The sequence below is a fragment of the Oncorhynchus mykiss genome, chromosome 20, assembly GCF_057628025.1.
Source record: "Oncorhynchus mykiss isolate SJ-2025 chromosome 20, ASM5762802v1, whole genome shotgun sequence".
Lineage (NCBI taxonomy): Eukaryota > Metazoa > Chordata > Actinopteri > Salmoniformes > Salmonidae > Oncorhynchus > Oncorhynchus mykiss.
This window is the reverse complement of record NC_143041.1, coordinates 6,831,748-6,903,836: the sequence shown is the minus strand read 5'-3', so window position 1 is coordinate 6,903,836 and position 72,089 is coordinate 6,831,748. Positions and strand designations below refer to the sequence as shown.

Genomic DNA, 72,089 nt, shown 5'->3' with positions numbered 1-72,089 from the left:
GAAGTCTAATATTAAAGAAGTCTCTAGGTATTGCCCGTCTGAGGTAGAATACCTCATGATAAGCTGTAGACCACACTATCTACCTAGAGAGTTTTCATCTATGTTATTCGTAGCCGTCTATTTACCAGCACAAACCGATGCTTGCACTAAGACCGCACTCAACAAGCTATATAAGGCCATGAGCAAACAAGAAAATAAAGTATTGACACCCACTTTACTTTTTCCACATTTTGTTGTGTTACAGATTTTGTGTCACTGGCCTACACACAATAACCCATAATGTCAAAGTGGAATGATGTTTTTGGGATTTTCAACCCCTTTGTAATGGCAAGACTAAATATTTCAGGAGTAAAATGTAGCTTAACAAGTCATATGATAAGTTGAATGGACACCATATGTGCAATAATAGCGTTTAAGATGATTTTTGAATGAATAACTCATCTCTGTCCCCCACACATACATCAAAGAATGGCACCTATTGGTAGGTTTAGAAAAAAGAAAAAAAAGCAGACCTTCCTAACTCAGTTGCCAGAGAGGAAGGAAACTGCTCAGGGATTTACCATGAGGCCAATGGAGACTTTAAAACAGTTTAATGGCTGTGATAGGAGAACTGAGGATGGATCAACAACTTTGTAGTTACTCCACAATACTAACCTAAATTACAAAGTAAAAAAAGGAAGCCTGTACAGAATACAAATATTCCAAAACACGCATCCTATTTGCAATAAAGCACTAGTAAAACTGCAAAAATGTCCTGAATACAAAGTACCGCTCTTCATATTTTCTTCTTCAAGGACTAGGGAGTTTTTATAGGCTAAAAAGAAACAGAATAGAGCTAAGCACAGGTAAAGTCTGAGAGGAAAACCTGATTCATGTCTGGTTTCCAACAGACACCGGGAGACAAATTCACCTTTCAGCAGGACAATAACCTAAAACACAAGGCCAAGTCAACACTGGAGTTAATCACCAAGACGACATTGAATGTTCCTGAGCGCGCTAGTTACAGTTTTGACTTAAATCGTCTTGAAAATCTATGGCAAGACTTGAAATTGGCTGTCTAGCAATGATCAACAACCAACTTGACAGATCTTGAAGTATTTTTTAAAGAATAATGTGCAAATAATTGTCAAATCCAGATGTGCAAAACTCATAGAGACTTACCCAGAAAGACTCCCAGCTGTAATCACTGCCAAAGGTGATTCTAACAAGTATTGACTCAGGGGTGTGAATACTTATGTAAATGAGATATTTCTTTATTTCATCTGCAAAAATGTCTAAAAACATGTTTTCACTTTGTCATTATGTGTAGATGGTTAAGAAATACATATCTATGTAATCTATTTTGAATTCAGGCTGTAACAACAAAATGTGGAATTAGTCAAGGGGAATCATTTCTGAAGGCTTCAGCAGTAGAGATTGAATAGACCCCTATATGTGTTTCCTCTACGTCACTGGCAAGACATACTTTAATTGCATAATGTTTAGTGTTTAAAAGTACTCAAGCTGCCATGAAGTGCACAGGCATCATCATCTTCTTCTTCGCCAGTGTGTATAAAAAGAGATCTGGGTAGACAGGCAGCAGCTTCTTGTGCTGGATGCCAACACACAGTGAGACAGCCCAGTGTCCTTGTTTTACCCACAGCTATGTGAAGTATGAGGGGAGGCAGTTTGGCAGAGTGACCTCCCAGGCCTCCAGCAGGAATCCAAGATGTCTCCAGGTGTCCTCTTTCATGGTTGGAAACTCACCCGTCATCACTTCGCTTTCAAACATGACATAGATCTACAAAAGTGAGCTGGTTCTGAACTGACAATTTCATTCGTGAACGAGAAGTGCCTCTGTTCTAAAGATGGGATTGTGATACTGTATGTCTTAAGTAGGGTTGCAAAATTCTGGTAACTTAACCAATATCCCCAGGTTTTCCAGAAATCCGAGTTGGGGGGACTTCTGGAATTAGGAGGGAATAAGGAGTAAATCTAGGAATTTGTGGAAAGTCACCAGACATTTTGCAACCCTAGTTGGAAGTCTAGATACTCAAACAGAATGTTGTTAATAAAAAAAGGGATTTTTTAAAAACTATGCAGAAATATTTAGCCTTGTCCACAAGGCTGCAAAAAGAGGAGGTGGTAAGAAACGTCCTTTATTGACGAGTTTAGTATTAGTCACATCAAAAGTAATTTGAGTTTAGCTCAGAACATGGCATTCTGTGAAGCTGTACAGACAGCAATACATGAAGGTGCAGTCTTCATTAGAGGAACTTATCTTCTAACTGAACCCTTGTACAACAGTTAGCTAATGCCTGTCTAAATACACATGAAAAGGACAGTGGTTTGGGCAGCTATACGGAATACAGACAGATGTAGGATCTTAAATTGACCAGTTTCTCACAGCAGGAAAATAATATTGCAGCAACAAGAAATTTGAATTATTGTGTGGATTATAATGAATAACGAATGTAGACATTGACATTTTAAAGCCGAAACTACAAACTTTAGAAGCATTTGTAAACCTTGAATACACTACACATTTGCATTTCCTGCTGTGCAAGAAATTTCATGCAACTGAAGGGTGAACAAATGAAGATCCTACATCTGTCTGTTTAGATCTTATTTTACTCCTGACAGCTCAGCTTGTTTCTCTCTCACAAGATTGTATGTTTTTGGCAGGACCATATGAAAGATTGTAGCTACATACTGTAGCTAATTCTCACCTAGAGTTTAAGATGGACAAATTCTCGTCAACAGTGATCATACTGTATCTTATCTGAGTCCTCTTGTCTCTCTCTCTCTCACTGGGCAGTTTGCTGACAGACAAACAAAAAGCTGTAATGGGTTCGCACTCAAAAGGATGTAGCATAATGCTTACTTCCTTATTCACTTTTTAAAAATGATTTTCACTGCATCAGGGATAGCGTACACAGACATTTCGGCTTTACAGCCTTCTTCAGTTTGTAAAGCTGTAAAGCCAAAACGTCTGTGCACGCTATCTCTGATCCAGTGAATAAAAAAATAATAATAATGAAATAAGCTTTATGCGATATCTTTTTGATTGTGAACCCAGTATACCTTTTTGTTTGTCTGAATTTGCGGGTTTTACGCATCAGTCAAGCTTCTGGGAGAGCGCGATGGTTCTCTTGACAGGTTGCTGATAGAGAAACACTAGCTGCATGCCAAGGAAGACTGCATCGCCGGGTCGCCCATCATGCCTTAGTACCACCATGTCAAACACTAGTCACATAGCTGCTGCTGCAGTCACACCAGGTACCTTAAGTTACAGTAGCCCACATGCTACAGACAGACTGCCCCGTAATGGGCACAGAAGGTGTGTTTAAACCAGTGACATGAAGCACATACTGTATGAAATACATGTTAAATAAGGAGATGTACAGAAAATGTATGTCTGTGAATGCAGAGCTAGGGCTGGATTCAATCCGTAGTGCTGAAGACCTGCGCTACAGCGCAATATACAGTGCATTCAGAAGGTATTCAGGCCCTTGACTTTTTCCACATTTTGGTTATGTTACAGCCTTATTCTAAAATGTATTAAATACAATTTTTACTAATCAATCGACACAAAATACTCCATTATGACAAAGTGAACACAGGTTTTTAGAAATGTTTGCAAAAAAAACAAAACAACTGAAATACCTTATTTACATAAGTATTCAGACCCTTTGCTATGAGACTCTAAATTGAGCTCAGGTGCATCCTGTTTCCATTGATCAGCCTTGAGATGTTTCTACAACTTGATTGGAGTCCCCCTGTGGTAAATGAAATGTATTGGACATGATTTGAAAAGGCACACACCTGTCTATATAAGGTCCCACAGCTGACAGTGCATGTCAGAGCAAAAACCAAGCCATGAAGTCAAAGGAATTGTCCGTGGAGCTCAGAGACAGGACTGTGTCGAGGCACAGATCTGGGGAATGGTACCAAACAATTTCTGCAGCATTGGAGGTCCCCAAGAACACAGTGGCCAACATAAATCTTAAATGGAAGAAATTTGGAACCACCAAGACTCTTCCTAGGGCTGGCCACCTGGCCAAACTGAGCAATCGGGGGAGAAGGGCCTTGGTCAGGGAAGAAGAAGAACCCGATGGTCACTCTGACAGAGCTTCAGATTCCTCTGTGGAGATGGGAGAACCTTCCAGAAGCACAACCATCTCTCTCTGCAGCACTTCACAAATCAGGCCTTTATGGTAGAGTGGCCAGACGGAAGCCACTCCTCAGTAAAAGACACGACAGCCCGCTTGGAATTTGCCAAAAGGCCCCTAAAGTACTCTCAGACCATGAGAAACAAGATTCTCTAGTCTGATGAAACCAAGATTGAACTATTTTGCCTGAATGCCAAGCATCACATCTGGAGGAAACCTGGCACCATCCCTACGGTGAAGCGTGGTGGCAGCATTGTGTTGCGGGGATGTTTTTCAGCGGCAGGGACTGGAAGACTAGTCAGGATCGAGGGAAAGATGAGCAGAGCAAAGTATAGAGAGATCCTTCATAAAAATCTGCTCCAGAGCTCTCAGGACCTCAGTGGGGTGAAGGTTCACCTTCCAACAGGACAATGATCCTAAGCACACAGCCAAGACAATGCAGAAGTGGCTTCAGGACAAGTCTCTGAATGTCCTTGAGTGTCTCAGCCAGAGCCTGGACTTGAATCCGATCTAAGATCTCTGGAGAGACCTGAAAATAGCTGTGCAGCGACACTCCCCATTAAACCTGACAGAGCTTGAGAGGATCTGCAGAGAAGAATGGGAGAAACTCCCCAAATACAGCTGTGCCAAGCTTGTAGCGTCATACCCAAGAAGATTCGAGGCTGTAGTCGATGGCAAAGGTGCTTCAACAAAGTACTGAGTAAAGGGTCTGAATACTTATGTAAACGTCAAATTTCAGTTTTTGCTTTGTCAATATGGGGTATTGTGTGTAGATGGATAAAATATATATTTTTCTCATCAATTTTAGAGTAAGGATGTAACGTAACAAAATGTGGAAAAAGTCAAGGGGTCTGAATAATTTCTGAATGCACTGCACATTTAAAGGCAATGTTCCCGCACAGACTGCATTCACAGTAAAACGCTGCATATGTCGGCTCAATAGGAAAGTACCTTTAAATTTAAAGCGCGCTATAGCGCTGGACTTCGGCAATACAGATTGAATCGAGCCCCTAGTGCAGGTATCTTTACATCATGGACATAGAGAGAGGGAGAACTCAGAATTTGCATTCTCTTTAATAGCACACAGTTATCTAAGACCAACCAGATACAGTTAACATTTGCAGGGATTCCACTTTACACTCTTTCATGTACTGCACCTTTCACTTCAGTAGTTTACCATAACTTCAAGGCAGACAATAGCTATTAACATTGTATTTGGCTAAATGGTTATAGAGTTCAACATTATGCAATGTATTGGATAAAGGTCTAATGGGGTTAGTGTTAGTTTTATTCTGTGATGAGGAAGAATACACAACATACAGTATGAGTACTGAAATATATATAGAAATCCCGTAGGTAGGAGCTGTTTCCAATTTGGTTGTTTTTTATTGAATCAGTCTGCATACTAGATAGTCATAGATATATTAACGTGATATTAAACAATGTTTTCCCAAAAAAAGAAATTGCGTTCTTCAGGGTAGCAGAGACTGCAGCTTGTCAAACTTCAAGTATGTGAAACAGAACATTTGTATGCAAACCTCACTGTCCATTTTCTCCCACATGACAAAGCTAATACTAAAAGTAATGTCCTCTATTCTACCTCGGTCAGGTTTGAGTAGGCTGCCTCAGAGCTTACCATTAATATTGAAATAGCTCTATAAAATGTTAGATATAAAAACTTAAAATCAATTTGGATCTGGCTACAATGCCCTACTAGTTGTTACAGTACTCTGTCCAGGAGAAAGGTTCTAGTGTGTTTACTGGTCGTACATATGCTATAAAACACAAACACAACAAATCAACATGGCATGGCCTTACAACAAAGAGAGAAAAGACACAGATCTTAGTCATCGTGAATTTCATTTAGCTCACATTCTCCATCCTTGAACTTGTCTAACACAGTTTAAGTAATGCAAAAGGAACATTGGCAGGATCTTCTAATACTGACATTCCAAATGGCATTCCAACAAAATAAACTAATGCTACATCACTCAAACGCCTTGTTGCCGAACAATCAAAGCTGATCGTTTCAAAGCTTTGATTTAGACAGATCAAAATGGAATTGCCTTCTCTATACACATAAGCAGTTAGGCACATGGACATTACAATGGAGTCTACTTCTCATCCTGATGTCCTAGTTACGTCATGGCATAAGTCAAGTCATTTGACTGTAAATGATTGCAAAATGGCTATCAGTAATAGGAATGGTAAATACATAGCACCATCTTTGTTGAAAATAAAAATAGAAAAAATAAATGTTGAAACATTTTACAAACAGAAATAACCAAACCAACATTTGAATGGTTAAAGACATGCTCCTATTTGTTTTAAAACACCCGCGTTGGGCTGGATGTGTCAATGTGTAGTTCAGAATTACTGTCTTACCTCAATTAGCCACGAAATCCCTAGTTTGAAAGCAACTTTTTCTTGAAGCTGTGCGTCGCCATTTTTCCTACAATTTCTCCCATTTGAGCCAGCCCCCTAGCAATTTGAGTTCAACCAATGAGCTTCAGCTCCTCACCATATTTGTGAAAACTAGGAAGAGGCACATGATGCGCACACAGCAGAGCATGAGCGGAAGCAGTGACATTGGGCACGTGTCGTAGTACGCAATTTTCGGGGGCCACTTTTGGATCGTGAGCTCTACTTTTAAAACTACTGGCTAAAAAGTATAAAAAAGTACTGGAGAATCCCTTTAACCACCATCATTTGGATGTTACCACTTTTAGTTTTTGTAAAGCAAGCTCAGTTACACATTCTTTCTAGCTCTATATTTTATACATGCACTTTGGTTAAAATAGTTCAAAACTTTTTTATTCTTAATTTTTTGGTGGGTTACATAGAGAAACAAACAGCATCTAATTATTTCATAATTACAAACAAATATTTAGGCACTTTATCAGCTAAAATGAAGCTCATACCAATATTTTTGTCAACGGAGCAACACGACAATACTATGTACATACACGTAAAATGTGTTATAAATAGGTTTTAAACCATAGATACTACAGTATATACATTTGACAGTATTGGTTGTTTCATTATGTCATTTTTGGTGGTTGTGTTTTTGGTGTTACCCCTAGGGTGCGGTGCAGACCTAGGTGAAGCAGCCTTGTGACCCAGTGAGGTATACAGGTCCTCAGGCTTTTGAGTTTAGTCTCCTAGGGTGATTGTTAATGCTGAGGGCGGGGTGGAGGTTAGGGGACATGGGCCTCATTCCCGTTTTCTCAAGATGACGTAGATGAGTCCGCTGATCAGGGCCAGAGGGAAGGCCACCCAGGCCAGGATATAAGCCCAACCGAAGGCCTCTGATACTGGCACCCAGTTCGGACTCATCACTGTGTAGATCACTGCTCCACTCATCACAAACAGACCTGGAAAGGATGAGAGGAAATGTTTACATACAATACAGTCAATTCCATTTGAACCTGAAGATCAAATTGTGTGTCATGTCATCACAATCTGTGCTTTATTTAATGTGTCCTACTATGAACCCTGCTGGGCAGCATTGGGGGAGATGGTGGCTATTTAACCATAAACAGGCCTCTCACTTCCTCATCTAGAACCTTAGTCTACTTCCAAGTTCCCCAGCCCACTGTGAACTGGCATATCATGGCATTGTCTCTTTGTTGATGTTTTGTTGTTCACCCCCTACATTGCCGGTCTTGACATTTCCACTTGTGTGATCGTCTCTGTGCCCACTGGCACAGTCTACAGTGCCAACCTGGGAGGTTTGACATTGGCAGCCCTTTGACACAATAGACTAGAAGAAGTGTCTATCCATAGCCAAAGGGCACGGAACACAATAAACAATGGATAAACCCCTATTGTAGCAACGGGTTCATGGAGGGACCCTGGAGTAGAGGTGTGGCTGTAAAATATATCTTAGTCACCCGTTAAGAGTAAATGTCATTCCAGCTCATCTGTTCTATTGTCATTGCATGCTAAGGTTGAACACTGATGGTTCTGTAGTTTCAATCAAGCTAACAGAGGAGTTTGAGTCCTTCAAGAGCATATAAAAATTCCAAAGTTCAAATAGTTACCACTATATGTAATCAGCAATGATGAATGCATATGACATATTCTAATATGATCGGGGAACATTTTGATTTGCGGTGTACAAATTTGAACAGGAGTGACATTTATGCTAAAGTGTGAACAAAAATAATTATCTGAAAGCTATGCCTCCAATAAGCCTCACCTCAATCTGATAGGCTGTCACCTCTACAATAAAAGGTTAAAAATTGAACCCCTCTAATCACGTAAAGGTTCTGGTTTGAACATTTACACATGGGTTCCTCAAATAACCTTTTCAGAGGGGTTGCTTGAGGAATATGTTTCAAGTGGAAAGGTTCCGCAGGTGTGGCAACCCAAAAGGTTCTTCCAGGCACATATACTTCGAAGAGTGTAGTGTAAACTTCTGAATGTGTCCGTTTCAGTTTTTTTTTCCTGGATGACAAAAATGGCTACTCACTGGCGAGGATCTGGAAGACTCCAGTGACAAAGAAGCGTCCTCCCTTCTGGAGGGTGAAGAGCTGACAGAAGAACAGGAAGAGAGAGATGAAGCTGAAGATGATGGACAGGATCATCAGGGCCTGCACTGCCTGGATCCACTCTGTAGGGAAGAGAGGGAGCTTGTCAGTCAATTATAGAAAATAATATGCCATTTAGCAGATGATTCTATCCAATTTTCTTATTATGGTTGGTCCCAAACCCACTATCCTGGTGTTGCAAGAGACATGCTGTACCAACTGAGCTACAGAGGACCACACAGGATACATGGCTATACAGTACATAGACCCATAAGACTCACTTCTAGAAATCAACTTCACTTTTTATACACAACATGGTAAACTAATCATGCCGAGGTCGCCACACTAAAGCAACCACTTTTAATGAGAATGAAACTCAAATTGTTAAATCAGCTAAATATTGGTCTGGCCAGACACGGAATGAGTCTTGTTTAGTTACCTGGAATCCTTAATGGATTTACAATAATGGTACCTACATAGATATTCTGTTCCTGAAAGCATTGTAGCGTACTCAGTAATACACACAGGCCCCTAACACTTTGTGTTACATATTGATCCTCTGGCTACCGACCACTGCTCCAAGGCCAGCTTACTACAGTACAGAAAGCCCTGTTAACCCATTCTAGTAACCTGTATTGACAGCCAGGGACTTTGAGACGTTGCCCCCACCAATCTGTGTGTTAGTGCTGTGGTTGTTGCCCCCACCAATCTGTGTGTTAGCGCTACAACCACAGCACCATCTACGTCTGGAATGCCTGGACTTCCAAGGGGGTCTATTTCTTGTCTGAGGGTCATGCATGCAACCTGCATCCACTCTCAGGTTTCCTAAGCCAGCTATCCCTCTATCTGAAGCCGTTCCTCACACATCTCTCTCATCTCATGTTTAGCTGCGTCTGCTACAGTCCTCTTTTGGTGGCTAATGCTACCCCCCCCCCCCCCCCCCCCCCCACAATTTGTTTTTGTTCTACAGAGCCAAACAGATCTGCATGCTCCCATAGGATACTAAAGACACTGGACCTTAGTCAAGTAGGAAGAGAAGGTTCCAGTCTCAGTATATACCATGCATCCTGCAGGTCTCAGAATTTGAGTCTGTCAGGTACAAAACTTACAGTGCATGCTTGTTTTTACAGGTATTTCATTAAATCACAAAGCCAATGGTTTGAGGCCCTGCTCAGACTGCTTTAGCATCACTAAATTGGTTAAGAAACCTGAATGAATGACGGCAGCTAAGAAGTAGATGTGTAAATAATGTTGAAGTAAGGAGACAGTTGGCTTTGTGGCGACCTTGCGTGACTACACAAACAAACATCACCAGAAAAAGTACTCAGTCTGCAAACACATTACTAATTCATAAGTTTCTTCAGTTGACATCATTGGTAGATCTCCCATGATGCACCTGTAGTTTTCCAGGAAACTAATACATCTTTTCAGGAGAGGTTTGGGGAAATGACAACAGGGTTTAATGGATTCGATGAGGCCATCAAAGAGTCAGGTTACCCAGAACGACAATTATGTCTGTCCCCATGCTGCACTCACCCCAGAGCAGAGCACACTAGATAGGAGATATGGCAGAGGAAATTGCCAACACTATTATCGAACCCATCCACTGTACAGCAATATGACAAACACTATTTATATCCACGAAAGCATTACACAAAACCAATACAAACAGCTCTCATAACGAGAATACTGGAATGTATATGTAATGACATGCAATAACTCCATGTATAGGCCTAAACATGATAGGTTACATTATCCTTGGTTGTTCTGCTCTATATTAGGGTTCTATAAATATCTCCATCGATACTGTTGATAAACAGACATGTTCTCTTCAGGGCTGCCTGTCTGGTACCAGAAGGCTGTGATGTTGTGGCATGGGGGATTTTCTGGTGTGAGATGTGGTCCTCTGGGGCCAGAATATCTACCGTAATAACGCTCGTTGTGCTTGTGTCTACAGGTATTGCCATTATATGCGCCATGGGTATACCTGTACAACAATATGTTATACTGGAGTCTCTACTCTAGAATGTATAGAAAAATAGACAAAAAATACAGACAAAGATTTTACAGAAAAGTCAAAAACAGGAAAATTAAGAGTTGTTCTGGTTTTGTTGAGTCCTGACTATCGAAGCTTCATATAAAAGATTAATGTGCCAGCTTGTAGCTACAGTAGAGATCATACCAGCTGTTGTGTGTCCATGACATGTAATAACTAACATACAGTAAGGCGCATCCCTAGTGTGGACTTTGCTCAACTCTAATTTGTCATACAAACTAAGACTGGATTCCCATTTCAGGGGCAAAGGCAGGTCAAGTACAAACAAGATGGACAAAACAAACCAATCCCCATGTGGAATATAAACTACGCATAACTACATAACTTAACTCCTAATAGCAAAATTAAAAATAAAAGGCCACCCAGTGGGTGTGACCTTCGCTCGTGCCGCCACCACCAGCCCGCCCTCTCAGTATACTGAGCCTCATGTTACTCAGTATGCTCTGTCCTCATGTTTATCTCTCCCAGCTCAGGCATGCCAGCTGTACGGATTTCTCAGTAAAGCACTCCAGGGGCCTTTGAGCACTACTGATTGACTGGGCCGGGCCCCGTGCACTTGAGTACAGACTCCACTATCTTCCCCTCGATCCCTCCCTCCTCACAGAACACAAACACACGTGCCTCCTTATACAAACACAGTGCGTCAATCAGTGGTGTAATGAAGGCAAATCAAACAAACAAGCTGTTCCATGAATCCACCTGGCAGAGGAGGAGAGAGAGAGAGAGAAAAAGTGAGCATGTTGGCTTCAGCCTGCTGTTGGCTCTACTGCCTGTCTCATTGACAACACACACCGGGGCCCAAGACCCACCCGCACATTCTAGACACATGACATCACCAGGCAGCTAGCTACGGCCTGATGGGCTCGAGGCTACTGCAGTTAGCACTGTTGTACTGGGTCTCTAAGGCAATTGAACACAAGTTCTATAGTATTACAGTGCCTCTAGAATTTCTGGAAATTGTAAGATATTCTATTGCAAATACTTGTGTGTATGAGGACACCTCTTCAAATTAGTGGATTTGGCTATTTCAGCCACACCTGTTGCTGACGGGTGTATAAAAAAATCGAGCACACAACCGTGCAATCTCCATAGGAAAACATTGTCAGTAGAATGTCCTTACTGAAGAGCTCAGTGACTTTCAAAGTGGCACAGGAATATTTCTGCCCTACTAGAGCGGACCCAGTCAAATGTAAGTGCTGTTATTACACGTAGTGTGTAAAAATATTCTGTCCTCAGTTGCAACACTTACTATCGAGTTCCAAACTGCCTCTGGAAGCAACGTCAGCACAAGAATTGTTCGTCGGGAGCTTTATGAAATGAGTTTCCATGGCTGAACAGCCGCGCACACAAGCCTAAGATCACCATGCCAAGCATCAGCTCGCCATCATTGGACTCTGGAGCAGTGGAAACATGTTCTCTGGAGTGATGAATCACGCTTCACCATCTGGCAGTCCGACAGACAAATCTGGGTTTGGTGGATGCCAGGAGAACACTACCTACCCGAATGCATTGTGCCAACTGCAAAGTTTGGTGGAGGAGGAATAATGGTCTGGGGCTGTTTTTCATGGTTCGGGCTAGGCCCCTTCGTTCCAATGAAGGGAAATCGTAAAGCTGCAGCATACAATGACATTCTAGTCAATTCTGAGCTTCCAACTTTGTGGCAACAGTTTGGGGAAGGCCCTTTGCCATTTCATGACAATGCACAAAGCAAGGTCCATACAGCATATTAATTCCCATGATTTTGGAATGAGATCTTAGACAAACAGGTGTCCACATACTTTGTCATGTAATGCACATTCATAACTTCGTTTAATATGGTCTAGTTGCAATCTTTTTGCAGTCTTACCCTCCAACCACTGTTGGCTTTGGTCTAAATATGTCTCAGACAATCACGGCTGCTAGATCTCTCGTTTTGTTAATGATCTCGCTGTACACACAATCTGATACATGGGCGTGACCAGGGTTGTCAGCACACTATGTCCTACATGGGGTGGTCCAAGGCCTCCCTGTCTGCCACACACACCTCCCCAGATCTAACACTTGATTTTTCCTACAAAGTCCCACCCTAAACCTTCATCCCACCACTATAGCCTCCCAAACATGCAGCCTGAATATGGACATCACACCATGACTATTTATACAGAGGAGGCCTATGAACAGTGCAAACTCTAGGTTCACATCCTCACCCCTTGATGGCAGTAGAGTCACAGTGGCGCCTGACACGCCCTTCAGGGGCACGGTAAACTAGAGAGTGAATGGGTGGGCTTAAGCCAGTTATAGTTAATCACAGTTCAGGTCTTCCCATGTCTTACTGTCTACTGATCTTTCAGTCAACCAACAGTACTTAAAACTTATTCTCAAGACACACCTCAGAAGAATTGAATGCACAAACAGACTACTCAATTTACAGGGTCAAGAAATACATGTCTACAGTATATCCTTTCAAAATAAGTTTACTATTGGACAAGAGGAGGCATCATCAGCATCATGCAGAATGAAAAAAACATAACAAGCCACAGCATCAGATGTACAAAGTCAGTCTGTACTGCATCCTACCTCCAGTGTCGGCTGGGTCACAGTGGTATCCTCCATTGATTGTAGAGCAGTTATTCCAGAGGTCTGAGCTGCTAGTGGACCCTGTTGTCCAGGCCTAGAGGATAAACAACACAGTATTGCTATTAACAAGAGAACACTGCAGCCTGATAGAAAACACCTTTACAGATAGCAGAGATGTCAATGCTTTAAAACAAACTACTGATTTTTATATGTATAAAACATTTCTCTCTGTTTGGAATGATTACCAGAAATGAGATATCAGTAATACATTGCTTTATCAGATCATTCATTGATAGCGATGGTTTACTTACGCTGACAATTGTTGACACAAACAGGAGGACTAGGGCTGCGGCGTGCAGGATGACAATTCCCAGTAGAAGGAGCAGCATCTTGCCAGAAGAAGCTAAATGGTAAAAGGGACACCGTTAGTTTGTGAATGTCTCAGTCGCTCTCCAGTTCTGTGGGACTGGGACATGGGTGTGTCACTGCAGGATTTGCAGTACCCGTTCTGAACTCAGAACAGCGCCTACTCCAAAAAACTTTATCAGCAGAGTTCTAAAAAAGACAATGTTAATGGCCTCCTTATATTCAACTTGTAATAAGCTGAAGATATGTGCATACTAACTACACAATTTTTAGTGTAGCCTGTCCTTACTAAAAATGTATAAAAAAAAAGGCAGTCTAGCTAAGAACAGACCACCTTTCACACAACACCGCAGATCCATTTGGACCTAGGTTGCATCCATATTATCATTAAGTGCGCATGAATTATAAACAAACAATTCTACTCCAACTATGTAGCAAAAATTTTAAAACAAAGTCACATAATATAACGGAAAAGGTTATTGTACGTCGATCCACTGATAGTCGATAAGTAAAATAAAGACAAACATCTGTCAACCACGTTATAGGTGTTATAGGTACTAGAAAAATAAACCAAGCCGCTCCCCTGAAAGCCCGCTTGGTGTTGGTGCTTCGTGCGTGCCACATATTCCATGCGCATTAATCTAGCGAATAAATAACCACAATTGGAAGAAAAGTCAACTTACTTAATGCGACTGCGGAGTGACTATAATATCACAAAAATGGTTTTCAGCCGAAAATCGCAAAAAGCAAGTTTCCCAAAGAGTCTAAAAACTGTAGTCCACCGGTCACAAGTCCTTCTGGCTAGATTGACGTCAGTGGCAGCGCTGCAGTTATAAAGTATCTCATTATGGAAGAACAACGCCCATCCGTGCGTCGCTACGTCAGGGAGTGTCCGACGGCTAGGATTCCTGATATCCTTAGAAGACGCGGTGCGTATTTACGCAGCAGGAAAGCCACTTGTAAGTTACTCACTTTGTGTACTTTAAAATAAGTGATTTCATGACACATTGTTTGTTTATCCTGAATACCATGAACAACACATGCATTTATTCATCTATCTGGATATAATTCCTTAGACATTATAATTTCTCTCATGTTGAAACTGAGAGGGGTCAGGGTGGATGTACCATGTACAGTATGCTGTATAGAATAAGGTATGTTGGACGTGCTCCAAACTGAATTAATACGGAGGTGTCTCCCTCCAGTCAGTCATTCATTCATCCTGCTGCAGTGTTGTCTGGGCAATGAGGTACACAAACATTGTTGGTTCCAAGGGTGGGAGTCCCTCTCCCTCCCGCTGGATACTAGCCATAGCATCCAGTGTGGTCTGCCCAATGAGTGACTCACCCCATCACACTACATGTGTGTACGGGTGGGTATGCCCCAGCCGCAGCGCCTATGGGACGTAGGCTTGCTGGATAGGAGAGATAGGATCTAGGGCTATCCCCTATCCTCTGTTTGATATGACTCATTCAGCTGGGAGCCCATAGGCTCGGTCAAAAGTAATGCACAATGTAGGGATTAGGGTGCCATTTGGAACACAGACAGGATATGGGGCTATCCTCTATCTTCTGTTTGACCTGACTCATACAACTAGGAGTGTGGGAGTGTCAGGGCCGTTCCAACCTCCAAAGGGATGGATTCTACTCCTTTTTACAGGTACAGATACAGATAACAGGGTAATAAAGCCATGGGTGTTGCAATGATTACAATGATCGGAATTCAGACAGCGTCTTTTAAGTGTGAAGGGCAGTGAGGAGTCAAAACTTTAGGACTCTGATTCCTGGACACAGATTATACTCAATGTCCTGGACTGAAAAGTACTTTCAATGGAGATTCTCCATTCAGCAGGAGTACTTTGGAGAAACCGTCCCAAGCTCTCTCTGTAAGTATTAAGACATGTCTTTCCCTCTAACGTAAACAACCTGTAGCACACTACAGCACGGAGACCTGCTGTATAGAAACTGTCAGTCAATGCTGCTTCACACTCAGTGAGAGAGACTGAAATCTACAGTCTGAGTGAAAGAGACTGAATTCTGCATAGTGAAAGACATATTCTATAAATTATACAGTGTAAGGGTCTTTGTGGTCCAGATTAGGCTCATTAGATACACACACTGCTGCACTCAACGGTCAGTCATTATGCCTATCAGGAAGAATACTCCAGCATAGTGTTTTAGCCCTGGATGCTGAATACAGGGTGTGTTGGGTGGATGTCACACTCACAGCATGAGACAGACACAGACAGACACAGACAGACAGACAGACAGACGCTTAACACACACTCAGTAGGCTAGTAGAGCAGCTCTACAGGCCCACAGGACTTAGATAACCCATGTCAGCAGACATATATATATACACACACACTCAAACCTCTCTCTGGATAATGGTGAAGGCGTCTTGGCTAAAAGCAAGTTCAGCAGAATGAAAAAGTATCAGTTAAGTGTCGGTGAGAGATAAACAGTCACATCTTAATGTATCTTATTGTCAAGGGATGATGCCCAATAGAAATGTTTGCCCACCCTTATGTAAAACATTGTCAAACAATGTAATGTTATTACGTTCTGTGTGCTTCAATGAACAAACTTCTGACACACAGAGCTTCAACTCAGTTCATTGATTGACCTAACAGCACGTGAGTATTTCAAAACTCCTCCATTTAGTCAATGTCATTTTGTAGGACAGTGGATGTGTATCAAGATGACTCGGACACCTATTACACTTTATTCCATGTATTTATGTAGCAGTAGGTATACAATGGCAGTTCTTGGCAGTGATATAGAGACAGCATACTGCCCCAGAGGTGCTGAGAAGTACACGCCTGGCCGCAGATCTGTTTATTTAGCATATTCAACTGCTATAGTCAATGCCTTGCCAAACAGCACATACAGATCTGGGACCAGGTTAGAGGAGTAGCTCACTACTGCTTGAAATGAAAAGCTAGCACACCCTCCTAGCCCCATATATGCCAATGTTTGTAAAAGACTGACAAGAGTTAGTGAGTGTGTTGGTGGGTGGACGTTCCTACCGCAGGGGAGTGTTACATTTAATCTATCTGTTTAGCAGAGGCCCAGAGCCAACCCAGCTGGAAGAGACAGTCAACTGGTCAGGATCTGACCTGTGTCTAATGTTGCATCTCCATCACTAACTAGCTAACACAGTGATTTATCTCTGCATTACAAAGAAGACATATGTTCAGAAATGGGCCACAAAACTTATTTTGTGGCCTATTTATATTTCGGTATCTTATCCATGGCTGCAAACTACCATATGGTAGGAGCTCTGTCTTCCCTTTTCCAAGTGAATCAGCACCTCATTCTTAATGTCAAAAATCAAAGCACTTGAAAGCCTAAGGGAAAATACCTAAGCTAAATCAAAATGAGAATTTAACATTTTCAGAAATACTGAGACCTGAAGGAAAGGAGAAACACGTCGTTATCAGTGTATCCTTGATATGGGTAATATGGTGTTATTTTACGAACACATTCTTGAGGAAATGTAATCAAATGTCATCACGACTTCAAGACAAACAAACAACATAATACTCATTCCATATTGTAGCAAAAAAAAGTATGAGGAAATTGGGCTCTATTTTTGGCTGGTGATAAGGCGGCGCTTGTGTCAAACGCACATTAGTTTGCAATTTCGTAATGTAAAACCTTGCGCACTGAACATTTCCCACCCCTAACGCCAGGTTCGGCAATTTACCAGTCTTATATCAAATAAAACAGTGAGCTGGCATTTCCTTTTTATCTATGCATTGTAATCAGATCCACCTTATTTTAGCCACGCAAGTCCCGTTTTGGACGTGCGTAAAATGATGTAGGCTACATGCCCATCATGCAATGATAGATATATCATTGAACCGCGGTGAATACCATTGAACTTTTGTATTGAGAAGGTTATCTGTAACCTGTAAAATTGCTTGTCTTCCGTTTTATATGTTCAAAAGCCAAGCCCTCCCTTGGGCCTACTATAAGAAAGGGTGGTTCAACAGCAATTCGTGTCTTTTTTATCCTGGCGATATTATGATATCAATACATTTTACACTGATTTATGTATTATTATTTGTATGCTTATGTTTTTTCATTTTATTACAACATAACAGAATGGTTAACCTTCATGGTGACAACGTCCGTGGCGTGATTGCAATGTAACTTCTTGGAGATGTGGGAATGCTATCTAATCTGTAAAATGGTTGCGATTATGTTCATAAAACAGGCCTATTTGGGAGCAATATAACGGTGAGTGGACATTCTCCCTTTCTCTTTATATTGGATCTTTGTCTGGCTAGTGTGAAACGTGTGGATGTGCATAAAACTCTCAATAGTCTATATTGTTTTAATATTATATGCCCACAGTGAGAAATGATGGTACCTGTAAGTGTTATTTTGTTTAGAATTTGATTAGAATTATTTGTTCACTTATTAGGCCTTATCAATAATGAATTTAATCATGCTTATTGACAATGTTTGGCATAACCATGCATAGCCATAATGTAATTTACAGTAGGCCAGGCCCCTATGTCATTGTGAATGTAATTTACAGTAGGCCAGGCCCCTATGTCAGTGTGAATGTAATTTACAGTAGGCCAGGCCCCTATGTCAGTGTGAATGTAATTTACAGTAGGCTTAGCCCCTATGTCAGTGTGAATGTAATTTACAGTAGGCTTAGCCCCTATGTCAGTGTGAATGTAATTTACAGTAGGCCAGGCCCCTATGTCAGTGTGAATGTAATTTACAGTAGGCCAGGCCCCTATGTCAGTGTGAATGTAATTTACAGTAGGCCTAGCCCCTATGTCAGTGTGAATGCTATTGAAGCCATGCAATAACTTAGAACTGCAAATGGGTTCAAGTTAACCTATTTTGTAAAGATACACTACCGTTCAAAAGTTTGGGGTAAACTTAGAAATGTCCTTGTTTTTGAAAGAAAAGCACATTTTTTTTGTCCATTAAAATAACATCAAATTGATCAGAAATTCAGTGTAGACATTGTTAATGTTGTAAATGACTATTGTAGCTGGAAACGGCAGATTTTTAATGGAATATCTACATAGGCGTAGAGAGGCCCATTATCAGCAACCATCACTCCTGTGTTCCAATGGCCTGTTGTGTTAGCTAATCCAAGTGTATCATTTTAAAAGGCTAATTGATCAATAGAAAACCATTTTGCAATTATGTTAGCACAGCTGAAAACTGTTGTTCTGATGCAATTATGTTAGCACAGCTGAAAACTGTTGTTCTGATAAATGAAGCAATAAAACTGGCCTTCTTTAGACTAGTTGAGGATCTGGAGCTTCATCATTTGTGGGTTCGATTACAGGCTCAAAATGGCTAGAAACAAAGACTTTCTTCTGAAACACGTCAGTCTATACTTGTTCTGAGAAATGAAGGCTGTTCCATATGATAAATTGCCAAGAAACTGAAGATCTCGTACAACGATGTGTACTACTCCCTTCATAGAACAGTGCAAACAGTCTCTAACCAGAATAGAAAGAAGAGTGGGAGGCCCCGGGGCACAAGTGAGCAAGAGGACAAATACATTAGGGTGTCTAGTTTGAGAAACAGACGCCTCACAAGTGTTCAACTGGCAGCTTCATTAAATAGTACCCGCAAAACACCAGTCTCAACGTGAAGAAGCGACTAGGGGATGCTACCATTGTGTTATGTATGTATGTTCAAATAGAGCCCATTCAGTTACTTGTAGGTGCAGAGAGCAAAAAAAGAAAGATACGTAGTTACCCGGGAAAGAACTCATCATACTTACAGTGGATTGGCTATTGACGGACAGCAAAGCAATAGGTTCCAGGTGGGATTCCTTCCTTGGAGGTCAGGAGTACCCAGGGACAAAGGATAACCACTTGGAAAGCTGCTATTGGGTGTTGGTCAGACGAGGGTTAGGTTACTCCCAGTGTCCTGGGCTGGCATCAGTGTGAAGTGCTCAATTCTCTTGGCCCTTAGAGTTAGTTCAACAGCTTCCCACCCACCCTCACCGCCCCCCCCGCCCCCGCTCTGCCCCGCTCCCTCCCTCTGTCTGACACAGCCCAGATGTGTCACAATGGACTGCTAAGTCCTGCTATTTAAAGACATTGAGATGCAGTCTCTCTCAAACGTATACACATGCACGTACAAACACACGTGCATATGCACATATACTGTATGCATGTGCATGAAAGCACACCTAATGGAGATGCAAAGATAAGGCAGGTTTACATAGAGGGGATTAGTGAAGGCACATGGTGTTTCTTCCGGTAAAATGTCACGCATAGGAAACAGTGGCATGATATGAGTCAGCACATTTTCTGAGCATGTGTGTGTGAGGAGGTTTGGAGAATGTTGCTTGTGTAGTCAGAGAAACAGAATGTGCTGGGAGGAGGCAGGGAGGGGGATGGTTGGAGAGATAGAGAGAGGGATACACGTTGAAGTGTGTTTGTGTATCTATTAGTTTAACCTCATGCTCTAGTATGGTAGTCTTGTCATCAGGTTTACATTACATTCTCAGACAAACAAAGCACGAGGTGTTGACAATGGAGTCTGTGTCTGAAATGGCACCCTTTTTCCTACATAGTGCACTACTTTTGACTAGAGTAGTCTACTACATAGGGAATAGAGTACCATTCGGAACAAAACCAAAGAGTGCCACTGCTAAAATATACTAATTTGCGAGGTGTGCTGTTTATAAAGATAATGTGATCATCTATGATCAGAATCAGTTCATGGTGGTGTGAGGAACTGCTCTGCTTTGGCTGCCTGACGGCCTCTTTCCCTTATCTTTCTATAACTACCCCATTTCCTGTTGTCTCCTTAGAGACAGAATAAATAAATAAACAACAGTGAATGAAAATAAATTCTAGAATCATCCCACACTCTGATTCAGCACAGTCGGCTAACATCACCCCCCTCTCCTCACTCCTTTACCCCACCCACCCACCCACCCACCCACCCACCCACCCACCCATCTCTCTCTCTCTCTCTCTCTCTCTCTCTCTCTCTCTCTCTCTCTCTCTCTCTCTCTCTCTCTCTCTCTCTCTCTCTCTCTCTCTCTCTCTCTCTCTCTCTCTCTCTCTCTCTCTCTCTCTCTCTCTCTCTCTCTCTCTCTCTCTCTCTCTCTCTCTCTCTCTCTCTCTCTCTCTCTCTCTCTCTCTCTCTCTCTCTCTCTCTCTCTCTCTCTCTCTCTCTCTCTCTCTCTCTCTCTCTCTCTCTCTCTCTCTCTCTCTCTCTCTCTCTCTCTCTCTCTCTCTCTCTCTCTCTCTCTCATATTCAGTCTAACATAATATCTGCCTGCAGAATGAACCGAAGGAGAGAACAACAGATCTATTAAATAGATTGTCCAGGCATTCCAAACAATTTCACTGTGGAATCTTCAGACTCTTGGCTCCATGAGTTGGCCATCTCTTTTTAACCCAATGGGATTCAATGCATTGCTTATGAATCCCGATCTTCAGGTTGCAGTTGAATCTTATCATTTCACTTTGTTTGATGAAACTTAGTTATGTGGAGTATGCCGGTGAGTGATATGAGGGATTGAATGACAGGTTAGAACTATGGCAATACTGAGAATAAAAGGGATACTAACACTTAAGGCATGACCACCACTACTCAAGCATCACTGTGACATGGCCAATGTCAGCTATGATAGGAAACCATGCAGAGAAAAGCATTATCTTGGCTGCCTCAAGCTTCCTCTTGCTTCACTCTAACGGTCGAGAGGGATTGCACGACTACAGTGACTGATGTTGGGCCGTTTTCTTCTTCTCATGACCACAAAGAGAGAGCTGACATCACATACTGACTGTATCTCCATGAGGTCTAGGATTATTACAAAATGACCAAAAATAAACGTATTACATCAATCCCAGGATAGAGACACAATTTGTATCAACATTTCCTATTACGCATAGGTTCCATGAAACAAGTCACGTTGAATGCCTGCTTAGCCGTAGATGAAATCATGTGTACTAGGGTGTGACCTCTCACCTTCGCACCCTTCTACTACTGTTTTTCTCTCACCATCACAGCCCTTCCGTTTCTCATAGTCAGAATCTACACTAGCCTAATATTAGTGGTGAAGGCCGAGAAGAGGAGTTCGGCCAGGGACTAAGTCCCCTGAGAAGACAATTGTTCCTGTGGATGTTAGGGTTCACTGTTAGCATGATGTGGAAACTGGAAACTCAATAGGAGAAGTCAGGTTAGACACAGTTAGTTTGCTTGTTGTCATATTCCTGCAGGCCTTTGTACCAGCTGTGGAGGATTTGGTGGATGGGGGCCCTGGTGGTACTATGGGATCAGAGAGGGGCTAATCTCGGTTAACCCAGGTTCTGTCCAGAACTAAGATATAATTAGTCTGTCCATGAGAGATTAGATGAGCTAATGCTTATTAACACAGTGCGCATCCAACCCGGAATCCAGGAAACACCGTGTCGGAGGAAACACCGTGCACCTGGCGACCTGGTTAGCGTGCACTGCGCCCGGCCTACCACAGGAGTCGCTAGTGCGCGATGAGACAAGGATATCCCTACATAAAAAGATGAGAGAGGCCTGTAATTTTCATCATATGTACACTTCAACTATGACAGACAAAATGAGAAAAAAAAATCCAGAAAATCACATTGTAGGATTTTTAATGAATTTATTTGCAAATTATGGTGGAAAATACGTTTTTTTTTTTTCATTTTGTCTGTCATAGTTGAAGTGTACCGATGATGAAAATTACAGGCCTCTCTCATCTTTTTATGTGGGAGAACTTGCACAATTGGTGGCTGACTAAATACTTTTTTGCCCCACTGTAGTCATGTGCCTCTGTCAACCCTGTGTCACTTCTAGGAAGATTTTAACTCACTTAATCCCCAAATGTCTCCAAGTTACACCATCATTGTAAAGCCCTAGTTATTTGTTGCTTTGACAAAGTCATTTCTGAAGATTATTGTTTATGTCATGTCATTAGTGAATCATTTACGTCTGTCCCTCATTTGAAGTAAAATCCTGTTAAGTGAACTGAACTCTCATTTTAATAAGGGGAAAATATTATTTATATTTTTTAAGATTTAACATTTGATAGTAAAAGCATAGAGTAAAATCATGTGAGCTGGTTCTACTCATTTGACCGTTTTCTGATGTTTTGCGGTGGAAAACTGAGCTTGTCAAGCACAACACTTCAACCCTGCTACCCAACTTTTATACAACAAAATATTTTATTGCATTCAATTGCCACTCCCTGTTACACACAGTAAGCTTCCATTTTCCCTGTCACAAGGGGATTTATGGCTGATTTTAAGAAATCATCAACCCTGTTAGTCAACCCTGTTACTTTATTTGACACTTTAAGAAATTCTCTGGTACTTTTGTATACTTTTGCGTACTACGTCACACATGTGCAGGTATGTGCATGATGTCATTGCTCAAAATTGCGTACTACGTCCGACATGTGCAGATATTGCTCTCTCTCTCTCTCTCTCTCTCGCTCTCTGCTGTGTCCACTGAGCCACTTGGACTGGCTGTCACTCAAATGCGAGAGGCTGAAGCTCATAGGCTAGAACTGTAAATGTTAGGGGGCTGGCCCACGTGGAAGGAATTGTAGGGAATGGGTGTCAGGTAGCCTAGCGGGTAAGCGCGTTGGGCCAGTAAACAAAAAGGTTGCTGGTTTGAATCCCAGAGCTGACTAGGTAAAAAACATGTTGATGTGCCCTTGAGCAAGGCACTTAATCCTAGTTGCACTGGATAAGAGTGTCTGCCAAATGACTAATATTGGAAAATGGAGCGGCACAGCTTCAAGTAAACAGTCGCTGCTCATAGATTATAAATGTATGAACTACGCAGTGACACATCCAGGCGAAATTGGGAGGTTTTTAAATTACTTTCTTAGTCTTAGTTCTTATGTCTTTAATAAGCACCTACTACAGACCTTTCATTATTTAACCTCTTGAAATGGGAAAGGTGTTTTTTTATGAAGTTGAACATGTGGTCTTTTTGACAGAATGTTAAAATGAGGTGAAATTAAAACTTCTCAAAATTGGTGGAACTAACTAAGGCTATCAAAAATGTATGTGGAGTTGAGACCGCAAACCTCTCAATGATATAGTATTGAACTGTGGCTCCTCACTAAACATCATCAGCTCTTTAGTCTAAACATAAACATAGTACATCAAATCTAAACTCAGCAAAAAAAGAAATGTCCTCTCTGTTTATTTTCAGCAAACTTAACGTGTAAATATTTGTATGAACATAAGATTCAACAACTGAGACATAAACTGAACAAGTTCCACAGACATGTGCCCATCAGAAATTGAATAATGTGTTCCTGAACAAAGGGAGGGGGAGGCAAAATCAAAAGTAACAGTCAGTATCTGGTGTGGCCACCAGCTGCATTAAGTACTGCAGTGCATCTCCACCTCATGGACTGCATCAGATTTGCCAGTTCTTGCTTTGAGATATTACCCCACTCTTCCACCAAGGCAACTGCAAGTTCCCGGACATTTATGAAACTTACATTTCTGGCCCCTAGCCCTCACCCCGCCGATCCAACAGGTCCCAGACGTGCTCAATGGGATTGAGAGCCGGGCTCTTCGCTGGCCATGGCAGAACACTGATATTCCTGTCTTGCAGGAAATCACGTACAGAACGAGCAGTATGGCTGGTGGCATTGTCATACTGGAGGGTCATGTCAGGATCAGCCTGCAGGAAGGGTACCACATGAGGAAGGAGGATGTCTTCCCTCTAACACACAGCGTTGAGATTGCCTGCAATGACAACAAGCTCAGTGTGATGATGCTGTGACACACCGCCCCAAACCATGACGGACCCTCCACCTTCAAACCGATCCCGGTCCAGAGTACAGGCCTCGGTGTAACGCTCATTCCTTCGACGATAAACACGAATCCAACCATCATCCCTGGTGAGACAAGACCGTGACTTGTCAGTGAAGAGCACTTCTTTCCAGTCCTGTCTGGTCCAGCGACAGTGTGTTTGTGCCCATAGGCAACATCGTTGCCGGTGATGTCTGGTGAGGACCTGCCTTACAACAAGCCTACAAGCCCTCAGTCCAGCCTCTCTCAGCCTATTGCGGACAGTCTGAGCACTGATGGAGGGATTGTGCATCCTGGTGTAACTTGAGCAGTTGTTGTTGCCATCCTGTACCTGTCCTGCAGGTGTGACGTTCGTATGTACCGATCCTGTGCAGGTGTTGTTACACGTGGTCTGCCACTGTGAGGACGATAAGGTTGTCCATCCTGTAGCGCTGTCTTAGGCGTCTCACAGTACTGACATTGCAATTTATTGCCCTGGCCACATCTGTAGTCCTCATGTCTCCTTGCAGCATGCCTAAGGCACGTTCAAACAGATGAGCAGGGACCCTGGACATCTTTCTTTTGGTGTTTTTCAGAGTCAGTAGAAAGGCCTCTTTAGTGTCCTACGTTTTCATAACTGTGACCTTAATTGCCCACCGTCTGTAAGCTATTAGTCTCTCAACGATGAACAGGTGCATGTTCATTAATTGTTTCTGGTTCATTGAACAAGCATGGAAAACAGTGTTAAAACCCTTATAATGAATATCTGTGAAGTTATTTGGATTTTCACAAATTATCTTTGAAAGACAGGGTCCTGAAAAAGGGATGTTCCTTTTTGTGCTGAGTTTATGAACTGAGGGTCATCTATAACCAAAGTTATAAACTGCCAAGATGCTTGGACTGTGGGGACAATTCCAGAGGACATTCCCTGTATGCAGGGGTGGGAGAGGAGGGACATGAGGTCAAAAGGGGGACTATAAAAATAGATAGAGGGGGAGAGAAAAAGACAGAAAGACAGATAAAGAGAAACACACTTAGAAACTGAGAGACAGAGAGGGAGACGAGGAGGGAAAGCCTCAGCTCTGTTCTCTTCTGCCCGTCAGTAAGTCTAATCACTGAGCGATGAGAGGCGCAAGTCTTGTGATGTAAGGGAGATAGGTGGGGGGGGGGGGGGGGCCTGCAAACAAACACTGGAGTGTGGGAATGCTAGAAACCACTGTGGATCCACCATGTACTTACTGCTGTAGGTCACAGTCAAGCGCAATACTGTTTGTACAGCAGGGGGAGGGCAGTGACGTGTGTGTGTGTGTGTATGTGTGTCAAATGGGAAGCTCTGTGCAAACAATAGATAACATACAGATAACATACAGTGCAGTCATAAAACATGGCACCCCTGAATAAAAGTGCAAGTTTAACCTCTAACACAAAAACAAGCTGGTACTCACACAAGTACACACACACACACACACACACACACACACATCTAGAATGAGTTGAGATAGCGCAGATGAGCGTTTAGTGCGCAGTTGTTGTCATATGCTGTGTATAAAATCATTTGTCCCTTATATATGCTGTTTAAGACTCCCACACAGCATAATGAGACATGTCAGGGGTGCAGTTGATCTGTAAAAAGACATCAATGTAAGTTGATATGTATTTATTAAAGGGACTACAGGATGGTAGTAGTGGGTCAAGTCGCCACGCGTGTTGTGACACGGTACTGTCCGGAAAAACTAAAATCTAGCTGGACAATCTAGCTGGACATCTAGCTGGACAATGGTATGAGATAAAGAGGATGTGATATTGGCTATTAGTTACAAAAGGAAGAATTCTATTGTCCGGCAGGAAAAGGTCAATTCTATGATTGGTGGACTGTAGAAAAAAAGGAGTAGTGTTCAGCAGTGGGGTTGCTCCTCCTCTATGGAACAGACAAATTATAGGATTCTAAAAATGAGTTGATTACTGAGCCTGATTTTGAAATGACATTGTTGGGCTTCGGTCTGGATATGTCTAGACTTGGATGTAATACACAATTGAAATCTCCGCCCAGTATCAAATGATGAGAGTTTAAGGTCGGGAAGTGTTCCAATGAGGTCAGAGAAAAATGTAGCGTCATCCCAATTAGGACCATAGAGGTTAGCCAGAATAACCTGTGTGCTAAACAATTTTCCCCATCACTGTCATTAGTATCTGAAATTACTTTGAAGGAGACAAACAGGGTGCCTTTTCTGATAAGGATGGCTGCCCCTCTGGCCTTACAGGCAATGACTTGTTTGATAAGCAAATTATCAATTTCAAGCAATTTTGACATACCAAAAGACCAGCATGCCTATGCTAGTAATTGTTGCTTGATGCCCCATTGCTGGTAAGCATGCAAAGCAAACGGTTAATATTCTTGATCACCAAACAATTTTTGGAGCTGCAGATGTATATTCATTTATGATAGTCATCTCTCCCTAAAATTTGACATTTACGCTGCACCCAATCCTATAGCTGTACAGCAAATCAGATGATTTGACCCATGACCACCAATAAGAAGTGGTTCAAAGCTTGCGAACCCCATGCACAAATATGAAAATGATAAATTCAATCATCACCAGGTAGCCTATTGTTGTGGCAAAGATTAATGTAAGTAGGCTATTCTGTTTTTGCTATGCAAAACCAGAGAAATTTGAACAGGGTTTTCTGGTCACTAATCTGGATATGTGCGCCTGCCTTTGGCGCCCCAATGCTGATGACTGGTCAACAGTCAAGAAGCACAACTTTTTGGTTTTTGTTTTTGAAACAAGATTGTGGTGCAATGCTGTAGGCCTATGTTAGTGACCAGATCGAATAAGCAAAGATACAAATAAAATACAAATGGTAGGCTATATGTATATGTATATGGTACAAATGGTAGACTATATGTAGCCTATTAAAATAGGTATGAATATATATATTTTCCCCATTCAGTTTCACGCTCGCAACCCTCAAAACCTTCTCACTGCGCTAGCTCACCCAACCTGTGTTAATTTGTCCAATCAGAGGACCAATCAGTTTTTTTGCAGTCATTCCATTTATTTAAAAAAATCATGACAGCTGTGATGGAAATAGGAAGTTTCGGTAGAATTTTATAAACACAGACAGATAATGTGTTAATTCGACATGGTGGGATCTTTTAGTGTTCGAAAAATGAATTATGTGAGAAATGGCGGTGTTAACAGCTTTATGCGCAAATACTGATCTAATAACCATCATATCAAAGCAAACATGGAGACAGATGATATTGTCACACCCTGATCTGTTTCACCTTTCCTTGTGATTTTCTCCACCACCCTCCAGGTGTCGCCCATCTTCCCCATTATCCCCTGTGTATTTATACCCGTGTTCTCTGTTTGTCCGTTGCCAGGTCGTCTTGTTTGTCGAGTCAACCAGCTTTTTTCTCAGCTCCTGCTTTTCCCCAGTCTCTCCTTTTCTCGCCCCCTGGTTTTGACCCTTGCCGGTCCTGTCTCTGAGCCCACCTGCCCGACTACTCTACCTGTCTTGACCCTGACCCTGAACCTGCCTGCCGTCCTGTACCTTTGCCCTACCTCTGGATTACCAACCTCTGCCTGACCTGACCCTGAGCCTGCTTGCCGTCCTGTACGCATGCCCCTATACTCTGGATTAACGACCCTGCCTGCCTTGACTTGTCGTTGCCTGCCCCTGTTGCTATAATAAACATTGTTACTTCAGCATCTGGGTCTTAGACAGCATCTGGGTCTTACCTTGATTCCTGATAGATATGGTGTGTGGTCCTCCCGCTATGACTTGGGAAACCATTCAGATTATTAGGCTGCAGATTAAATAAATTACGATGAACTTCACATGGTGTTGAAAGTGCACACGATGAGCCTGACGCTCCTTTCCAATAAATATTGAGGGTCTTATTCTGGTGACATGATGCTTGAATGCTCTTATCAATAATAATCTTATCATGTAGACCAGCCTATCGGCACTGTATCTGTGAGATAGTAGAGAGATAGAGTAGGTATATTTGCAATTTAATGCAACAGTTTTTGTGACAAAAATACTGGGGGGTAAGACTGAAATGTATTATTTAAGATACTCTTTGAAGAGGTAGGGTTTCAGAAGTTTATGGAAGTTGGGCAGGGACTCAAACAGTATCAAATTAAGTAAAATTGCATTTGTCATACGTGCCGATCTGGTTTAGACTTTACCGTGAATGCTTGCTGACGAGCCCTTCCCAAAGATGCAGAGTTAAAAAATAATAATACAAATTTAAATAGAAACACAAGAGCAATAAAATACAAGAATGGAGCCAAATACAGGAAGTACCAGTACCAGTAGGGGTCCTAAATAACAGGGAGCTCAGCCCCAGTGATGTACTGGGCTGTCTGCACCAACCTCTGTAGCGCTTTGTGGTCGAAGGAGGGGAATTTGCCATACTAAGCAGTGACGCAGCCAGTCAAGATGCTCTCGATGGTGCAGCTGTAGAACCTTTTGAGGCTCCGAGACCCCATGTCAAATATTTTCATCCTCCTGAGGGGGAAGAGGTGCTTTAGTGATGTGGATACCAAGGAACTTGATGCTTTTGACCTGCTCCACCTCAGCCCTGTTGATGTGGATGAGGGCGTGCTCTCTCCTCCTGTAGTCCACGATCAGCTCCTTGGTCTTATTGACATTTAGGGAGAGGTTGTTGTCCTGGCACCACACTGCTAAGTCTCTGACATCCTCCCTGTAGGCTGTCTCATCACCGCCGGTGAGCAGGCCTACCACCATTTTGTAGTCAGCAAAGTTGATGATGGGGTTGGAGTCATGTTGATGGTAAACTTGGTGGAGGTGTTGCTTGTTGCCTACCCTCACCATGTGAGTGCTACAGGGCAATAGTTATTTTAACAGGTTACCTTGAAGTTCTTGGGAACAGGGACAATGGTGGTAAATTTGAAACATGTTGGGATTACAGACTGGCAGAGATTGAAAATATCTGTGAAGACACTTGCCAGCTGTTCTGCACATGCTTTAAGAATATACCCTGGTATTCCAATTGGCCCGGCGGTTCATGAGTATTAACCTTTTTAAGTTTTACTCACATCGGCCATAAAGAGCGTATTCACACATGTTGGGATTAAAGACAGGGACAAGGAGAGATTGAAAATGTCTGTGAAGACACTTGCCAGCTGGTCTGCGCATGCTTTAAGAATGTGCCCTGGTATTCTGTATGGACGTGTGGCCTTGCGAGTGTTAACCTTTTTAGAATGTTTTATTCACATTGGCCATGGAGAGTGTGATCACAGAGTCATCCGGAATAACAGGGGCTTTCACGCAATACTCATTGTTGCATTCCTCAAAGCATGCATAAAATGCATCACTGGGCATCTCACAGATGGGTTTCCCTTTGTAATCTGTTATCATCTGCAAGCCCTGCCGCATACTACGAGTGTCGGAACCGGTGAAATAGGATTCCACCCTCCTCCTATATTGTCCTTTTGCATGTTTCATGTTTCTCATCGGAGGTCATAGCAGACTGTCTTGTATGCGTCCGTGTTCTGTTCCTTGTAAGCGGTAGCTCTAGCCTTTAGCTTTTTGGATACGCTTGTATAGTCACTGTGGGGATGACGTTGTCTATGCACTTATTGATGAAGCCCATGACAAATGTGGTTAAAACCAGTTGCATCTCTAGGGGCGCTATTTCATTTTTGGATAAAAAACGTTCCCGTTTTAAGCGCGATATTTTGTCACGAAAAGATACTCGACTATGCATATTCTTGACAGTTTTGGAAAGAAAACACTCTGAAGTTTCAGAATCTGCAAAGATTTTGTCTGTAAGTGCCCCAGAACTCATTCTACAGGCGAAACCAAGATGATACGTCAAACAGAAAATTAGCAGAATTTCTGAAGCTCTGCTCTAATGTCTCCTTATATGGCTGTGAATGCGACAGGAATAAGCTTAGACCTTCTGCCGTTTCCCCAAGATGTCGGCAGCATTGTGACGTATTTGTAGGCATATCATTGGAAGATTGACCATAAGAGACTACATTTTCCAAGTGTCTGCCTGGTGTCCTGCGTCGAAACTGGTGCGCAAAGCCATGTGCAAGTATTTTTCCATTTGATTGAGAGGGGAAACCATGCTTCCACGAACGATATATCATCGAAGAGATATGTGAAAAACACCTTGAGGATTGATTCTAAACAACGTTTGCCATGTTTTCAGTCGATATTATGGAGTTAATTTGGAAAAAAGTTCGCGTTTTGAGGACTGAATTATCGTTTTTTTTTTGGTAGCCCAATGTGATGTAAAAAACGGAGCTATTTCTAATACACAAAGAATCTTTTTGGAAAAACTGAGCATCTGCTATCTAACTGAGAGTCTCCTCATTGAAAACATCTGAAGTTCTTCAAAGGTAAATGATTTTATTTGAAGGCTTTTATGTTTTTGTTGAAATGTTGCGTGCTGGATGCTAACGCTAATGCTAACGCTAAATGCTACGCTAGCTAGCTACTTTTACACAAATGATTGTTTTCCTATGGTTGAGAAGCATATTTTGAAAATCTGAGATGACAGTGTTGTTTACAAAACGCTAAGCTTGAGAGATGGCATATTTATTTCATTTCATTTGCGATTTTCATGAATAGTTAACGTTGCGTTATGGTAATGAGCTTGAGTCTGTATTCACGATCCCGGATCCGGGATGGGGAGATCAGAAAGGTTAACTCCTCAATGCTATCGGATGAATCCTGGAACATATCCCAGTCTGCACTAGCAAAACAGGCTTGTAGCCTTGCGTCTGTTTCATCAGACCACTTCCGTATTGAGCGCATAACTGGTACTTCCCGTTTGAGCTTTTGTTTGTAAACAGAAAGCAGGAGAATAGATTTGCAGAAGGGATGACGAGGGAGGGCCTTGTATCCGTTTCTGTGTGTAGAATAAAAGTGGTCTAGAGTTTTAGCGCCCCACTTTTGTGGCAGTGAGGTAGAACAGTTTTAAGTCTCCTCCCATTAGAAGCACTGCCTCTGGGTGAGCGGTTCCTTGTTTGTTTATAACCCCATACAGTTTCTTGAGTGCAGAAGTGGTGTTGGCTTGTGAAGGGATGTAGACAGCCATGATAATTACATATGAGAACTCTCTTGGTAAATAAATTGGTCTTCAGTTTAGCATGAGGTATTCTATATCAGGTGAGCAAACGCTCAAGATTTACTTCACAATGGAAATGGCGCAACAGTTGTTGTTTATGAAGAGGCACACCCTTCCCCCTTTGGACTTGCCTGAGGCTGCCTTCATTCGATCGTGCCACTGCATTGAGAAACCACTGAGTTCTACGTACACTGACATCCAACCACGTCTCTGCAAGTCATGTAATATTGCAGTTTTTCAAGTCTCTCTGAAAGGAGACTCTCGAACAAAGCTCATCCATCTTATTCTCTAATGACTGGACATTTGCCAATAGAACGGAGGAGAGTGCTGGTCGATTTTCTCTTTGTCAGTCTCACCAGGATGCTGGCTCGTCTACTGCCTCTACGCCTGCTGCGTTTTGGCAGCCCATAAAACAAAGGAATGCAATCCGGTATGAACAAGGGAACAGCTGAGTCGGAGTCGGATTTGAAGTCGAAATCGAGGTTAGTTACTGCCGATTTGACATCCAGAAGTGCTTGGCGTTCATATGAGGTAATAGTATGAACTTTCTGTACAAAAAAGTAAAGATACCAATGAAAAAAAACTCTCTAAATAGCAAAGTTGGGTTGGAACTCGTAAGATGTCGCTCTTCTCCATCGGACTTGAGCAAGACTGACAGTCCTTAGTTGAACCTAAGGTTGTGTCGGAGGTTAGAGTGTTAAAGTAGCAGGGTTGGGTTGGGTCAGAGGAGGAAATGTGTTAATGGTTAGTTCAGGCGCTCAATGGAGTTAAATGGAAATCAATATTGTTCATCAAATCAAATTTTATTTGTCACATACACATGTTTAGCAGATGTTATTGCGGGTGTAGCGAAATGCTTGTGTTTCTAGCTCCAATAGTGCAGTCCTATCTAACAATTCACAACAATACACACAATACACACAACCTAAATGTAAAAGAATGGAATTAAGGAATATTTACGTAAATATTAGGATGAGCAATGTCAGAGTGTCATAGACTAAATACAGTAGAATAGAATACAGCATGTACAGTGGTTCTTCCTTTAAAAGTTGAGGCGTGCTGCAGCACAGCTTGCAGGGTGCCACAGAATTCTATGGCACATTATTTAAGTGTCAGCCATTGTTGCCAGAATGATGCAATTTACCACAATCTGCCACCATCTACCACAAACGGTCACTGCATAAGCTCAAAACATTTAAAGGAAGAACCACTGTACATATGAGATGAGTAAAGCAAAAAATATGTAAACATTTTTAAAGTGACTAATGTTTAACAGTCTGATGGCTGTTTAACAGTCTGATGGCCTTGAGATAGAAGCGGGATTTCAGTCTCTCGGTCCCAGGTTTGATGCACCAGTACCGACCTCGCCTTCTGGATGGTCGCGGGTTGAACAGGCAGTGGCTCTGGTGGTTGTTGTCCTTGATGATCTTTATGGCCTTCCTGTTACATTGTGTGGTGTAGGTGTCCTGGAGGGCAGGTAGTTTGCCCCCGGTGATCCATTGGGCAGACCGCACCACCCTCTGCAGAGCCCTGCGGTTGCGGGCGGTGCAGTTGCCGTATCAGGCGGTGATACAGCCCGACAGGATGCTCTCAATTGTGCATCTGTAAATGTTTGTGAGGATTTGATGTGCCAAGCTAAATTTCTTCGGCCTCCTGAGGTTGAAAAGATGCTGTTTGCTCCTTCTTCACCACACTGTCTGTTTGGGGGGACCATTTCAGATTGTCAGTGATGTGTATGCTGAGGAACTTGAAGCTTTCCACCTGCTCCACTGCGGCCCCGTCGATGTGGATAGGGGGCTGCTCCCTCTGCTGTTTCCGGAAGTTCACGATCAGCTCCTTTGTTTTGTCGACATTGAGTGAGGTTATTTTTCTGCCACCACACTCCCAGGGACCTCTCCTCCTCTTTGTAGGCTGTCTCGTCATTGTTGAGAATCAGGCCTACTACTGTTGTGTTGTCTGCAAACGTGATGATTGAGTTGGAGGCATGCGTGGCCACGCAGTTATGGGTGAACAGGGAGTACAGGAGGGGGCTGAGCATGCACCCTTCCATCAGGAAGTCCAGGACCCAATTGCACAGGGCGGGGTTCAGACCAAGGGCTCCGAGCATAGTGATGAGCTTGGAGGGTACAATGGTGTTGAATACTAAGCTATAGTCAATGAACAGCAATCTTACATAGGTATTCCTCTTGTCCAGATGGGATAGGGCAGTGTGCAGTGCGATGGCGATTGCATCGTCTGTGGATCTATTGGGGCGGTAAGCAAATTGAAGTGGGTCTAGGGTGTCAGGTAAAGTAGAGGTGATATGATCCTTAACTAGCCTCTCAAAGGACTTCATGATGACAGAAGTGAGTGCTACAGGGTAATGCCTTTCTCTGTGTGTTATTGTATGTGTCTGGAAAACTATTACAGCAATCCATCACAATTCCCAATTTATAGCCCAATTCTGGACTATAAAGACATCAGGAAGAGGATGAGAAGGAGAAGAGGGGAGAAGAGGGGGATAGGTATAATCTATACAGGGAGAAGGAGAAGATGGGTGGATGTACTATATACACAGCTCCACCATTGTGTCAAATTATTTATATACCACCAGTAAAGGCAATCAAATACTAAATTAAGTTGACAATACAATAAATCTCACTCACTGAATGGTTTAAAAATAATGGTATACCAAGCAGCCTGGAAGTAATAAAAAAAATGGCCACCTGTGTCAGTTTCACTTGAACTTTTAGTGTCTTTCCAGGGCCTGAGTTTTCTTTCAAACAGTAGTAAAACCACCACCAGTGAGTGTCAATGGCTCACAAAGGTATCATCCAGGCTAGTTATTGACTCTGACAGATCAGAGGTTGACTAAGTAACCCTCCAGAGGCCTATATATTTGTTCTAGCCTCTCTGCTACAGGAGCTAATCCTGTATGTTTGTTTGGAGATTACTGCCACATCTGCTGCCCGCCCAGAACCACTGTTTGGTTTCCATGGACTGTCAGACCAATAGGGCTGTCCCCTAACCTGAGTCCCAGACCTGATAATATATTGTCGTGATAATGTTCCACCATAGACTTAGATAGAAATCACATCATTGTATCTGTCCCATTATGGCATATGTTAGAGCATGCGCCATTGAGGCTATCTACATTTTGGAAGTAATCAATGTTTTTCTTCTACTACATATATGAGTTGGCAAACAAACTGAAATGGTATATACTGCCACCGGTAGTGTGTTGTTTGAAAAGGTATAAAGCCAAAGTTAGCGATTTACTGCCACCTGCAGTCATGGAATGTTTACTCACAAGTAAAATTAATTGGCTGATCTCTCCTGATGACCTGGACAACATTATTTAATCATTCCTTAACCTAAAGGAAGTCACACCCAGTTGACGACTCCCAAATGGTGAACGTCCTCAATGGCGGTGCTCATGCTAAATCAAGCTTTTGTGCACTAGAGTCCTCTATCATTCTCTATTGCCAAGCCACGCCCATCTGACTATTACTGCTCTGATCTGGTTCCTCAGCGTAGGAAGAACCAGGCCAGAGCAGTATAGCGCAGATTGGCTTGGCTGGAACCATGCTAGAAAGGAAAATGTGAAAAGCGGAGCCAGAATAGTATAGGTCAGGTCAGTACAATAGCATGGAAAGGATATGCGTTTCCCTATCCCTATATGATGCTCATTGCTATAGGATCCAGGAGTTTTCCCTTGTGCAATGCTCTTGACCAGGAAACATTCTGGGCCTTAGTTAGTGTGTACAGTACTTTGTCATTGCTCAAGTGTAGCCCACCACTCTTATGGTATACATAAGTGGAGGCTGCTGAGGGGAGGACGGCTCATAGTAATGTCTGGAACAGAGCAAATGGAATGGCATCAAAAACATGGAAACAATGTGTTGGATTTATTTGATACCATTCCACCAATTCCGCTCCATTCATTACCAAGAGCCCGTCCTCCACAATTAAGGTACCACCAACCTCCTGTGGTATACATGTACAGTGCATTCGGGAGGTATTCAGACCCCTTCCCTTTTTCCACATTGTTACGTTATTCTAAAATGTATACAGCCTTATTCTAAAATGGATTAAATGTTTTTGAAAAAACATTTAATCCATTTTAGAATAAGGCTGTAAAAGTCAAGGGGTCTGAATACTTTCCGAATGCACTGTATGTGATGGCTTTAGGTGTATCCCACCAGGCGTGGGGTGCTGGGGAAGCTCTTCCTTATGCCCATGCACTTCTCCTGATCCAGGAACAAGGAGTTAGCCTTGATGGAGAGGTCATGCTCCAGGGCAGCCTTGGTCTTCACCAGCTTCTGCAGGGTGTTCTCTGCCTCCATCAGTCTCTCACGCAGCTTGTGGATGGTGTCCTCTATCTCCCTCACTTCTCCCACCAGTCTGGAAATAGGGAGTGGGATAGGGACAAGACAAACAGAGGAGAAGAGGTCAATGGCAGAGAAGGAAGGGAATGTACGTGTAAAACGTCCTCATTTTACAGGCTATAAAATACCCACAACATGTTCGAGCCCTACCTGTGGTGTGGGTTGTCCCTGCAGAGCTCCACGTTGGGCCTGCGTGTCCTCTCGTCCAGCCTGGTCTGGGCCACCTTCAGGGGGCATTCCTTGTCCCTCAGAGCCTTCTTCAGGCTCTCTATCAGCATCTCTGTCTGGAAGATTTCCTGGAGGGTCTGCCAGTAGAAACAGGCGAGAGGGATGGTGAGACGATCCAGGGAGTAAGGTAAGTGGTCAGGAATGGAGCAGTTCTAGCGTTTGAAATGGCGCTGTTACAACCAGTTTACAAACGGAACTGTCTATAATGCTATGGACGTCATTGCAACCAGTTTTGCCTGCTGTGTAAGGGTTTGAGGTAAAGAGTTCTAGGAAACTCAAAGAACTTGTTTATTTACACCACACTGTTAGGTGATGTGAAATGTATAGTACAGATGCAGGTGTCTAAAAAGCAAAACTAACACCAACTGTAACTGTAGATCAAATCAGATTAACAATGTACTGTACAGTACTTTCCTCCTTCTCATCCCACCATCATATTATCATGTTATCTCATTCCCCTGAATCACTCAACCAATCCTCAGAACCATCCCTGGCTGACTGACTGGCTGAGTGGCGTTATTAAAGACTGTGTGCCTCACATCATAGCTGCTGTCAATGGATAAACCCAGAGAACAGCTGAGGTGGATAGAGCCCTGCAACATCCAATTAACCGTTCGACAACAATGGGCTCCAGTGTCTACTACTCCACTACCAAGGGTATGTATCAGTGGAAAGTGTTGAACACAGGCAATGCAAGATAAATCTATTTTTGGTGTCCTTCTTTTGACAAGACTATTTTGCCTAGCAGTAACAAAGTTTGGTGAATTAGTTTGCATGCCTGGGTTCCATAACAAAATTACAGTAAAAATAAGGCCTAGACCAGTGAAGAGGGTGATCACTCCACCAAACTCACATGTCTCTGCCCATCAAACGCTGATCTTGTGAGACCCAAGTAAAAGGGGCTGAAAGGAGTTGTATTTTTCTCCTCATTGAACAGTAAAAGCAATGTGATAGGATTAAACCTTTGTTTTCCATTATCATGAAAGATGTCAGGTGAAAATGCAATAGACCCTTGAATAGTTTGTTTACAACCCTGGAGAAAAAAATTTGCATAGACCAGCATAGGCTGGTGACCAGCCTTCGTTGCGTTTTCGCTAGTGATGGAAAACCGAGGCTGTCTGAAGACTTCGAGGCTTTCACCAAATTGTTCCGAAAAACAGTTCATTACTCAGAGCGTCATTATCTGTTCACAATGCACATGAGTGACATTTGCCGTTCAACAATAAATAGCAGCCTGTGACTTTCAGATAGACATTTTTTTTCTCCACTGTTTTCATCAAAATTCCATGGCGCAGCAGTAAGTTATTGACTTTCGTAACCTATAATCAGTTGGAATACCAGGTTTGCATGCATCATGCTTAACTTTTTTTGCCTTGAAGTTGACTATTTTTCAAAAACAGAATTTATGGCATTATTTAGCATGCTTAACACAGAAGCGTATACTATACTAAATGAAACAAATGATTTTAACAACAGTGTGGTTTCACATAAAACAATTTTCAAAATAGTGTGCCTTCAACAGGATTCGACATCATACCCTCATTCCCCTGAGTATTCCATTGTCGACATGCTAAGCTACTGTACCAGTCGGATGAAACTTTTTGTACAAAATCCCAAACTTTTTATAGTCCCGTACCCCTTCAAACATTCAAACTCCAGCTGCGTACCCTGCGTACCCTGCGTATCATTGTAAGCCTGCCACACACACACACACTATACAATATATTTATTAAACATAAGAATGTGTGTGAATTTTTATCACAACCCTGCTTGTGGGAAGTGACAAAGAGCTCTTATAGGACCAGGGCACAAATAATAATATAATAATAATCAATCATTTTGCTCTTTATTTAACCATCTTACATATAAAACATTATGTCTTCATCTAAAATTGTGAATAACTCACCACTGGTTAATTAGAAGGGTGTAATTGAAAGAATGCACATAACTCTGCAATATTGGGTTATATTGGAGAGAGTCTCAGTCTTAAATAATTTTCCACACAGTCTGTGCCTGTATTTAGTTTTCCTGCTAGCGAGGGCCAAGAATCCACTCTCACATAGGTACGTAGTTGCAAAGGGCATCAATGTGTTAACAGCGCGATTTTCCAAGGCAGGATACTCTGAGCGCAGCCCAATCCAAAAATATGGCAGTGGCTTCTGATTAAATTCAATTTTCACAGAACGTTTGCTGCAATTTCGATGAGGCTCTCTTCATCAGATATCGGTAAGTGAACTGGAGGCAGGACATGAAATGGATAATGAATCCATTTGTTTGAGTCATCCATTTTGGGAAAGCACCTGCATAATTGCGCACCCAACTCACTCAGGTGCTTCACTATATCAAATTTGACATTGCCCGCAAGATTGAGTTTATTTGCACACAAAAAATACAATGATGGAAAGACCTGTGTGTTGTCCTTGTTAATGCAGACAGAGAAGAGCTACAATTTCTTAATCATAGCCTCAGTTTTGTCCCGCACATTGAATACAGTTGTGGAGAGTCCCTGTAATCCTAGATTCAGATCATTCAGGTGAGAAAAAACATCACCCAGATAGGCCAGTCAGTGTGAGAAACTCATCATCATGCAAGCGGTCGGACAAGTGAAAATGATGGTCAGTAAAGAAAACTTTAAACTTGTCTCTCTATTCAAAAAAACATTTTAATACTTTGCCCCTTAACAACCAACACACTTCTGTATGTTGTAAAAGCATTACATGGTCACTGCCCATATCATTGCATAGTGCAGAAAATACAACAGAGTTCAGTGGCCTTGCTTTAACAAAGTTAACCATTTTCACTGTAGTGTCCAAAACGTCTTTCAAGCTGTCAGGCATTCCCTTGGCAACAAGAGCCTCTCGATGTACGCTGCAGTGTACCCAAGTGGCGTCAGGAGCAACTGCTTGCACACGCGTTACCACTCCACTATGTCTCCCTGTCATGGCTTTTGCACCATCAGTACAGATACCAACACATCTTGACCACCAAAATCCATTTGATGTCACAAAGCTATCCAGTACTTTAAAAATAATTGAAGAATTAAGTCCTCCACAATAGTATGGGGCTTGCCTGTCCTAGCCACTCAGTAGCTCACCATATAAGACGCTACTAGCCCCTTCTTATTAATGGTATCTGTTGCTTTTATACATGACTTACTACTCGAAAGTCATCTTAATTCTCTTATTTTTCAAATTGGCATGTTTTGTTTCAAAATGTCTGTGCAAGAGTGAAGGTTTCATTGAGTTGTGAGAGTGCTTTTGTGGCTGAGGAAAGGCACTACTCCCAATATAAGTGAACCCCAAATCAATGTAGTTCTCATCATATTTGTGCCTCTTGTATGGTCCAGGTGCAGGTGTAGTACTGCTGGTATGTGTCTCTATGGACGCGGGCCTTATTTTTTTTCTTCCAATTATCAATTTTCGCGCAAACGGAATGAGCAGCAGCTATGTTTCGCTACATACTGACCATTAGTGGAATTCCCGCGAGATGGTAATGGTTCATGTGATTGGATGTTAATTATTTGACTAGGCTACCTGTATTTGACGTTGTGTTGTTATTTCACTTCAACACTAGATGGTTTAATTGTATTTTTGACAGTGAAACGAGGCGAGAAAAAAAAACTGCCCCAGATGTATAGCCCCTTTGGAAAACATAAATGGACTGTTTGAAAATGTGAAGATTTTTTTATTTCTTTTTTAAAATACAAAATAAGTTTAATTTTTTAAAATGTGAATCACATTTTATTTGGCGTACCCCGACGGCAATGCGCGTACACCTGAGGGGAATACCTGATCTACACTGATTGATGTGGATTTAACAAGTGACATCAGTTCACGGGCAGTGCAAGCATATTTATGTTTGGGAGAAAGTAAATGCAAAACATTATTGAATTCAAATTATCTGTTTACAGATCCATAGCAATTTGTTATTATTTTTGTGTTTCAGAAACGATCAGATACAGCAAATGTCATTGAAAAAAACATTCTGTTAACACTGCTAAAGACATTTGATCAAGTTTACCATTTATAATTCCCTTTGATGGTAATATGGCAGTGGCATCTTATTATTTTGGCCTAACATCTCTTTATTTTGGCCTAATTCCAATACTTACAAAGTAGACAGCAAATAAGGGTGTTATTGTCACCATAAAAGGTGACAATTCAGGCAGAGTTATAATGCTCCTTCACATTTGCACAGTTTTACATCAGGTTTTTTGTATTTTATTAGCTGTTGCGAAAGCAGCAGCTACTTTTTCTGGGGTCCACACAAAACATGAAACATTAAGAGACAAGAATAGCTCAAGGACAGAACTACATACATGTTAAAAGTCTCACATAGCCTACATATCAATACATACACACAAAATATATAGGTAAATTAGGGGAGAGGCTTTGTGCCGTGAGGTGTTGCTTTATGTTGTTTTTTTTTAAACCAGGTTTGCTGTTCATTTGAGCAATATGAGATGTATGGGAGTTTTACGTGATAATGGCTCCATATAATACTGTACGCTTTCTTGAATTTGTTCTGGATTTGGGGACTGTAAAAAGACCCCTAGTGGCATGTCTGGTGGGGTAAGTGTGTGTCAGAGCTGTATGTAAGTTGGCTATGCAAACAATTTGGAATTTGAAACACATTCACATGTCTTATAAAAAGAAGTGATGCAGTCAGTCTCTCCTCAACTTTTAGCCAAGAGAGACTGGCATGCATAGTATGCACATTTGATTACAATGTAAGACGTGCCGCTCTGTTCTGGGCCAGCTGCAGTTTAACTAGGTCTTTCTTTGCAGCACTTGACTACATGACTGGACAATAGTCAAGATAAGACAAAACTAGAGGACAGTATGACTCAACATAGCAGAGCATCTCTTTATTATGGACAGACCTATTCCCCATCTTAACAACCATTGAATCTACAGTATATGTTTTTACCACGACTCCATAACTTGTTCAACATTATCAGGTTCAGCTGAGGTTAGGGTTAGAGTTTAGGGAATGATTTGCACCACATATAATGACTTAGTTTTAGTTTATTACTGGACACCCATTCCAAACTGACAGTAACTCCTTGTAAAGGGTTTTAATGTCTTCATTAGCTGTGGTTGCTGACATGTATATGGTTGAATCATCAGCATACAAGGACACACAAGCTGTGTTTAATGCAAGTGGTAGGTCATTGGTAAAAATATAATAGTTGAGGACCTAGAGAGCTGCCCGGTGGTACACCACACCCTACATGTTTGACATTGGAGACGATTCCATGAAATAAAACTGAGTTTGATTAGATAGATAGCTAGGAGTCAACAATATGGCAGAGGTTGAAAAGCCATAAAACTATGAAATACTGTAACACATATGGAATCATGTAGTAACCAAAAAAGTGTTAAACAAATTAAAATATTTATATTTTATATTTGAGATCCTTGAAAGTAGCCACACTCTGCGTTGATGACAAGTTTGCACACTCTTGTGATTCTCTAAACCAGCTTCAATAGGTAGTCACTTGGAATGCTTTTCTATTAACAGGTGTGCCTTGCTAAAGGTTCATTTGAGAAATGTTGTTTCTTTTTTAATATATTTAAGCAATCAGTTATGCTGTAACAAGGTAGGGTGGTATACAGAAGATAGCCCTATTTGATAAAACACCAAGTCCATATTGTGGCAAGAACAGCTCAAATAAGCAAAGAGAAACAACAGTCCATCATTATTAAGACATGAAGGTCAGTCAATTTTAAAGATTCCTCAAGTGCAGTCGCAAAAACCACCAAGTGCTATGGTGAAACTGGCTCTCATGAGGACCGCCATAGGAAAGGAAGACCCAGAGTTACCTCTGCTGCAGAGGATAAGTTCATTAGAGATTCCAGCCTCAGAAATTGCAGACCAAATAAATGCTTCAGAGTTAGAGTAACAGACACATTTCAATATCATCTTTTCTGAGGAGACTGCGTGAATCAGGCCTTCATGGTTGAAATGCTGCAAAGAAACACCTACTAAAGGACACCAATAAGAAGAAGAGATTGCTTTGTCCAAGAAACACTAGCAATGGACATTAGACCGGTGGAAATCTGTCAAAATTTGACAGAGGAGAATTTGTGATGGTGTGGGGGTGCTTTGCTGGTGACACTAAGTGATTTATTTAAAATTCATGGAACACTTTACCAGCATGGCTACCACAGCATTCTGCAACAATATAATTTGTTTTTCAACAGGATAATGACCCAACACACCTCCCGGCTGTCTAAGGGCTATTTGACCAAGAAGGAGAGTGATGGAGTGCTGCATCAGATGACCTGGCCTCCACAATCACCCAACCTCAACCCATTTGAACTGGTTTGGGATGAGTTGCACCACAGAGTGAAGGAAAAGCATCCAACAAGTTTTCAGCATATGTGGGAACTCCTTCAAGACTGTTGTAAAAACATCCCAGTTGAAGCTGGTTGTGAGAATGCCAAGAGTGTGCAAAGCTATCATCAAGGCAATGGGTGGCTACTTTGAAGAATCTAAAATATATTTTGATTTGTTTAACACTATTATTCTACAATGCAGAAATAGTAAAAGTAAAGAAAAACCCTTGAATGAGTAGGTGTGTCCAAACTTTTGAATGGTACTGTATGTAAATTTGATATTTCTGAATTAGATTTTCAATAAAATAGCAAAAATGTCTAAAATCTTGTTTTCAATTTGTCCAATTCAAGACCATGATGGTAATTTTGTCAAATCCCCACAACAATAAGAGTTCAAAATGTCCAGTATTTCTGTGTTCATATTTCAGAGCAACATATGGATTCTTTAGACATTCAGAATAGTGAATAAATGCAGGCTGAGGGAGAATAGAGCCACTATACAAATGATTACTAACCCAAACACAGTGGAGCACAATACGCCTTCTACACCTTCAGAGAAGGGCTAAGGATTTATAAAATAATGATTATAATAACATAATGATAATGATATTATTATTTTCAATTAAGTTCTGATTTAATCCCTTCAGTTTCAGTTAATAATCTCTTTGAAAATAACGTGTGTGTGTGTGTGAAACATTGTTGCATTTAAAGTGGAAGCAACAGCACTTTAGCAACATGAAATCTTATTAAAATTTGTTCATATACACCCCCAGGAAGAATGTGACACTTAAAAAAAAAAAGAATTCTGACAGCATTATTTTGGTGAACACATTCGCCAAAAGCCACAATACAGACCTGAATGGATTTCTGCAAATATGGAAACACCACAGGTGTCACGAACCTCGCCGAGGATGGTGCCTCTTCCTGTTCGGGCGGTGCTCGGCGGTCGTCGTCACCGGCCTATTAGCTGCCATCGATTCCCTTTCCGTTTGTTTTGGGTTATTGGTTAATTGGGTACACCTGTTTTGTATTAGGATTTGTTTGTAGGGTATTTAGGGGCACTAGGCCCGCTGGGTATTTGTGCGGGCTTGTTTTTGTTACTCTGTGTTTTGATGGTGTGATTTTTTCCTGTATTTATTCTCCGGACTGTTTAGTCCTGTTGTTTTTGACTGGCAACTTATTTTACGCCCTGTGTGTTGGCGTGACTGTTTTTGTTGCGCTGGGGAATAAATGTGAAGATACGACTGAACCCTGCTCTCTGCGCCTGATTCCAACCACCACACCTAGTAGATCGTAACAGAAGCCCGCACCTTCGAAATGGAGTCAGCAGGAGCAGCGACCACTCCTCTCCCCACTATGGAGGAGCGCGTTCATCACCACACAGCTGTCCTCCATCGGATTGGTACCGCGATGGACCAGATGATGGAGAGGATGGAACGATGGGAGAGGAGTGGTCTCCCGACGTCTACCCCAGCTCCCCCACTGCCGACACCACCTACTCCACCTACGTCGTCCTCTGGGTCCGGCGCACTACGTCTCTCCCCCCCGAGGGAGTACGATGGAGCGGCTGCTGGGTGCCGGGGATTTTTGCTCCAGCTGGAGCTCTACCTGGCTACTGTGCGTCCGGCTCCCTCGGGTGAGGAGAGTGTGAGCCTCCTCGTCTCCTGTTTAACGGGCAGGGCCCTGGATTGGGCTAACGCAGTCTGGAACAGTCCAGACTCGGCTCGGGACAACTACCTGGAGTTCACCCGCCGTTTCCGAGCAGTGTTCGATCATCCACCAGAGGGTAAAGCGGCGGGTGAGCGACTGTTCCACCTCAGACAGGAGACGAGGAGCGCACAGGACTTCGCGTTGGAGTTTAGGACCCTAGCTGCTGGTGCTGGGTGGAATGACAGGGCCCTGATGGACCATTACCGGTGTAGTCTCCGGGAGGACGTCCGCCGGGAGCTGGCTTGCAGGGACACAACTCTCTCCCTGGATGAACTAATAGACATGTCTATTCGATTGGACAACCTGCTAGCTGCCCGCGGGCGTTCAGAAGGGGTCCTGTTAATTCCACCTTCCAGCTCTCCCACTCCCACTCCGATGGAGTTGGGAGGAGCTGCATCTAGGGGGATCAGAGGGGGCTCCTCCTGCTCCTATTGTGGACGGAGAGGACACACTTCGGACCGGTGTTGGAGGAGTCCTTCTGGGAGTCGAGATGGTCGGCAGAACGCTCCTCGGCCACCCCAGGTGAGTAAGCACCAAACTCACCCAGAGCTCCCTGTTGGTCACATGTTTTTGTTAATTTTTTTCCCTGCATTTTTCCCCTCTCTTCAGCATAAGGCGCTAGTCGATTCAGGCGCAGCTGTGAGTTTTATGGATCGTGGACTCGCCTGTAAATTGGGTATTCCGTTAGTGCAGATAGACCCACCTGTCCCCGTGCACTCCTTAGATAGCCGACCGCTAGGGTCAGGGCTGGTCAGGGAGGCCACGATTCCGCTGGACATGGTAACGCAGGGGAATCATAGGGAGAGGATCAGTTTCTACCTTATTGATTCACCTGGGTTTCCGGTGGTGTTGGGGGTTCCCTGGCTGGCTATTCACAATCCCCTTATTTCCTGGAAACAGGGGGCTCTTAAGGGGTGGTCAGACGAGTGTTCAGAGAGGTGTATAGGAGTTTCCATCGGTGCCACGACGGTGGAGAGTCCAGACCAGGTTTCCACCGTGCGCATTCCCCCAGAATATGCCGATTTGGCTATCGCTTTTAGTAAGAAGAAGGCGACCAAATTACCACCCCATCGACGGTGGGATTGCGTGATAAACCTCCTGGAGAACGCTGCACTTCCCCGGAGTCATGTGTACCCACTGTCACAGGAGGAGACGCTGGCTATGGAAACATATGTCACGGAAGCTCTGAGACAGGGGTACATTCGGCCCTCCATGTCACCCGTCTCCTCGAGTTTTTTTTTTGTGAGGAAAAAGGAGGGAGGTCTGCGTCCGTGCATTGATTATCGAGGTCTCAATTCGATCACAGTGGGTTTTAGTTATCCGCTACCTCTCATCGCTACGGCGGTGGAATCATTCCACGGAGCGCGTTTCTTCACAAAACTGGACCTCAGGAGCGCGTATAATCTGGTGCGTATTCGGGGAGGAGACGAGTGGAAAACAGCGTTTAGTACCACATCAGGCCACTATGAGTACCTCGTCATGCCGTATGGGTTGAAAAATGCTCCAGCCGTCTTTCAATCCTTTGTAGATGAGATTCTCAGGGACTTGCACGGGCAGGGTGTGGTAGTCTATATTGATGACATCTTGATTTATTCTGCCACACGCGCCGCGCATGTTTCCCTGGTGCGCAAGGTTCTTGGGCGACTGCTGGAGCATGACCTATACGTCAAGGCTGAGAAATGTGTGTTCTCCAAACCAGCCGTTTCCTTCTTGGGTTATCGCATTTCCAGCTCGGGGATGATGATGGAGTGTGACCGCGTTAACGCCGTGCGTAATTGGCCGACTCCGACCACGGTAAAGGAGGTGCAGCGGTTTTTAGGGTTTGCCAATTACTACCGGAGGTTTATCCGGGGTTTTGGCCAAGTAGCGGCGCCCATTACCTCACTGCTGAAGGGGGGGCCGGTGCGTTTGCGGTGGTCAGCAGAGGCTGATGGAGCCTTCAACCAGTTGAAGGCACTGTTCACTGGGGCTCCCGTGTTGGCGCATCCGGACCCTTCGTTAGCATTCATAGTGGAGGTGGATGCGTCCGAGGCTGGGGTTGGAGCCGTGCTGTCTCAGCGCTCGGGCACGCCACCGAAGCTCCGTCCCTGCGCTTTCTTTTCGAAGAAGCTGGGTCCGGCAGAGCGGAACTATGATGTGGGGGACCGGGAGTTACTAGCTATGGTAAAGGCCCTGAAGGTGTGGAGACACTGGCTAGAGGGGGCTAAACACCCTTTTCTCATCTGGACTGATCACCGTAATCTGGAGTATATTCGAGCAGCGAGGAGACTGAATCCGCGTCAGGCTAGGTGGGCCATGTTCTTTACACGTTTTAGATTTACGATCTCTTACAGACCAGGTTCCCTCAACACTAAGGCCGACGCGCTGTCCCGTCTCTATGACACCGAGGACCGGTCTATCGAACCCACTCCCATCCTCCCAGCTTCTCGGCTGGTGGCCCCAGTGGTATGGGAGGTGGACGCGGACATCGAGCGGGCGTTGAGGGTTGAACCTGCGCCTGCACAGTGTCCGACTGGTAGAAGTTACGTACCGCTTGGTGTCCGTGATAAGTTGATTCGGTGGGCTCACACACTACCGTCTGCGGGTCATCCGGGGATCGATAGGACAGTGCGGGGTCTTAGAGGGAAATACTGGTGGCCCACCTTAGCTAGGGATGTGAGGCTCTATGTATCTTCCTGTTCGGTATGCGCCCAGAGTAAGGCTCCTAGGCACCTTCCTAGAGGGAAGTTACAGCCCCTCCCGGTTCCACAACGGCCATGGTCCCATCTCTCGGTAGATTTCCTTACTGATCTTCCCCCATCTCAGGGGAACACTACCGTTTTGGTCGTTGTGGATCGGTTCTCTAAGTCCTGCCGTCTCCTCCCATTGCCTGGTCTCCCTACGGCCCTACAGACTGCAGAGGCTCTTTTTACCCACGTCTTCCGGCACTATGGGGTCCCAGAGGATATCGTCTCCGATCGGGGTCCCCAGTTCACATCTCGGGTTTGGAAGGCGTTTATGGAGCGTCTGGGGATCTCGGTCAGCCTTACCTCTGGTTATCACCCCGAAAGTAATGGGCAGGTGGAGAGAGTAAACCAGGAAGTGGGCAGGTTTCTGAGGTCGTATTGCCAGGACCGGCCAGGAGAATGGGCGAGGTACGTCCCGTGGGCAGAGTTAGCCCAGAATTCTCTTCGGCATTCGTCCACGAAGATGTCACCATTCGAATGTGTACTGGGCTACCAGCCGGTCCTGGCTCCATGGCATCAGAGTCAGACCGAGGCTCCTGCGGTGGAGGAGTGGGTACAGCGCTCTAGAGAGACCTGGCGGGCAGTCCAGGATTCTCTCAGGCAGGCCAGTGAACGGCAGAAGAGAGACGCTGACCGCCACCGCAGTAAGGCCCCGGTGTTCGCACCAGGGGACAGGGTCTGGCTCTCGACCCGAAACCTGCCCCTCCGCCTGCCCTGCCGGAAGCTGGGGCCGCAGTGTGTGGGGCCATTTAAAGTCCTGAGGAGGATAAACGAGGTGTGTTATAGATTGCAACTTCCCTCTTATTATCGTATTAACCCCTCGTTTCATGTGTCTCTCCTCAGGCCGGTGGTAGCTGGTCCCCTACAAGACGGTGAGGTACCGGAGGTCCCTCCACCCCCTCTGGACATCGAGGGGTCCCCGGCGTACACAGTACGAGCTATTCTGGACTCGAGACGCCGGGTGAGGGGCCTGCAGTACCTCGTGGACTGGGAGGGGTACGGTCCAGAGGAGAGGTGCTGGGTACCGGGGAGGGACATTTTAGATCCTTCCCTCTTGAGGGATTTCCATCGCCTCCACCCGGATCGCCCTGCGCCTCGTCCTCCGGGTCGTCCTCGAGGCCGGGGTCGGCGCGCTGCAGGGGCCGCGCGTCAGGGGGGGGGTACTGTCACGAACCTCGCCGAGGATGGTGCCTCTTCCTGTTCGGGCGGTGCTCGGCGGTCGTCGTCACCGGCCTATTAGCTGCCATCGATTCCCTTTCCGTTTGTTTTGGGTTATTGGTTAATTGGGTACACCTGTTTTGTATTAGGATTTGTTTGTAGGGTATTTAGGGGCACTAGGCCCGCTGGGTATTTGTGCGGGCTTGTTTTTGTTACTCTGTGTTTTGATGGTGTGATTTTTTCCTGTATTTATTCTCCGGACTGTTTAGTCCTGTTGTTTTTGACTGGCAACTTATTTTACGCCCTGTGTGTTGGCGTGACTGTTTTTGTTGCGCTGGGGAATAAATGTGAAGATACGACTGAACCCTGCTCTCTGCGCCTGATTCCAACCACCACACCTAGTAGATCGTAACAACAGGAGTCCTCTTACATTTGGAAACTTTACAATCCTATTGATCAAACAACCATGAAAAGGTGGGCTCTCCCTCCCTCAGTTATGCACATCAATAACAACAAGATCAACAACTATTGCTAGCCAGAGCAAGATGAGCAGGAATCTAACGAAGGAACATTAGATAAACACTCTCAAACTTTTTCAGTTAGTTCCCTATCAAAATTGCACTGATAAATGATGGGGAACTGTAGCCTCCTCATCCTTCTGCAGCTTGCCTGCCAATGCATACTTGTCCCAACCAAGCACCCAAGCTAACTGGCTAAAGTTGGCTAGCTGGTTAGCTAGCTACTTCCAAACACAAATGAGAGAACACCTCACTCTGCCATTTTACTCTTTGATGCAGAGCGGATTAGGCTGTTTACATGATATCTAGAGCGTTCTTGACTAACTATTACTTTTCCCCCCTACATTTACTGATACCGGTCATATTCAGCAGGTGTTGCATGTTTGTAAATTTGTAATTTGTTCTGTGCTCTGGCACACTCAAACAATAGTACTCTGTAATCGGAGTAGATAGCATATTTGCATTGCAAATTCACTTTGGCTAACTGTATAGCAGTCTGTCAAGTTCTTGCTAGCTAACCAAATGACACCTGCATCTCTGTGTATAGCCACCGAAAAACACAGCTTGAAATTTATGCTGGTCTATGCTGCTTTTTCAGTAGGAAAATCAATCAAAGACAGCAGTAAAATTTCAGCAATCATCAACTATGGTATGCAGGGAGTTAATAACCCCTTCCTTACTGTCCCCTGGACCTGATGTTGAAGTACAATGATGTTTAACAAGATACACGCAAACTGCATTTCAATGAGTTGAATGGAACTAAACAAAAAAGGAATTAACATGAAAGACGAGCTTGATGGTCATTGGTCAGGTAATGGTCAGTCACCTTAGCCAGGTGTGTCTGCAGGCTGTTCTTGGCGTCGGCGGTCTCTGACATGCGGTTGGTGAAGGCCACGTTGACAGTGTTGAAATGTTTCCACATCTCATTGGACGTGACGTTCAGCAGGATCTCAATAACATCACGCAGCTTGTGGGAAGCCGCCCGCTCGCTCTGGGAGTGAAGGATGTTGTCATCCGTGAACTTTGACCACGAGTCGGGCAGGGAGAGCCTGGTCAAGTGGGTGAGAAATGACAATGGACACAATGGTCAATGAATTGGGATGCCTTTGGAAGGCATGCAGGAGATACACTGGGGTGGATGTAGCTAGAGTTGAATTTGGGATTGGTGCTTTATAGTCAGAGAAAATGTGAAGCACCTGTGTCAATACAATCCGAAGGTGATGACCCCTTCTGCTTTACTTACATATCCAGTCCCGTAGTAGTTTGAATGGGATTAAAGATAATATCATCCCATTTGTGGAAATGCAGTCATTTAAAGGTAGAATAAAGGTAGCAAAATGAGGTTGGGTTGCTACGAGCAGCACCGCAGATATTGAGATGAGCGAGATGAAAGACTTCGCTCTCACATTGTCACACACAGTATCTGCACATGTGCAGAGAAGGGTGTGATTGCCGCCTGCAACTTGGGGCATTCCTGCATGTGGGCGTTCCTGCATGTGGGCATTCCTGCATGTGGGCATTCCTGCATCTGTAGGAACCCCTTTATACCCTTTATACTTCTCCCGGTCCATTTTTAAGCTAGGACTCTGGTAACGTTACACAGGAGGGAGACGGGAGGCAAATGTAAGTAGCTAGCAATCTAGGACACCAATAGACACTATCCTTCTGCCGAGCACTGCCTTCAAGGCAGGTCTGTTAATGTTACAGCAAGGGCAGGTGTTCGGCAGGCGGGGGCGAAGGACACTGGGTACTTGCTAGTTAGCTGGGCCTCCGGTAGTGATGTTATGTTTGATACAGGAGCTCTGAGGCATGTGTCGAAATCACTAAGCAGTGTACTTCGAAGTAGTGTGCCGATGCCTGTATTATTTTATCAGACACACATGATCAAAGCTTAGTTTCATCAAACAACCACCTGATTGGTTTGGTATTGGTTTGGTCGAAGACAAAAAGGCTATGCTCCGCATGCGCTACCGGAGTGTGGGACGTCATCTATAATAATTTGGCTGCTCTAAATTATTTTGACGAGCAGGTGCCACAAGAGTACACTGTGTTGATCAAAGCCTCGTAATGAGCCTATTTTTTGACACGATTGGCTGGAAAACCTCAATCCTTCAGGAAGCTTTGTTTCTCCATCGGAGTACACAGGAGGGGACGACACCGGTAGTTAGCTAGCTAGGACACCGGTAAACCGTGTCTTTTGTCTCCTCCGGCTGTGCTTTCCCACAGTTTTGTTAACGTTACAGCGAGGGCGTCTGTTTATTTATTACATCACTTCCTCACAGCTTTGATAAAGATAGGGTGGCATGTATATCTGTTACATCTGCTATACAATAAATCAACAGATTATACAGTTGAAGTCAGAAGTTTACATACACTTAGGTTGGAGTCATTATAACTCGTTTTTCAAACACTCCACAAATTTCTTGTTTACAAACTATAGTTTTGGCAAGTCGGTTAGGACATCTACTTCGTGCATGACACAAGTCATTTTTCCAACAATTGTTAATAGATAGATTATTTCACTTTTAATTCACTGTATCACAATTCCAGTGGGTCAGAAGTTTACATACACTAAGTTGACTGTGCCTTTAAACAGTTTGGAAAATTCCAGAAAATAATGTCATGGCTATAGAAGCTTCTGATAGGCTAATTGACATAATTTGAGTCAATTGGAGGTGTACCTGTGGATGTATTTCAAGGCCCACCTTCAAACTCAGTGCCTCTCTGCTTGACATCATAGGAAAATCAAAAGAAATCAGCCAAGACCTCAGAAGAAAAAATGTAGACCTCCACAAGTCTGATTCATCCTTGAAGTCGGAAGTTTACATACACCCTAGCCAAATACATTTAAACTCAGTTTTTCACAATTCCTGACATTTGATCCTAGTATAAATTCCCTGTCTTAGGTCAGTTAGGATCACCACTTTATTTAAAAAATGTGAAATGTCAAAATAATTGTAGAGAGAATGTTTTATTTCAGCTTGTATTACTTTCATCACATTCCCAGTGAGTCAGAAGTTTACATATACTCAATTAGTATTTGGTAGCATTGCCTTTAAATTGTTTAACTTGGGTCAAACATTTCGGGTAGTCTTCCACAAGCTTCCCACAATAAGTTGGGTGAATTTTGGCCCATTCCTCCTGACAGAGCTGGTGTCAGGTTTGTAGGCCTCCTTGCTCGCACACACTTTTTCACTTCTGCCCACAAATTCTCTGTAGGATTGAGGTCAGGGCTTTGTCATGGCCACTCCAATACCTTGACTTTGTTGTCCTGAAGCCATTTTGCCCCAACTTTGGAAGTATGCTTGGGGTCATTGTCCATTCGGAAGACCCATTTCCGACTAAACGTTAACGTCCTTACTGATGTCTTGAGATGTGGCTTCACAATATCCACATAATTGTCCTTCCAAATGATGCCATCTATTTTGTGAAGTGCACCAGTCCTAAAACGGGTTTTAATGACTCCAAACTAAGTGTATGTAAACTTCCGACTTCAACTGTATCTACAATTGTATTTGTTTTTTTGTGGATCAATTTACCAGACGCCTTTTGTTAAGATTTTTAATTGTTTTCATTTTTGAAAGTTTTCGCGCTTGAAGATCATTATTTTTTTTTACAATGTTCATGGCTGAGGGGGCAGTCCCTTTCACAGCATATACAGTATCTCCCATTTCAATCACAAAGCTGTATAACATCCACATCTAAAGTAGTGGGTGGGTATGACTTACGATGGGTCCAGTCTCTCGATCCCTCTGTAGTAGCTGATCCCGTCTGACGCATTCCTGAGATGGTGACACCTATTATCTATTCTCTGGGCTGTCACCTTGTCACTGAGGTCTCTCTCCAGCTCATGCTGAGCTGCTCGGTTTGACCTGATGGAAGTAACACACCCAGAGGCACAGTAACACTTTAACACTTGACGTTGCACCGACAGGTGTAATGTTTTTTTATGTTATGAGCATGTATGAGCCGTTGTAATGTGTTATTATAAGACTCATCATTGTAAATATATTTCTATACCTGGAGAGAGACCTTTTTTTAGCTTGCTTTTTCCTGAGTAGGACTATTGGTTAAAATGGCCCCTACAATGCAAATTCTCCAGTGTTAAAAAACAAACAAAACTAACACAGAGTGTTAAATCAACACTCTGTGCACCCATATAGATGCTGGAACAGTGTTACGTTAACACAATGCTTAGTGTAAAGCATTATTCAAAAATATCCCAGAGTGCCTTGGCTTCGAGTAAATTGTACAGTTACCACCCATGACTGTGGTTTGTTAGTGACATCAATGTTGCTTTATCAATTTTCAGTCGAACGTACTTCACCAAGTGAGATCCTAAGCAAATACGTTATCATTAAATAAATATATTGTTTAAATATATTATTTAACACAATATGGCCTGTTTTAGACAGGCAGCCTAATTCTGATCTTTTTTCACTAATTGTTTTTTTGACCAATCATATCAGCACTGAAAAATAGCTGATGTGAATAGATCTAATGTGATTGGACAAAATACCAATTAGTGGAAAAACTAATTGAGCTGCAGGTATAAACGCCGCCTAGCATACATATTTCATAAGGCCTTATTTTAAGGGGCTAGTTCTACCCTAATAGAGGGGCCTGAAACTAATACACACACTTTGAACCAAAAATATGCCCATCATCATCATATTTCCAAGCATGCTCTATTACAGGTTGCTTTTTAAAATTGTTTGTTTCAATATCTACAGTGCATTCAGACCTGACATTTCATCAATTTTAGAAAAAGGCTATAACGTAACAAAATGTGGACTGGATACTTTCTGCAATGTATGTTTGTGGATGTACATTGATTGATTGATTCATTAATTTATCTTATGTTTTTGGTCACAAGTCCAGGAATGGCTGAAGAATTGCAATATTTACCTGGAGCTAAACCTGCAGATAGCACTACTGGGTAATCTGAAAAGTCATAGTCAATCAATCAATAATACTTTTAGCAAAACATTTTATTTTCAATATACAATCTGTAGAAACAATGAGAATAGAAAGGTTCAGAACTTTTGTTAAACATCTCAGCTTAGTTGAAAAATATATGGCAAATAAAAATCCAATTAGGATGGTGTTAAGAGATAGATGGGAGGGGTTGAATGGAGCTGAAGTTGGGACTAATAACAACAAGATAACTAATATAAAACATACTGTGTCCGTAAAACGTATATAGGTTCAGAACTTTTTTGAAAAAGTACAGTTTGAAAGATATGGCTAATAGAAAAATAATATATGGGAGAGGTTGAGGAAGGACAAGAGTTAAAAACAAACGAAAAAAGTGTCCATTAAAATAACATCAAATTGATCAGAAATACATTGTTAATGTTGTAAATGACTATTGTAGCTGGAAATGGCAGATTTTTAATGGAATATCTACATAGGTGTACAGAGGCCCATTATCAGCAACCATCACTCCTGTGTTCCAATGGCACGTTGTGTTAGAAAACTGTTGTTTTATTAAAGAAGCAATACAACTGGCCTTCCTTAGACTAGTTGAGTGTCTGAAGCATCAGCATTTGTGGGTTCGATTACAGGCTCAAAATGACCAGAAACAAAGACCTTTCTTCTGATACGTGTCAGTATATTCTTGTTCTGAGAAATTAAGGCTATTCAATGCAAGAAATGTCCAAGAAACTGAAGATCTTGTACAACGCTGCGTACTACTCCCTTCACAGAACAGTGCAAACTGTCTCTAACCAGAATAGAAGGAGGAGTGGGAGGCCCCGATGCACAACTGAGCAAGAGGACAAGTACATTAGAGTGTCTAGTTTGAGAAACAGACGCCTCACAAGTCCTCAACTGGCAGCTTCATTAAATAGTACCTGCAAAACACTAGTCTCAACGTCAACAGTGAAGAGGCAACTCCGGGATGCTGGCCTTCTAGGCAGAGTTGCAAAGAAAAAGCCATATCTCAGACTGTTCCATAAAAAGAAGAGATTAAGATGGGCAAAAGAACACAGACACTGGACAGAGGAACTCTGCCTAGAAGGCCAGCATCCCAGAGTTGCCTCTTCACTGTTGATGTTGAGACTGGTGTTTTGCGGGTACTATTTAATGAAGCTGCCAGGTTTTTTTTGCAACCCTACCCGCAGGTCACATAATGCTGTCTTACAATGTTTTGGGTGGTTCCTACTGGAAACTAGCCAGAGTTCAGATTCTAATATGTGATTTATCTTTGTGAAGTATAAGAGTAACCAATCAATTATGCACAAACATAGATATTGAAGTAAACAATTCTCAAAATCAACCTGCTGTAGAGCATGCTGGGAAATATGATAATGATGGGCATGGTTTTGATTCAAAGTGATGCGTATGAGTTTTAGTCCCTGTATTAGGGTAGAACTAGCTCCTTAATATAAGGCCTTATGAAATACATATGGTATTGTGTTAAATACTAACAAAAATAACTTACTCACTTAGGATCTCACTTGGTGAAGTCCATAGGACTGAAAATGGATGAGTGCAACAACCATGTCACTGTCACTAACAAATATAGTCATGAGTGGTAATACAATTTACACGAAAGGCAAGGCACTCTGGGAAATATTTGAATAAGGCTGTACACCAAACAGTATGTATTTTAATACGGTTCTGGTGTCTATATGGGTCCATAGCCTTAACACAGTCAGTGTTGATTTAACACTCTCTGTGTTAATTTCTCTCTTTTTTTTTACACTGGAGGATTTGCTATGTCATTTTCAAACAGTGAAGGCCTATTATACAGTAGTCCTGTCCATACTCTAGGAGTGTAGACTCACGCTAGTTGAGCGATGGCTTTGTCTAGATGTCTCCTCATCCTCTCCTGGCATGACTTAATGGTCTCCACTTCCTGGTTACATAATGAGCAAAACAGGTATCAGTTCAGTTAATAAGGTTCTGATCATTAGGATAAATAGTCATAAGTCATGATTGTATTGACATGTCTTTGTTTGTACCCTTATGAGATCTTTCTCCACGTTGTCATGAACCAGATCAATGGACATTCGCTTCTCTCTGTGATACAGGCATTCTTGGGACACCTGTTGATGGTCACACAATATTAATTCAGTGTCCCGAATGGCACCCTATTCCCTTACATGGTGAACTACTTTTGACCAGGGCCCATCGTGCACTACTTTTGATTAGAGCCCTATGGGCTCTGGCCCAAAGTAGGCACTATATGGGAAATATATTAGTGCAGTAGTGTAAAGCACAGACAGAGTCTGGTGTGGTAGAAGGATGGTCTTCCAATCTAATGGCCAAATAACTCTACGTTATCTAATATTAAAAACAAAAAACAATGTTTTGCTGAAAATTAGGCATTGGTCTGAAGCTGAAAAATGATGGAAATTCACATGCGCACCACAATGCCCACTCCACCCATTCTCTACCCAGATTTTCCAGCACACAGCTCTGACCTACTAAAGTAGGTATGTTGTTCTGTTGTACTTCAAACAATGTGTAGGCAGGTGTCTTCGAATTCAAACCTTCTCAAACGGCCTAATTTATACTCTTACAGGAGGTGCTCCCACAATAATGGAATTTGTACCGCATACAAGGTAAGTAAATCAAATCAAAATCAAATGTTATTTGTCACATACACATGGTTAGCAGATGTTAATGCGAGTGTAGCAAAATGCTTGTGCTTCTAGTCCCGACAATGCAGTAGTAACCAAGGACTTAACCAAGTATTTGATTCTTCACACAACACAGTAAGACATTATCCCGTTCCACTATCTTTTCAATGTTTTTTTATGACATGAAAGCAAGCCTTGCTTTTATACTTACAAGACCCTCAGGCTTGATTTAGTTAGGGGTTTTGTTGTGTAGTAATGTATTTCCTTAAACTTTATTTTTTATTTTTTTACCTGTCATTGAGAAAAATAACATCCTTTTTTTGGTCATTATGTGTCCAACATAACAACAAGGGGTATTGTGTCACTCATATAGATATAATGATCTAGCCTGTCTGCATTCCTGATTTACAGACCCATAGTCTTTTTCCACATTTTGTTACGTTATAGCCTTTTTCTAAAATGGATTAAATAAATATTTTTTTCTCTTCGATATACACACAATACCCCATAATGAAAAAGTGAAAAACTGATTCGATTTTGTAGCGAATTTATGAAAATTAAAAACCCGAAAAACCTTATTTACATAAGTATTCAGACCCTTTGTTATGAGTCTCAAAATTGAGCTCAGATGCACCCTGTTTCCATTGGTTATCCTTGATGTTTCTACAACTTGATTGGAGTCCATCTGTGGTAAATTCAAGTGATTGGACATGATTTGGAAAGGCATACGCCTGTCTATATAAGGTCCCACAGTTCACAGTGCATGTCAGAGCAAAAACAAAGCCAATAGGTCGAATGATTGTCCTTAAAGCGCCGAGACAGGATTGTGTCGGGGCACAGATAAGGGTACCAAAGAATTTCTGCAGCATTGAAGGTCCCCAAGAACACAGTGGCCTCCATCGTTTGGAACCACCAAGACTCTCCCTGCCAAACTGAGCAATTGGGGCGAAAGGCCTTGGTCTGGGAGGTGACCAAGAACTCGATTGTCACTCTGACAGAGCTCCAAAGTTCTTCTCTGGAGATGGGAGAACCTTCCAGAAGGACAACCATCTCTGCAGCACTCTACCAAACAGGCCTTAATGGTAGAGTGGCCAGACGGAAGCTACACTTCAGTAAAAGGCACGACAGCCTGCTTGGAATTTGCCAAAAGGCATCTTTGAATGCCAAGCGTCACGTCTGGAGGAAACCTGGCACCATTCCTACGGTGAAAAATTGTGGTTGCAGCATCATGCTGTGGGTATGTTTTTAGCGGCAGGGACTGGGAGACTAGTCAGGCTTGAGGGAAAGAAAAACGGAGCAAAGTACAGAGAGATCCTTGATGAAAACTTGCTCCAAAGTGCTCAGGGCCTCAGATAGGGACAACGGTTCACCTCCCAACAAAACAATAACCCTAAGCACACAGCCAAGACAACACAAGACAACACAGGAGTTGAACCCAATCAAACAACTCTGGAGAGATCTGATAATTGCTGTGCAGCGACGCTCCCCATCCAACCTGACAAAGCTTGAGAGGATCTACAAAGAAGAATGGGAGAAACTCCCCAAGTACAGGTGTGCCAAGCTTGTAGCGTCATACCCAAGAAGACTTGAGGCTGTAATCGCTGCCAAAGGTGCTTCACCAAAATACTGGGTAACGGGTCTGAATACTTATGTAAATGTAATATTTTCATTTTTAATAAATTAGCAAAAAAAATCTAAAAAACAGTTTTGCTTCGTCATTATGGGGTATTGAAAAAAAACTATTCCATTAATTTTAGAATAAGGCTGTAAACCTACCAAATCATATCCAATCAATTGAATTTACCACAGGTGGACTCCAAGTTGTAGAAACATCTCAAGGATGATCAATGAAAATAGGATGCACCTGAGCTAAATTCCGAGCCTCATAGCAAAGGGTCTGAATACTTATGTAAATAATGTTGTGACTTGACTTTAACGTTAATTTGAGGACTGTTGTTTATCTAATCAACTAACTATGTTTAATTGTTACCCAATTTAAATTAATAATGTAACAATGAACTCATTAGGATTTGGGCACCTTGAGAGTGGTTCTTTTAAGAGTTACCATCTCCCGAAGTCAACTCTAAAAGGTCTTTCCCTATCACATCTATAAACAGTCAACTTCTAAATCATAACCTTGTATCATATCATTCTGAACAGTTGTAACCTTGCACCTGCAATGATTCAGTATTACACATATAGGTTTAATTATTTATTTACTAGCTAATTAAATGGTAACACAGGATAAACATACACACTTAACATGTTAAAAACAGGTCCCTAGCGGAATGACACAACATGGCGGCTTGTTACTATAACTTAAGAAGACTCTAACTTAATAAGATTCTAACGTAATACTCTAACAGTAATCATATACTTTGCACACAAACCGCCGTCCTCTTTGAGCAAGTATTCATGATTGTTTATATATGAAATGTCTGGGTTCGCCATGTTTCTCTCTCTGAACCAGGCCTCCTTGGAAAGGGGGTTGGGCCTTTTCCCGGGATGCTTGTAAGGCTATTGTTTGTCCAAAAAGGTTTCCAACAAGTCTTCTATTGTTGTTCTCTTCTGTAGTTGTCTGGTATCCAGTGACTTGTCGTGTAAACCTGAACAGGACAACAGAGTTTATGTTCCTTCTATTCGCTCATGAAGATGCTTCTTTGAGGATAGCCTAGCCAGCCGGGTCGATGGTTCCCAGTGGGGTGATGAGAGTAGCGTAATACGATGGTTTGAGCAGAGTAGTAGGATGGTCCTACTTAAATTCGCTTTCGAAGATACTTTACTTAGGACAGCTAATCAGTTGCACCAATTGATTTACACAGTTTGGTTCCATCAGACTGACACACTCTCTGACCTCACTCGGGGGCGTGACTTGTCACTTGTACAAAGTAATGTAAAACAATTATCTCTTATAGTTTCTCAAATCACGGCAAGCGGTACCGGAGTGCCATGTCTAGGACCAAAAGGCTCCTTAATAGCTTCTACTCCCAATCTATAAGACTGCTGAACAATTAATTAAATGGCCACCGGACTATTTACATTGACTGCTACTCGTTGTTTATCATCTATGCATCGTCACTTCACCTCTATCTACATGTACAATTTACCTCATCTAACCTGTACCTCCGCACACTGACTCGGTACCGGTACCCCCTGTATATAGCCTCGTTATTGTTATTTTATTGTGTTACTCTTTATTATTTTTTACTTAAGTTTATTTGGTAAATATTTTCTTAACTCTTCTTGAACTGCACTGTTGGTTAAGGGCTTGTAAGTTAGCATTTCACGGAAAGGTCTATACTTGTTGTATTCGGCACATGTGACAAAAAGTTTGATTTGATTTGATCACATCCCTCTGTTAACAAAAACACTAATCATTTTTCAAATGACATGCACAATGCATAGCATGGAAACTTTGCACATGTAGTGGGTATACTTTCCAAATTACAGTATTTCCTTTATAACATTTTTAATGACATCACAAAATAACAAATACAATTTACATTAGTGTTCTATAGATCGCCTCTGACCATTCTCAACGTTCTATGTTAGAAATATTGCTCTAGTATTCAGCTTTGAACGTGTTAGAGTTTCAACGGGAAATATAATCTTGAAACAAAGAACATTCCTTGGGTGAATATTGAATACTGCATCTTCTCCACTTGATTCGAGTAGGTGTGTCCAGACTTTTGACTGGTACTGTATATACACAAATTATGATTTGATTGGTATGACTCTCTATACAGTGAGTATACATTCTTTTCATAGGTTCCAATTACTTATTAGAGGTCCTCTCTGAAAACGATCTATTGCTACCTGATCTCCACTACCATGTGTGGGTCCTTCATGTCACCAGATCTCCAGCCAGATCAAGTTGACGCTACTATACACCCCAAAGAACTTTGGGTTAGGACAAATGACCACCGGTGCTGTTCTGTGGAAGGTTTTGCCTGGTTGCCCTGCAACCTTCACAGGACACGTGTGACCTAATTTAGAGTATTGTGAATGATGACCCCATCTGCTCTGAAGTGGTGTGAAGGACCAATAACTCTACTGTCACTTTATCCACTACCATCAGACACAGTAAGATCCTGTGTTGAGTAAGTGACATGCATGGATGATTAAATAGGTGCACTGGAGATGGAGTTTGTTATGCTTTATACTGCACAATCTGCATTTCTGTGTGAATGCATTGTGTACTGTTGGAGTTACAGGACACTCTTACAGTACATAGAGCTTAGCACGCACACGTGCAAGCGTGCATGCACGCACGCACACACACCATTACCTGCAGAGGCCCCTCCGTCTCCTGCAGGGCTCTCTCCAGCCTTCTCTTCACCTCAGTGAGGGCCATGATCTCGCTCACCATGTTGTCTATCTCATGGTTCAACTCTGACCTCCAGAAACTGATGTCGTTGAGGCGTTCCCCGATGTTCTTACTGGTGGTCTCCTGGGTCCTCCTTGTCAGCTGCTCTTTATCTTGCATCAACCTAATGGTATCCCTTCTCAGCCGCTCCGCACTGTTCCTGGACGACTCCGACTCACGGTAGTTGCTCTGGTTGGACTTGTACCAGTCGTCTGGGGTGTAGCGGGTGATCATGGCTGACCGGTTTGACGGGTAGAACATAGTCTTGGCTCGGACCAGGTCGAAGCCTAGGTTCTCCCTCTGGATGGAGGAGAGGGAGGGGATGGCGGCAGCGCTGCCTGTGCGGTAGTAGGCGTTAGTCCTCCAGGGCTGGTTGGCACTGGGGTTCATGGCCAGCACAGGCTGGTTGCTCCGGTAGGAGGACACCATGTTGGAGATGGCTGGGAAGTATTGGCTGGTTTTGGGTCGGGTGTACTCCGCCGTCAAGGTGGATCCCATTAGCTCCATTTGTCGCTCTTCTTCTCAGGGCTCTTCTTTTCTCCTGAAAACATGCAATATTGGATCTGTGTATTAGTGTATTTGCATATCACATGTCATCTGTTATCATTAAGTCTTTATAAGACTGAGAAAGATTGGTCTCTTATATTTTCTTATATTTTCACAAGACCAACACATTCTAATGTCTTCTAGGATTGAAAAGGAGTCGTGATTTAGCCATTTTGTCAATAAATTGATGATTCTGTCAAACAGTTGAGTCATTCTATCGCCGTTTGCAGTCAACAAATGTTTCACTAAACATGTCATGACGACTGATTTAATTGAGAATCTTTGAAGGCAATAAGATACAAAAATCTGAAGTGATGATGCTATACTTGCTCGGCAGTTTCCACAAGTATAGGTAGAAGCAGCCCAATATGGCAACGGGAGTATAGGCAAGTGGGTATGTCGAAAGGAGTGGGTGTATGGAAAGCGAAAGGAGCCGATAAGCCGGCGACCAGTTCACCGGTGTTGTATTGACGTGCCTGCCGACATGCTTCCTACTGGTTATCACGACAGCTAGAACAAGGGGCCAGATGTTTCACTGGATGTATAATTCTGAAGCATCCGGTTGGAATTTCCACTCCCCACCAATATGGTGAGGAGAGGAAGCCCAGTGGCCATCAGTGAGAGCGAGATGGAACTGGGCTGACATTCTGCTGATTTTCTCATCAAATAAAAGCCTGAGCCCAATACAGTTTTCTGTTGTCAAAACTATGATCTGTTACGAAAATAGTGCATTAAGTTTTGTAGACGTGAACCTTTGCGTTGTTTACAAGGAGTGCAAGGGTGAACTGAGTTATTGTGCTCACTCACTTTACAGAGAAGGTGTTCCCCAATGGAAATATGCAAAAACATCCTATCAAGCGCCAATATGATCTTGCTAGCTCATGCTTGGCTCTAACCACCTCCTTGCTTGTTCTGTCCACTATGCTTAATTTGCTCCCATTGATAACGACACAGATGAACAATCTTGGATTACTTGTAAATATCTTTGGTATCATCATTGTGTTGCTGAAGTTGCCAATTTTTCTCCTTCCCATGATTTTATTTCAAGTAGGCCTACACAAGAAATAACTAAGGTTGATAACCATCTAGATGTCATCTTGATAGATACATACAGTCTTCTACTCAATGGGGAGGGCAAGAATGGCAACAACACTGGGACACAGTGCCCTTCGCTCCCGCTTAACAGGCACTACTGACCGGCAATAGCATGGGAAGTAGCTACCTGTATTAGTCTGGTGGCCATTCTGTATTAGTCTGGATGACATTCACAGTAAGCACACACATACTGTACAACACATAAGGAAACAGTACACCCATCGTCAGTACTTTTAATAAAAAATAAACACTTGCCAGTTTAATAACCGACAATGTACCATTCTTTGTGTAAAACCAACAGTGAAATTATTTTAAACTGCAAAACCCTTACGCACCATTGTACATTATATATATACAAGGGTTGGCTGGCCTTCTCTAGTCAATCGTAGGCTCAGTCACTGGTTTACCTTTATTTACAAAGCCCTTTTGGATTTACAACCATATTATTTAGGCATTTTTATTGTTCAGAAATGTGGTTGGTACTTTCTTTGTTCGCAGGACTTAATCCTGCTAACTGTTCCAAAGGTCCGAACTTAATTTGGTAAAATGCTTTTTATTTACTCTGTGCCATTGGCTTGGAACGCCTTACAAAATACTTTTAAACTGGAAGAACTTGTCCTGATTGGTGTTTTTAAATCATTGATGAAGGATTTTGAGGCTGATTCCCTGACCTGTCAATGTTTTTCATTTGATGTTTTATGATTTTGTTATACTCTTGTGAATTCTGTTTTTTTACTAGACTACCTGTAGTTTTTCATGTTGTCTGTCTGTAATTGTTTAATGACTTGGTGCTGCCTATCTTGGTCAGGACGCTCTTGAAAAACAGATTTCGAATCTCAATGAGCCCTTCCAGATTAAATAAAGGTTAAATAAAACACAAATCGTAGCTCAGTGTACGGTAGTTGAGTGGTAAGAATTGAAATAAATAAAACACTGCTCAATCAAAACCTTCTAACATATAGCAGAGCGCTTTCCACTCACCCACTCCCTTCCACACGCCCACTACTTTCCTTTCCACTCACCCACTCCCTTCCACACGCCCACTACTTTCCTTTCCACTCACCCACTCCCTTCCACATATCCACTACTTTCCTTTCCACTCACCCACTCCCTTCCACATATCCACTACTTTCCTTTCCACTCACCCACTCCCTTCCACACGCCCACTACTTTCCTTTCCACTCACCCACTCCCTTCCACATATCCACTACTTTCCTTTCCACTCACCCACTCCCTTCCACACGCCCACTACTTTCCTTTCCACTCACCCACTCCCTTCCACATATCCACTACTTTCCTTTCCACTCACCCACTCCCTTCCACAAGCCCACTCACCCATACTCCAGTCGCCATATTGGGCCGCTGCTATTCCCATTTCAGTTTCTGAGATGCGATTTGGAAAATTCTAAAGTTAGGCTACTTTCTGATGCCAGACATTTTAAGATATTTAAAATATTTTAGAATATTTCAATATTCCACATTTGCATGAATGTCACACATTTTTGGCATCATTAACATATCATTGATATATGAAGTAATTGCAAATAATATGAGAAAATTAAATGTCCACTGGGAAAAACGTTAATTGAAAGAAATATCACATGGCCAATTGTCTGCGAAAATAGCCATTTAGTCACAGGTATGTGAGCATCTTTTATAAATAACAGTAGGCTGAATTGAAATAAAATCCACTTACACGTGAATAGGCAAAGGTTTCCCCGACACCCAGCGCTAACGGCACACAGGCTCACCTCGACCGGTCCTCACCTAAGAATGAGCTGAAGAATTTAGAAAGGTAATCCAAGATACATTATTGATGGACAAGTTCGCAGGCCACTCCTGCTGTGGGCTCAAACAAACCAATGGCATCTTGGACCGTCCGAAAAGCTGGTTGCTTCAGTTGGGAGGTGAGTTGTCCTACATTCCGGTTGCCACAGAGGTAGTTGCTATGGGTTGCTATGAGAAGCAGTGAGAAGCATTTGGGGGGTGGGGGGTTAAATACTTCAAGGTAGGCTAGGCCACTACATAGGAGTATGCAGTTACACAGAACCTTTTCCTTCTGCATACGGTTCAGAGCTATTCCTTATAGATTGAATCCATCAAAAAATGTGCTTGATGGACACACTGCGGACGTTATACTTTCAACATCAATGGGTACAGAGAGAGTCCCCACAAAACTGCATGCATTGTGTCTCTTGTAAGCAAAATAATTACTCATTTTGATTATGGGATTTGCTGTGACTTGGAGGACAGTTGGAGTTTAGAGTTACCCACCAAATCCAGCATTCTCTTTGGACATAGTCACAGTATAGCCGATTCCATTTGAACAACAGGCATCTACAGCCATTGCAGTAGCTGTAACAGTTGGAGACATTCTGAAATAATTTGCCATGAAAACAAAGCAATACTTTTCAGAAGGTTCAACACATGCTCACCTGTTTCTCTCACCATTTTGAGCCTCAAGCTTATTTTATCACAGCTAAAAGCCAGGGGGCAGGTTGTAACTCCTGAACTGTAAATACATTTTTTTAAATTTAACCAGGCAAGTCAGTTAAGAACAAATTCTTATTTTCAATGGCAGCCTATGAACAGTGGGCTAATTGCCTTGTTCAGGGGCAGAACAACAGATTTTTACCTTGTCAGACCAGGGATTTGATCTTGCAACCTTTGGGTTACTAGTCCAAGGCTCTAACCAGCAAGCTACCTGCTGCCCCATGAACTGCAAAGAAGCAGTAAATACTCAAATGGATAGTTAATATTAGGAATACAATTTTCCTTTGAAGAAAACACCTGCCACTTCTGATGTGATATTTCACCCCAAAATGAGGAGATCCTTTGCTGATGAAAATATACAATTATTGCTAAATGCCTTGAAGGTTGCATTTCAAGGCCTCTAAATGTGAATATCAACTTTATGGTTTTTAAAATCAGGCTTCCTGCCTGGTTATGACCAGATGAAATGTGAATGTTGAACATCTGGACGGTAAACGTGTCTGTAATATGTGCAGTCTGTCTGGGCGTTAAGCCCCTCAGCTAAATCATCTATGGCTCTGTTGGATCTAGGCCCAGATCCATGTGCAGATGAAATGGACCATGTGTGGGGGAGAGATAATATCTCCATGGTGTGATTTTGGACATTGGCTCCTGTTGGTTAGGCCTAGGAGTGGCAGACACATCTGGTGGGTGCATTTGGACAGTGGTTGTAAATCTTGGCAGGGGAGGGAGTATGGGCCTCCCTCGCACTACAGCTGTGTATAATAACTCACATTAGAACACACAACTGGACTTCTCCACCACCACCCTCCCAGAATACCTTTTAGTCAAATCAGAATAGGAGGAACTCAAACACCAGCAGAGCTGAAAACCTTCTGATTAGCCATGAAGGAATGTTATGGGGGAAACATTACTTTAGAGTGGACATCTGTGAGTCATATGGATAAGTGTCTGCATTATAACAGCCTGAAAATGGTTGATGGATGGAAAATAGCAGCGTAAATTTGCTTTCACTTTGGCATTTCTGGTAGGATCTCCTCATTTTGGGGTGCAATATCACATCAGAAGTGGTAGGCTGCTGTGTTTTCATCACTGAAAAATTGCATTTCTATTATTAACTATCCTTCTGATTATTTACTGCTTCTTTGCATTTCAGGAGTTACATGGCAACTTTTATCATTATAGATGTGATAAAAATATCTGTCACGTATACTCCCTCTCTGGCCTCTAGGTCACCAGGCTGCTGATTATCCCGCACACCTGTCACCATCGTCACGCGTACCAGCGCCTCATGATACTCACCTGGACTCCATCACCTCTTTGATTATCTTCCCTATATCTGTCACATCCATTGGTTCTTTCCTCAGGTGTTATTGACTCTGTTTTCAAGTCGGTGCGTTGTTTGTGGTTCGTGTTTACAGTTTGTATTCATTCGTTCATTCATTGATTCATTTATTAAAACACTCACTCCCTGAACTTGCTTCCCGAATCTCAGCGCACTCGTTACAATATAAACGATATTCAACCAAGATGATGGAAATGCCATTCACGCATTCCCCTTTGGGGGAAGATTCAGAATCTCCTCATTGACGCCAATCAAAATTAGCCTACTTTTAGGCTATTGTTTATATACAGTACCAGTCAAAAGTTTGGACACACCTATTCATTTAAGGGCTTTTCTTTATTTGTACTATTTTGCATTTTCTAGAACAAAAGATAGTCCCACTAAGCGCAAACCAGATGGGATGGCGTATCGCTACAAAATGCTGTGGTAGCCATGCTGGTTAAGTTTGCCTTGAATTCTAAATAAATCACTGACAGTGTCACCAGCAAGGCACACCCACACCATCACACCTCCTCCTCCATGCTTCACGGTGGGAACTACTCATGCGGAGATCATCCGTACATCCACTCTGCATCTCACAAAGACACGGCTGTTGGAACCAAAAATCGCAAATTTGGACTCATCAGATTTCCACCGGACCATTGCCTGTGTTTCTTGGCTCAAGCAAGTCTCTTCTTATAATTGTTGTCCTTTAGTGGTGTCTATGCAGCAATTTGACCATGAAGGCCTGATTCATGCAGTCTCCTCTGAACAACTAATGTTGAGATGTGTCTGTTACTTGAACTCTGTAGCATTTAGGCTGCAATTTCTGAGGCTGGTAACTCTAATGAACTTATCCTCTACAGCAGAGGTAACTCTGGGGCTTCCTTTCCTGTGGCAACCAGTTTCATCATAACACAAAGTTCTTGAAATTTTCCGGATTGACTGACCTTCATGTCTTAAAGTAATGATGCGCTGTCTTTTCTCTTTGCTTATATGAGCTGTTTTTGCCATAATATGGACTTGGTCTTTTACCAAATAGGGCTATCTTCTGTATTCCACCCCTACCTTGTCACAACACAACTGATTGGCTCAAACACATTAAGGAAGACATAAATTCCACAAATCTACTTTAACAAGGCACACCTGTTAATTGAAAAGCATTCCAGGTGACTACCTCATGAAGCTGGTTGAGAGAATGCCAAGAGTGTGCAAAGCTGTTATCAAGGCAAAAGGTGGCTACTTTGAAGAATCTCAAATATAAAATACATTTTTGTTTGTTTAACACTTTTTTGGTTACTACACTATTCCATATGTGTTATTTCATAGTTTTGATGTCTTCACTATTATTCTACAATGTAGAAAATAGTAAAAAATAAAGAAAAACCATTGAATGAGTAGGTGTGTCCAAACTTTTGACTGGTTCTGTATATATTTCACACATTGGGGTAAAAATTGGAGTGTAATGCTTGAATGGATGTCAACTACAATACATGTCATTGTCACTATTCAACTGCATCACACTTAAAATCGACTAACAACCACCACCGATTTCTATATGGCTAGAGATGCATGTACTGTACATACAGGGCCTTCAGAAAGTATTCACTCCCCTTGACTTTGTCTACATTTTGTTGTGTTACAGCCTGAATTAAAAATTTATTAAATTGAAATTGTGTGTCACTAGCCTACACACAGTACCCTATAATGTCAAAGTGGAATTCTGTTTGTAGACATCTTTACAAATTAATACAAAATGAAAAGCTGAAATGTCTTGAGTCAATAAATATTCAACCCCTTTGTTATGGTAAGCCTAAATAAATTCAGTGTAGAATTGCGCTTATCAAGGTATAACATAAAATGCATTGACTCAATCTGTGTGTAATAAGTGTTTGACATGATTTTTTTAATGACTACCTCATATCTGTACCCTACACATCCAATCCAATCTGCAAGGTTCCTCAGTCGAGCAGTGAATTTCAAACACATTCAGCCACAAAGACCAGGTTCAGTCTTCTTTCCAACAGACACTTGGAGACAAATTCACCTTTAAGCAGGACAATAACATAAAACACAAGGTCAAATATACACTGGAGTTGCTTACCAAGACAACATTGAATGTTTTTGAGTGACCTAGTTACGGTTTTGACTTAAATTGGCTTGAAAATATATGGCAAGACTTGAAACTGGTTGTCTAGCAATGATCAACAACCAGCTTGACAGGGCTTAAATAATTTAAAAAGAATAATGTGCAAATACAGTACAATCCAGGTGTACAAAGCCCCTGAGGGACCCAGAAAGACTCACAGCGGTAATCATTTCCAAAGGTGATGCTAACATGTATTTACTCAGGGGTGTGAATACTTGTGTAAATGTGTTTCTACAAACATGTTTTCACTTTGTCATTATGGAGTATTTTATGTTGATGAACATGACAAAATGTGGAAAAAGTCAAGGGGTATGAAAACTTTAAGGCAAAGTATATTTAGTTCAACTAGCAGTTGGTTTTATCACACCAAAGTGCTATCAGACTTCTAATTTCACTGCAGGGTGATAGGGGGCCATATAATTGTGAATCACAAAAAAAAGAAAAAGTATCGAAAAGTATTTTGTGTTTTGAAAATACAAATTTCAGTTCTCAAAAGTATTTTGTTATTAAGAACATCAAATCAAACTTTGTCACATGCAAGTGTAGACCTTACCTTATCACATGCAAGACCTTACCGTGAAATGCTTACTTACAAGCCTTTAACCAACGGTGCAGTTCAAGAAGAGTTAAGAAAACATTTACCAAATAAACTAAAGTAAAAAAATAAAAAAAATACAATACAAAGTAACACAATAAAATATCAATAATGAGGCTATATACAGGGGGTACCTGTCACGTTCGTTGTAATGAGGAGACCAAGGTGCAACGTGATATGAATACATTCTTCTTTATTAAAACGAAGAACACTAAACAAACTAACAAAATGAACGTGAAGCTATATAACACAAGTGCTGAGAGGCAACTACACATAGACAATAACCCACAAAACCAAAATGTAACCTAAATAGGATCCCCAATCAGAAACAACGCTAAACAGCTGTCTCTGATTGGGAACCAATTAAGGCCACCATAGACCTACATTTACCCAGACATACTAAAACCCCATAGATATACAAAAAACCCTAGACAAGCCCAAACACACATACCACCCTCGTCACACCCTGACCTAACCAAAATAATAAAGAAAACAAAGATAACTAAGGCCAGGGCGTGACAGTACCGTGTCAGTGTGCGGGGGTACAGGTTAGTCGAGGTAATTTGTACATGTAGGTGGGGGTGAAGTAACTATGCACAGATAGTAAACAATGAGTAGCAACAGTGTACAAAACAAACGGAGGGGGGTTATTTCTCCAATTTGAAGTTTTTCACATGTATCCTAAAAAAATTGTCTAAAAGTATATTTTAAATGTATTTTTTTCTGTATGTGTAGTGTTTGAAGCAGATGAGTTCAGTCCGTCTTCACTTCCAGCAGCATCAGAGCGGTGTCCCAAATGGCACCCTATTCACTTCATAGTGCACTGCTTTTGACCAGAGCCCAATAAGTAACGCACTGCATAGGGAATACGGTGCCATTTTGGACACATCAACAAACAACCTAACCCCACTCTGAGGTAACTACCCTAGGGCCTATAGGTTACAGTCTCCTGGTTAATAATTCACAGCACAGTAGGAGTCCACACAGTAAGCTAATGTAGCACACAATAACAATATGTGTGTCATGTTACCAGAATCTTTTACACTAATCTGGGTAATCAGGATTTTGGGTTTGGACTGACAATGACCGTAGCCCTCCACTCCCAGGGCTTGTCTCCAGTTGTCATCAGTGACAGACAGGTGATGAGATGTACTGTATTATATGCAAATTATGGTATCAAAAGTCTGATGGCACTATGATGTGATGAGTGTCTGCTAAATGTATATGCATAGAGTGCCTACAGAAGGTCTATACCCCCTTTACATTTATTAACATTTTTCACACATTTTTCACACAAGAAAGCTGTGAATAATTTGGAATAAGATATTACCAACTGCATAACATCTTTGGGCAAGATACAGTTCTTTCAGAAAATATTCATACCCCTTGACTTATTCCATATTTTGTTGTGTTACAGCCTGATTCAAAATGGATTAATTCCCCCAAAAATCTCACCCATACCCCATAATCACAAAGTGAAAAAATGTTTTTAGAATTCTGAGCAAATGATAATGAAATACGAAAATACACTACATAAACAAAAGTATGTTGTCACCTGCTCACCGAACATCTCATTTGAAAATCATGGGCATTAATATGGAGTTGGTCCCACCTTTGATGCTATAACAACCTCCACTCTTCTGGGAAGAATTTCCATTAGATGTTTGAACATTGCCGCAGGGACTTGCTTCCATTCAGCCATAAGAGCATTAGTGAGGTCGGGCACTGATGTTGGGCTATTACGCCTGCGTTGCAGTCGGCTTTCAAATTCATCCCAAAGGTGTTCGATGGAGTTGAGGTCTGGGCTCTGTGCAGGCCAGGCATTGGGGCAGGTAGCGTTCTCCTGGCATCCACCAAACCCAGATTCGTCCGTCGGACTGCCAGATGGTGAAGCGTGATTCATCACTCCAGAGAATGTGTTTCCACTGCTCCAGAGTCCAATGGCGGCGAGCTTTACATTACTCCAGCCGACGCTTGGCATTGCGCATGGTGATCTACGGCTTGTGTGCGACTGCTCGGCCATGGAAACCCATTGAGTAGTGCTTGTGTTGATGTTGCTTTTGGAACTGTTCAGACTGATGACGAACATTTTTATGCTGTACGTGCTTCAGCACTCGGCAGTCCCGTTCTGTGAGCTTGTGTGGCCTACCACTTCGCAGCTGAGCCATTGTTGCTCCCAGACGTTTCCACTTCAAAATAATAAAGCATACAGTTGACTGGGGCATCTCTAGTAGGGCAGAAATTTGACAAACGGACTTGTTGGAAAGGAGGCATCCTACTGTATGACGGTGCCACGTTGAAAGTCACTGAGCTCTTCAGAAAGGCTGTTCTACTGCCAATGTTTGTTTATGGAGATTACATGGCTGTGTGCTCGATTTTATACACCTGAAATAGCCAAATCCACTCATTTGAAGGGGTGTCTACATACACTATATTCTTCAAACTCTGTCAAATTGGTTTTTGATAAATGCTAGACAACCATTTTCAGGTCTCGCCATAGATTTTCAAGTAGTAAATTGTCCACTAAGGAACATTCACATTCTTGTTAAGCATTTCCAGTGTAGATTTGGCTTTGTGTTTTAGGTTATTGTCCTGCTGAAAAAGTGAATTTGTCTCCCTGTGACTGTTGGAAAGCAGACTAAACCAAGTTTTCCTCAAAATGTTTGCCTGTGCTTAGCTCCATTCTTTTTATTTTTTATCCTGAAAAACTCCCTAGCCCTTAATGATTACAAGCATACCCATAACATGATGCAGCCACTACTATGCTTGAAATTATGGAGAGTGGTACTCAGCAATGTGTTTTACTGGATTTGCCCCAAACACAACACCTTGTATCGAGGAAAAAAGTTAATTGCTTTGCCACATTATTTACAGTCTTATTTTAGCCTTGTTGCAAATAGGATGCAGGTTTAGGAATATTTGTATTCTGTACAGGCTTCCTTCTTTTCACTCTGTCAATTAGGTGCTATTGCGTAGTATCTACAATGTTGTTGATCCAGCCTCATCCACAGCCCTTAAACTCAAACTATTTTATAGTCACCATCATGGTGAAATCCCTGAGTGGTTTCAAATCAAATTATATATGTCACGTGCCGAATACAACCTTACCTTGAAATTCTTACTTACAAACCCTTAACCAACAATGCAGAGTAAAAACAAGTAAGTAAGGAGGAAATATATTAACACAATAAAATAACAATAACGAGGCTATATACAAAGGGTAGCTGTATCGAGTCAATGTGCAGGGGTACGGGGTTGTCAAGGTAATGTCCATGTGAGCAGGGGTAAAGTGAATATGCATAGATAATAAACAGAGAGTAGCAGCAGCG

General features: G+C 42.4%; 2 protein-coding genes and 1 long non-coding RNA gene across 4 annotated transcripts; 1 reads left to right on the top strand and 2 right to left on the bottom strand.

Moving 5' to 3' along the window:
- Positions 1–5,209: 5,209 nt before the first annotated feature.
- On the bottom strand, positions 5,210–19,715 carry LOC149974313 (peripheral myelin protein 22-like). Of its 2 annotated transcripts, none has more exons than XM_090212045.1 (5): positions 19,428–19,715; positions 13,607–13,698; positions 13,296–13,389; positions 8,626–8,766; positions 5,210–7,525 (listed from the first exon to the last, which is right to left on the bottom strand). In XM_090212045.1, the coding sequence occupies exons 2-5, from the start codon at positions 13,682–13,684 to the stop codon at positions 7,365–7,367; spliced, it is 474 nt and encodes a 157-aa protein (XP_090068171.1). In that variant the 5' UTR covers positions 13,685–13,698; positions 19,428–19,715; the 3' UTR covers positions 5,210–7,364. The 2 variants fall into 2 exon arrangements, with proteins under 2 accessions (XP_090068171.1, XP_090068170.1); XM_090212044.1 differs by lacking the exon at positions 19,428–19,715 and adding an exon at positions 14,345–14,996.
- A 12,624-nt stretch (positions 19,716–32,339) lies between these two features.
- On the bottom strand, positions 32,340–64,029 carry LOC110499243 (tektin-3). The gene is made up of 8 exons (XM_021576250.3): positions 63,896–64,029; positions 60,481–61,099; positions 55,572–55,655; positions 55,395–55,465; positions 52,332–52,475; positions 49,430–49,652; positions 36,073–36,227; positions 32,340–35,938 (listed from the first exon to the last, which is right to left on the bottom strand). The coding sequence occupies exons 2-8, from the start codon at positions 61,063–61,065 to the stop codon at positions 35,722–35,724; spliced, it is 1,479 nt and encodes a 492-aa protein (XP_021431925.2). The 5' UTR covers positions 61,066–61,099; positions 63,896–64,029; the 3' UTR covers positions 32,340–35,721.
- Positions 35,935–42,815, top strand: LOC149974312 (uncharacterized). Its single transcript, XR_016489289.1, has 2 exons — positions 35,935–36,807; positions 42,357–42,815. It is a non-coding gene; the product is annotated as an uncharacterized LOC149974312 (long non-coding RNA).
- Positions 64,030–72,089: the final 8,060 nt, after the last annotated feature.

Coding starts and splice junctions, on each gene's coding strand:
- LOC149974313 (XM_090212045.1), bottom strand. CDS start 13,684: ATGCTGCTCCTTCTACTGGGAATTGTCATCCTGCACGCCGCAGCCCTA. Junction 13,390..13,606: donor TTGTGTCAACAATTGTCAGC/GTAAGTAAACCA, acceptor TTTATCCTCTAG/GCCTGGACAACAGGGTCCAC. Junction 7,526..8,625: donor AGTCTTCCAGATCCTCGCCA/GTGAGTAGCCAT, acceptor CATCCTTTCCAG/GTCTGTTTGTGATGAGTGGA.
- LOC110499243 (XM_021576250.3), bottom strand. CDS start 61,065: ATGGAGCTAATGGGATCCACCTTGACGGCGGAGTACACCCGACCCAAA. Junction 52,476..55,394: donor AAAGCCATCGCTCAACTAGC/GTGAGTCTACAC, acceptor TACTTCCATCAG/GTCAAACCGAGCAGCTCAGC. Junction 35,939..36,072: donor AGGGACAACCCACACCACAG/GTAGGGCTCGAA, acceptor CCCTATTTCCAG/ACTGGTGGGAGAAGTGAGGG.